Source organism: Meles meles, chromosome 10 (assembly GCF_922984935.1).
Source record: "Meles meles chromosome 10, mMelMel3.1 paternal haplotype, whole genome shotgun sequence".
Taxonomy (NCBI): domain Eukaryota; kingdom Metazoa; phylum Chordata; class Mammalia; order Carnivora; family Mustelidae; genus Meles; species Meles meles.
In genome coordinates, this window is record NC_060075.1 from 68,789,456 (window position 1) to 68,861,544 (window position 72,089).

General features: G+C 36.9%; 1 long non-coding RNA gene across 1 annotated transcript; it reads left to right on the forward strand.

Moving 5' to 3' along the window:
- Positions 1 to 6,077: 6,077 nt before the first annotated feature.
- LOC123951339 lies at positions 6,078 to 32,295 on the forward strand. Its single transcript, XR_006820456.1, has 3 exons — positions 6,078 to 6,246; positions 25,777 to 25,870; positions 32,086 to 32,295. It is a non-coding gene; the product is annotated as an uncharacterized LOC123951339 (long non-coding RNA).
- The last annotated feature ends 39,794 nt before the right edge of the window (positions 32,296 to 72,089 follow it).

Sequence of the window (72,089 nt, forward strand, 5' to 3'; positions counted from 1 at the left end):
AAAGAGAATGGAAAATATCCCTTTATTTCAAAAATGACTATTTCAGGTTTTATGTTTTAAAAGAAAAAAGTTCTTATACTTCATTTTGTTTTTACTCACTCCCCCAAACCAAATCAAACATACATCACATATAAAAATCAACTCAAAGTGGATGAAAGATTTAAATGTAAGACCTGAAGTTGTGAAATTCCTGAAAGAAAATGTAGTCAAGAGCTACATGACATTGGTCTAGGCAGTAATTTCTTGGATATGACACCAAAAGCACAAGCCATAAAGCAAAAATAGAAAAGAGGGACTACATCAAACTAAAAAATTCTGCACAGAAAAAGAAATAATCCACAGAGGCAAATTACAGAATGGGAGAAAATATGTGCAAACTATATGCAACTAATAAGGGGTTAATCTCCAAAATATACATGAACTCCTTACAATTCAATAGCAAAAACCCCCAAAACCAAATTAAGAAATGGGCAAAGGGGAGGCACCTGGGTGGCTCAGTGGGTTAAAGCCTCTGCCTTCGGCTCAGGTCCTGATCCCAGGGTCCTGGGATCGAGCCCCAAATCGGGCTTTCTGCTCAGCAGGGAGCCTGCTTCCTCCTCTCTCTCTGCCTGCCTCTCTGCCTACTTGTCATCTCTGTCTGTCAAATAAATAAATAAAATATTAAAAAAAAAAAAAAGAAATGGGCAAAGGGGAGCACTGAGGGTGGCTCAGTCAGTTAAGCTTTTGACTATTGGCTTTGGCTCAGGTCATGACTTAAGGGTCATAAGATCGAGTCCCACACTGAGTTCTGCACTGGGTGTGGGGCCTCTCTGCCTCTGCCCCTCCCTCCACCTCACACATGCATGCTCTCCTGCTCAAAAAAAAAAAAAAGGAAGAAAGAAAAAAGAAAAACAATCAAAGGACTTTAATAGGCATTTCCCTAAAGAAAACATACAAATGACCAATAGGTATGTGAAAAGATAAACATCATGAAACATCAATGAAATGCAACTAAAAACCACAATGAGATATCACCATCTCACATCTATTTGTCAGGGTGGCAATAATAACAATAATGATAATGATAATAATAATAATAAAAACGTGACATGTATTGACAAGGATGTGGAGAAATTATAACCCTTATGTACTGTTCTGGGGAATGTAAAATGATGTAGCCACTATAGAAAACAGTATGAAGATCTTCCCAAAAATTACAAATAGAACTATTATACAGTCCAGCAATTCCACTTCTGGGAATTTATTCGAAAGAACTGAAATCAGGATCTTGAGAAAATATCTGCACTCCCATGTTTTTTTGCAGCACTGTTCACAGTAACCAAGATATAGAAACAACCTAAATTCCTATTGACAGAAAAAGGGATGGAATATTACTCAGCCTTTAAAAAGAAGGAAATTCTGCCATACTCAACAAATGGATGAACCTGGAGAACATTATGATAAATAAAATAAACCAGTCACAGAAGGACAAATATTGCATGATTCCACCTACATGATGTGTTTATAATAGTCAAACTCATAAAAACAGAATAAAATGGTGATTTCTAGGGGTTGGAAAAAGAGAGAAATGGGGAATTGCTGTTAAAGTTTCAATTATTCAAAATGAGTAAGTTCTAGAGAGCTGCTGCCTATAGTTAATACTGTATTGTGCATTCAAAAATGTAAAAGGGTAGGTATATTAAGTGCTCTTACCACAATAAATTTAAAAAAACAGATCACAGCAGGGTTTACAGCTAGCTGCAGGTGTTCAGAGTCTGACCTCACAGTTACAGTCCACTTTTCTTAAAGACCTTCAAGATCTGTTTTAGTGGAAAGCGAATAAATTTTAAAGGCCCAGAAAGAATGAAAATGTGAACATGGAGCTATAGATTTATATGAAATAAAAGATGTTCTATAAAAGATATCCTGAAGTCTACTTTCTATATCTCATCCTTTCTACATTTCCCTGCTTTTAGGTCTCTTGTTGCAAATTGCATATGGTTTAGTATGTCCCACCCTTTCAAATTTCCATTTTCTCCTAACAGAGTTACACTTGCCTTTATCGCAAATATATGTGAAATTCTGATGATCTTGTTGGTTAAATTCCTGAATGTTGTGACCTGGTGGGAAGAGGAAGGTCCTGAAGGTCTGCTTTATGGATTTAATTTCATCTAGGACCTGTCCTTTGGACACTCAGAAGCTCCAGCAAACAATTGTGTTCTGGAGGTTAGAAAGGATAGATTAAAAGATAGATAGGGCACAGCAAAAGTTGAGTACTTCTTGATGACAAGCACAGCTGGAATTAATTTTTTTTTTCTAACCTCAAGAAGTGGTGTGAATTGCTAGAGGGTAGGAATCAACATCGTCATTCTTTTGATTTCAATCTATTACTATTTATTGCTTCAAACTCTCACTATTTATTGTTCATCATATGTCAAGCATCCTTCTGAGTGTGTTTTATATGAAATAGTTTATTTAATCCTTCCAACAACCTCATGGAGAAGGTAATTGATTACTCCCATATCAAAGATGAGTGAACTGAGGCCCAAGAGGGAAAGTAATTTTCTAGAGCCCCATAGCTGGAAAGCAGCAGAGCCTGAATTAAGTCAAGTGATTCTGGCACCAAAGATTTTTACATACCCCAGAAGGACATCCTAGAGACTTGGTGTGTAGACTTGTCTCCTCAGTTCTTCATGGTTGGCTAATTAGCTGTACCTTCCTGAGGTCAAACGAAGTGACTCTGAAATCAGTCCTTCCTCCAGATATCAGGCATTTAGCTGTCCTGGCCATTTCTTCCTGAATAGAGATAAATATAGAAAGATCAATCTTGTAGAATCCATTCTGCCTAGTTACTGATAGTCATTCTATAGGAAACTTAAGGATTCAGGTATTTGTGGTATAACTATAATTATAAAGATCCCAAACAGGACTTCAAGGAAAAAAATATTTGCTAGAGACAAATTCAATCATCTTGTATAAAATATGCTGCTATCTTGATTTCTTGTAAAGTTAAATATAATCAACCAATTACAGATATGATATATAGGAAAAGGCATAATTGTGACTGCAGTGCTTCTCTCTAATGCCATAGAGGGTTTCCTTGTTACACACAGCTAAGACAATCTTAAGATTCCATTTTCTTTCTCTTTCTACCTCTTTGCCCTCTCTACTTTTGTCTACATTTATGTATTTCTGCCATTTTCCTACATATGTACATGTTCAGTAGTGTTAGAAAGAAATGATTTCAGGGGTTCTTGTGTCAACTATCTATCTCTACACACTGAGGTGTTTTTTTTCCTTATCCTTTAAAAAACCCTTAGAACACAATAGCTCCATCACTTCTCAGCACTGTGACCTTGGCCACATTACAACCTCTCTGTCCCTTATTTCCCTCAAGTACTAAATAGATTTAAATTGTATTCACTTAATCCAAAAAAAGGACTTGGTACAGTACCTGATACAAAGTAAACACTAAATACATGTTAGCTATTATTATTATTATTATTACTATTACTACTATTAACTTGTGGAGGAATTCACTTCTTCCCAAAGTATTACCAAGATATCATCTAGGAAATAAAACCTACATTTAAAGACTTTCAGAGTTAGTAGGGAGGATCTGACAGATATTAAAGTTTAAGATCCTTATTTAATAAGAGCTAACACGTATTGATTACTTATTACATGCCAGGTATTGGGTTATGCCCCCCCACACACAAGTGTGTGTGTGTGTGTGTGTGTGTGTGTGTGTGTGTACATACAGAGAGAGTCACTTAATCTTTGCTTTAACTCTACAAATCACTAAAATTACTTTAGAGAAACTAAGCAATTTGCCTAATCCTCCTGTGTAAGAATTGAGTCTAGGTTTATATCCAGTCCATCAAATATGATTCTTACATGCTTAAGTTAGGAAAGCAATAATGCCTCTTACACTTTAATAGCAATCATTTCCCAGAGTTTTTCCATGTGCCATGCCCATTTAAATGTGGGGTTGCTCATTATGGCTTGTGCCATGATGATTCAAATACATTATTTCTGGGGTGCTTGGGTAGTTCAATCGGTTAAGCCACTGACTCTTGATATCAGCTCCGGTCTTGATCTCAAAAAAAGTTATTTCAGTGGTTCCAGCATTCTGGACTTAATGGATCAGTAAATTTTTCAATTTCAAAAATTGGAGACTTAACATAAAATTTTTGTTTTTAATTATTCCTTTAAATATATTCAATTTTATGAGGGAAATCACTATATCACCATTGATTTTTTTTCTTTTGCTAAGAATTGATACAAACATCAATCACATATCAGATAAATTAAATAATGCACTCAGAATTTGGCATTCCTGACTCATTGGCCAAATTTTTTATAGCACTTTAAAAAATTCAGATACACTTCACATAACATAAAATTTATCATTTTAAAGTGTACACTTCAGTAGTTTTTAGTATATTCACTGCTTTGCAACCATCATCATTACCTAATTCCAAAATCTTTTTATCATCCCACAAACCTCATACCTATTAGCGGTTAGTCCCAATTCCCCCTTTCCTCATCTCCTGGCAGCCATTAACTTTTCTGTCTCTATGGATACATCCTCAGGCAAATCTTTTATCTCTGCACAAAATGGCTGTCTCAGATCTATGATTTGTTTTTTATTCCTTGCTGCCTAAATCAAATTGCCTGCTCAAAGCTTTACCTTGTTGTGTTGTTCCCAGTGGCATATGTAATATATATGATAGATAGCATGAAAGTACAAAATTCTAAGAGGTCCCATCAGGGTTAGCAAATGCTGCCATACTTAAAGATTTTAATATGAAGAAATATACCATATATTTTCTATATTTCCACTGTCCACATTTACTTACAGTTTTAGTTTACTTCTAATTTTAATTTCAATTTTAGATTTTCCTTATCTTTTCCTTCTCTTCTTTTGGTATTTATTCATATAACATGTCAAATTACTTACATTTTGAACTTAATTTGAAGGCTGCTAATGTTTTCAGTAACCACTACAAATCAAAATAGTATTAATAAGGGCCATGTCTTTTTTTTTTTTTTTTATATTTACATCTAATTGAGGTTCCCAAATTCTGGTCCAAAATCTGTGCTATATTTACTTGCTCTCTTCTCTGTACATCCATATGCTCTGTTCATTTCTCAGATAATTTCCATTTAAAATAGAAATTCAAATGTATTACTATGTTCCACTGTGATTTATCTGTTTATATGTCTCTAAGTGGACTCTGAACTCCTGGAACAGAAGGACTTTGTTTATACCTGTTTGATTTCCAGTATGGTGCCTGGTGCATGGCATGAACTAACACACCTACTGTTGTTGAATGAAGGAACAGGATTTAAATATACAAGCAAGAATATGTATCAAAACTTATACACCTAATTATATGTTATATTACATTATAATATTACATACACATGTAAGTTTTATAAGCTCACAGCTACATTAAAATATTTAATATTTGAAAAATTCAAAATGATATATTTGAACACCATAAAGTATTAAATATATCGATTTTTACATTGTTTGGTTTTATAATAACCTGTAAACTAGTTATTACACACAGAAACACACTCTATTACAGCGTGATTGCAAGATGGAGGAACAACGAACAAAGGGCAGAGTGGATTTGCAAGTCAGGTAAACAAACCTGTATTTGGACTGTCTAGCACTACTTGACTGACTGTGGCTTTTTCTTTTTGAATCTGAATTTTCTGTGACGTGGAGATATTTAATACCATGCTTAGGGATCGGTTTAAGATTGGGGCTAATCTATATGAAGAGCCAACACTTCGCAGGCCCTTCAGGAATCTTAGCGGGCACTTTATCCCTCAGACTTAAACTAAGTAAAGGTGTTTAATTTTTCTACACATTGTGAGTCTTTTTCCAGTGAGAAAACCTACCCGGATGCCAAATTTGCCAATTCAGAGAGCCCAGATAAAATAATAAAGGCATAAAATGATCCCTCTCTAACTCCTAGGGATTGCTAAACCCGCAGGAAGCGCCGGGCGGACCTCCAGTATCCCAGCATTCCTCGCGCTGCTCCTGTTGCTCTTCTACCGCGTCTCGATGGTAGAGCCGGCCTCAGAGGCGCATCGGCGTCGGTGGCTTCGGTGAGGAAAAGTGAGAGTTCCAACTTTCCTCTTGGCCTGAGAGGTTTTTGGCGCAGAGCGTCATCATGTCAGAGAAAAAGCAGCCGGTGGATTTGGGTCTCTTGGAGGAGGACGACGAGTTCGAGGAGTTCCCTGCCGAAGGTAACCAGCTGGGCCCCAGCCTCTGGGCCGCGCGAACGGTGACTCAGGCCTCCGGTTAGAGTCGGCGCGGATGTTTGAGCTCGGCCCGGGGGCGCCGGCGGGAAGTCCAGACCCCTGCGGCCGGCTCTCGAGGCTCTGCACGCGCGACCTTCAATGCGACCGGCTTTGGGTTCGGGGTTTCTGGGTGGGCCTCGCTAGTGAGGCTGAATGCCTTCTGCTTCCTCATTGGGAGGAGCCATGGTGACCCGGGCCTCTAGCCGAGTCCGGGATGGTTGGTCTTTTTTTTTTTTTTTCGTTTCCTTTTTTTTTTTTTTAACCCGCCACCTCGTTCATATCTACACAAATCTTTTTCTTTATTTTCTTGTAGTGTAGCAACCTTCCTTTGCCCTTAAACCACCCAGAATTAAATTGCTGTACCTGGTTAGGCCAGTATTGCTTACTTTTAGGACTTCATAAATGAAGCCACGTAAGTAGGATCAGGTGTTGGTGGATAATAACACGTTGTTACCTTATCCTTGTTTCTCATTTTTGATCACTTCAAACTAACAGAAAACCCTAAAACGTTACATTTTTATTAGTTTCATGGTTACCAAGAGTAGTTTTCTCATTGTAAGTGAGAGCAAATAGCTAATATTTATTGAGTAATTACTTGTCTAAGTGCTTTGCTTGTATTCATTTCAACAGTTCTAGCAACTAGGTACCAGTATTACCATTTTTCAGATAAAGAAATTGAAGTTTGGAACTATTAAGAAAGTTTGTCCAATGTCATATAGCTGGCTAGAAATGATGGATACCTTCTAGGAATGATGTACTGCTTCTGTTTATTTTTTTATGAATAAAGAACAAAATTGATTAATTGTTGTTGCCAGGTTGGCTTCCAGAATTATTTACTTTATATAAACTTTATTGTTTGTTATGTGTGGGATAAATATTCTTGTAAGTAAAGGCTGCTATTGGTAGCCTTTCTGAAGGTGGTAGGAAGAGAATTGTGATTAATAGTGTATCGATCTGTTATGTTAAGCAATTACAACTTCAATAAAATTGTCAAGCAGTTACAACTTCGCTAAAATTGTCCTAAGGTATATACCCCATCGTGATCCTGTTGTGCATAAAAAACCACATAACTTGAACATTTGTTCTTCTTATTTATGGTGTACTCTATTATATCGTTTAGTGGAAGAAGACATTAGTGTTCATAGGATCATACACTAACCCAAAGCACAGTTATGGGATTCATTGTATATTGAAGGGATTGTTTTGTTGTTGTTGTTGTTGTTGTTTTGGTAGTGGATTTATCTGTCCAGACATGTTTTCTCTCTCTCTCTCTTTTTTTTTTTAATTAAGATTTTATTTATTTATTTATTTTAGAGAGACCGCCCAAGTAGGGGTGGGGGAGGGACAGAGTGAGACAGAGAAGCACACTCCCTGCTGAACACGGAGCTGGAGCAGGTTTGGTCCTAGGACCCCAGGACCCCGGGATCATGACCTAACTGAAGGTAGATGCTTAACCCACTGAGCCACCCAGGCTCCCCAGACATGTTTCCTTTACCTCACTGTCAGGTTGGTTTGTAATCTAACACTGAGCTCTTCAGTAGAGAAATGGCTTATTGAGGGCAGGATTAACTTTTTACTCAGACTTCATATTTCATATAGCTTTTACCCATTGTTTATCACGTACAAAGTATAATGCTAGGCACTTTGTTTACATTATATAGTAGCCACAACTGTGAGGAAATCAATGCTTAGGTTTCAAAAGCTTGTCATTAAGTAGTCAAGCCAGGATCTGAAAGGTCTCTGTGACTCCCCAACACAAGCTTTATTTTTAACATTTAACAAAGTGCCTGGCACATAGTAGGTGGTTAATAAATGCTTGTTGAGGAGCGCCTGGGTGGCTCAGTCATTAAGCCTCTGCCTTCGCCTCAGGTCATGATCCCAGGACGCTGGGATCGAGTCCTACATCAGGCTCTCTGTTCAGCGGGAGGCCTGCTTCTCCCTTTCCCACTCCTGCTCGTGTTCTGTCTCTCGCTGTGTGTCTATCTGTCAAATAAATAAAATCTTTAAAAATAAATAAGTGCTTGTTTAATGAATAAACTTGCATTTTAAAGTAAGTAGGTTAGGGACACCTGGGTAGCTCAGTTGATTAAGCCACTGCCTTTGGCTCAAGTCATGATCCCAGGGTCCTGCGATCCAGTCCTGCTTCAAGCTCCTTCCTCAGCAGGGAGCATGCTTCTCTCTCTGCCTTTGACTGTGATTCTGCCTGCTTGTGCTTCTCTCTCTCTCTCCTTCTCTCTCTCTCTCTCTCTGACAAATAAATAAATAAATAAAATCTTAAAATAAAGTAGGTAGTTGAGAATTGACTGCTTAGAGAGTTCTAGAGATAATTGAATACCTAATGATACACGTGATTTTTCTCAGCAACTTTGATTTCAGCAGTTTTTGCAGAATATGTAGTTTGTTCTTATTCGAATTTTATGTTGTGAGCAGCAATTTGTTCAAAGTCTTGGTAGTTATATAGTAAAAAATTCATTAAAGTAAAGAGAAAAAGCAGAGAATTTTTTTTTAGAAGGGAGGGTCTTAGGGAGAGATAATTTTAAGCAGGCTCCATGCCCGGCACAGAGCCTGACAGAGGACTTGATCTCATGGTCCTGAGATCATGACCTGAGAGTTGGTTGATTAACTGACTGAGCCATCCAGATACCCTGAGAATTCCATTTATTTATTTATTTTTAAGACAAGAGCCTGTCAAGATCAACCAGTTTATTAAAATTAAGTAACTCAGCACTTAACTGGTCTTTATAGAATATTCTCTTTAGGTTTGAATGTGTAAAACCTAGTTCATTTAGGAATATTTCCATTTAGAATGAGAAATAACATTGAAATGCCATTGTTTTGTTTAGGCTTCTGTGTTTCTTCTGTGGTTCATAATTTAGACAGGTTTTCCTTTCATGTTAATTTGAATTGAGATTTTGCTGGGTACAAAATTAGCCCAATAGGTGAAACCAATAAATATTTACTAATAAAAACTCCTCTTAAAAAAAACAAAACTATGAGAAAAAACCTGGAAAAATATCACCAAGGAATTATTGAATTATTTCTTTTTTGAAACTATACATTTTTTGTTCATTTGTTTTTTATGGCCAAGTCATGCTTCTGTCTTCATTGCTGTTCAATGTGATCCATGGACCAGCGTTTTGACATTAACCGGCAGCTTATTAGAAATGCAGTTTCTCAACCTAGGCCTCTGAATTAGTTTGGACTTTACCAAGATCCTTTAAAGACTAGTATGCACTTTACAGTTGGAGAATAACTAAATGGCCCATTTTGAATTTTTTAGTATTTGAATTTTCAGTTCAGTGATTATGACCTGAGTTATTTTCCAGGTTCTCTGCTTTCTTTGGAAATTCTCTTTCTTGTGGTTGTCTTTATAGTAAATGTACCATTGTCAGACACAGTAACAGATACAACATAAAATGGCCTGTAATCATCTTTTCTATCTATAGGAGGTCTGACTTTCACGGGCCTTGTTGCCTCATTGCTCCAGAAAGTGGGTGATGGGTGATACCCACTGTGTAGGGTAGCTCGCAGTTACAAGAGACTGCTGCATGAATGCCATTACTGAAGTTTGGTATCCCTGGTTTGACTAATGGATTATCCATCTTTTGGGGGAATATTGTTGCTACATCTCATCCCAGATGAGAACTTGTTTGGTAGGATGTCATTCAGTCATTTTAAGGAAGGGGAATTTCTGTTTTAAAAAGGAAGCTACAGTAATGTGTTTTCATGGACCCTCTTTGTTTCTTTTGAATAGTTCTTCAGTGTGAGGTATAGTAGTGGTGGGAGGGGTGATTCTCTGAAGGTCCAGAGAAACAAATGCTTCTTTTTTAAAACTTGTGGATCTGTGTTACATTGGCAGTTCCTCACAGTTACTCTAACTGATGGGTATATAATCTGGTCATTAAGAACTGTTTAAAAATCATATTTAGGATCTTCGTGAAATATGCTCTGCAACTTTTTGGCTATTTAAAGTGAGAATAGGCTTTTTTAGGAGGACACTCAGCATACTGTGTGTGATTGATTATAATTAATTTTGGAGGCTTTGGCCTGGTTAGAACTGGAAAGCAACTTAAAATCTAGAGAAGATAAAACTTGTCAAGCTCGCATGGCTAGGTTGGTAGTCCTAGAGCAGGGTCTAAAACTGAAATACTTTATAATTTATTTGAAATGTCAAAAAATTTTTCATCAGAGAGATATTAAAAGGATACTTAAAATATTTTCATTAATCACCTTCCTCTGACAATCAAAAGTGGGTAAGAAAAGAAGAGTGGAAAGAACAAATGGGCCTTTAGGTTCTTTTAATCTCTTCGTTCTGTGCCAGAATTGAGAGGGTTTTTTTTGGGTTTGTTTGTTTGTTTTTTTAAAAAAGACTTTATTTATTTGACAGAGAGAGAGAGAGAGAGAGATCATTAAGTAGGCAGAGAGGCAGGCAGAGAGAGAGCGGGGGAAGCAGGCTCCCTGCTGAGCAGAGAGCCCAATGCGGGGCTGGATCCCAGGACCCTGAGACCATGACCTGAGCCGAAGGCAGAGGCTTAACCCACTGAGCCACCCAGGCGCCCCTGTTTATTTATTTTTTTTTTTTAAGGGGGAAACTTTTTAGAATATTTAAAAGGAAACTGAGTCTGCCTCCAGAAGTAATGATATTTACAAGAGAATTCTATTATACTAAGTATTCTATAATTTTTCTATGATCAGTGAAGCTGCTTTGTTATCTGATGAATTCAAGAGCAGTGTACTACCTACTTTCCAACCCTTCTTGAAAAATTGCTGGGTAAGAGACTGTTACTGATGGAAATCTGTTGAGGCAGACAATAAACAAGCTGGTGGTTCCCTCTGGAATAACTGAGCTACTCTCACCTAACAAAGTAAGACATCTTACAGTGGTTCTTATCTAGGGAAGTATTTTTGGACATCACATTTACCTGACAGATGCAAATGTGAAGTAATGACATTTAGGGGTAGAGGCCAAGGATTTTAAATGCTTCTTGTGTATAGACCAGTATTGCATAAGAATTGTCCAGTGAAAAATGCCATGGAGAAATATTTACATTGATTGGATACCAACTGGACTAAACCATCAATGGGATTCCTGAAAATCATAAATATAAGATAGATACAACTGATAATGTGTCAGATAATATATTAGTTAACTAATGCTCAGAGGGTCTCTGCTATTTTCAGTTATTAAATGTAATATAGTGGACACATAAATAACACTATCTCACATTTAAATTAATTATGTGGTGGTGGCAAGAAATGGAGAAATTGTGTTACTAAAAATAAAGAAAAAAGAAATATGATGAATGACAGAGTGGTTGTTGCATGTCCATTCATGGTAATTATATGCAAGAAGAAAGTTTTTGAACCCTAGGGTGGAAAAAGCACAATGAATCTAAGATTAGACCTAGTTTCAGAATCCATCTCTCATCAACTTATAGCTTATCAATTCATGTTAGTTACTTAATTTCTTTAAAATGCTTTTATAGTATTACATATGTGATAATTGTACAAGTAACTGCTTATAGCAAAATTTAAACCTATAAAAGGGCATAAAGTAGAAAGTAAAAGCATTTACTTCCCTTTCCCCCAAATCATTCTCCATACTCCAGGGATAGCCACTGTTAGCTAGTTTTTTAAGTATCTTTCCAGAATTTATGTATATATTGTGTGTGTTTATATATATATTTTTTAAAAATACAGAGGACCATATTATATATAGTATTTTTCATTCTAGAACAGTTCTGTTTGTCTTTGACTTTCATGATTTTGACACTTTTGAAGTTTACAGACCAGTTATTTTGTAGATGTTCCTTACTTGGATTTCTCTGATGTTTTCACCTGATTAAATTCAGGTTATATACCTTGGTTATCAGGAATATATCATAGTTGCGATTTTGTGTTCTCATTACATCCTATCAGGTAGAACATGATTCACATTTGTTCTATTACTGATGAAGTTCACTTTGATCACTTTATTAAGGTATTGTCTATATGAGGCTCTTCCAAAATTAGATTACTCATTTCCCTTTGTAATTAATAGGCATTTTGTGAAACTATGGAAATACTAAATTCCACTCATTATCAAACTTTCAGTTTATTAATTTGGTTATTTATATCCATACAGACTCGGATTCTCATTTAATGGGTTATAATATGGTGCTATTACTTATTTTGATCCTCAAATTGCCCTATATTTGAGGATCAAATATGGGGAGCCCTGTCATACTGTCTTCTGTAACCTTTTGACATGTCATCATCATTCTCTGTGCATTTCCAAGCATTCTGACACAAAAAGATATTCTAAGTTAATCTTGTTCTTTCAAGTTAATCTTGTTCTTTCCCTGCTCTAATCCTGGAATCAGCTCTTTCTCCAAGGAGCATTTCTTTTAGTGGAGAATAATATTCAGAAAGCAGGATCTTAACTCCAGCTGTGCTAGTTGCTTTGGGGACCCTCTTCAGTGGAAGGAACTAGGAAGTACAGAAATGTGTGTATAAATTTATGCACTTGTATTTATATGTGTGTATATATAAAACCATAAGTTCACACAGTATCTCCAGTTACAGTTCAGCACTACACTATTCGTTCTAGCTCATTTTCTTTTCATATTTGTATCTCCCTTCCCCAACAGTGAGAAATCTGGCTTTCACTGTCTTAAATATATTGTCTGTTTGGTCATCCTGCTCCCTAGCCAATCTTTGTTGCCCCCTCCACCCACAGTTACCTTTCTTATGTCACTTGGGCTTCAACATTCTTTGCCAGACCACCCTCTCCCCTCCCGGCTAAAGCACCACATGACTTCTTCTCCGTGTTCACTCTATGTTCTGCCTCTGTAGGAATGCCCTTTTGGCTCTGCCACCTCATTTGGTACCAGGTGCATTTTGAATTTTGACATATAGCCTTAAATTGCCTTTGAGAATGGCTATACCAATTAAAATTTCTATCACAGTTTACTTTTTCCTTCATAAGGTTCCCCATTATCCATATTTAGCATTTTAGTCATTGTGAACCTGATGGATGAAAAATGAAATGTCATCATTTTGGGATTGAGTTAAGTGAGATTGACTGTTCTTTTTTCCTTGAATTTTTACCGTCTTTTTTTTTCTTTTTTTAAAAGATTTTATTTAGTGCTCGCTTCGGCAGCACATATACTAAAAGATTTTATTTATTTATTTGAGAGAGAGAGCGTGCCTGCACACAACCAGGGGAGTGGCAGGGAGAGGGAGAAACAGACTCCCAGCTGAACTAGGATCCCTGTGTGGAGCTCGATCCCAGGACTCTGGGATCATGACCTGAGCCAAAGGCAGATGCTTAGCGGATTGAGCCACCCAGGCACCCCAGCTGTTACCATCAAGGGGCCATAGCAAAATACTGTAGATTGAGTGACTTAAACAATGGAAGTTTACTTTCTCACCATTCTGGGGGCTGGGAAGTCCAAGATCGAGGTGTTGGCTGATTCAGTGACTGGTGAGAACTCTCTTTCTGGCTTGCAGACTGCTGCCTTCTTATTGTGTCCTCACAAGGTGGAGAGAGAAAGAGCGAGCTGTTTGGTGTCTCTTCCTGTAATGGCACTAATCACATCTTGAGGACTCCGCCCTCATGACCTTACACAATCTTAATTACCTTCCAAAGACCCCATCTCCGGATACCATTACATTCGGGTTAGGGCTTCAACGTAACTGTTTTGGGATGGAGGAGGACACACACATAACAGTGGTACATATAAAATGCATAGCACAGAGTTTCACACAAAGTGGTACTCAATAAACATTAGTCCCCTTTTCTTCCTTCCAGTCTCCTTAGGGAGTTGGATTTTGGATATTTGGTATTTACTTAGAATTTGAATTGACAAATATTTTATTTGTAATTTTAGGAATATCCAAAATAAAGCTTGAGTTTGTTGGTTATTTAAAAATTGATTAGTTTTCTAGTATTGAAAACTTTTAAATTAATTTCCAAAAGTACTCTAAAAATAGTGTATATTCATATAAAATACAAAGATACATAAAATAATAACAAACAGTTGTTTAAAGATGCATACAGATGTGCAGGAGGTATAAAGAAATACAGTGGAGTTAAGAAAACAAAAAAATCAAGATACTGATGCTTGGGGACACCTGGGTGGCTCAGTGGGTTAAGTGTCTGCCTTCAGCCGAGATCATGATTCCAGGTTCTGGGATTGAGTCCCACATTGGGCACTCTGCTCAGTGGGGAGCTTGCTTCTCCCTTTGCCTGCCGTTCTCCCTGCTTTGTGCTTGCTCTGACAAATAAAATCTTTTAAAAATTATATATATTTTATACACAAACGCGCGCTTGGGAGGGTTTAGTGAGAGGTGTGCTCCAGGATATTAAACAGTAAAAATTACTTTGAAAAACTATTTGGATTAGCTGTTTCACTGATTCTATATAATAAACAAGCAGTAAGCAATTGCAACTTCAATATTTAACATTATTACTGGATTGTTGTTAAACATCACCCAGTGAAAGATGTGATGAATTGCTGAAAACATTGAGGGGAAAAGAAAAGTTTCAAAGACTATATTTAAACTCTTGTGAAGTATTAAAAGTTCACCAAATATAGGGGCGCCTGGATGGCTCAGTGGTGAAAGCCTCTGCCTTCGGCTCAGGTCATGATCCCAGAGTCCAGGGATCGAGCCCCGCATTGGGCTCTCTGCTCCGCAGGGAGTCTGCTTCCTCCCCTCTCTCTCTGCTTGCTTCTCTGCCTACTTGTGATCTCTCTCTCTGTCAAATAAATAAATAAAATCTTTAAAAAAAAAAAAGTTCACCAAATATATTTTTTTCCTGTGTTGTGTTGTACATGTAATGTTTGGTATGAATAGTATTATCTTTATTCTGGAACACGTTTTCCGTCTTACTTTCCTTACTCCTCAAGTTCCTATGAGGTGATTGGTGCATAATAAATGATTTATTCATTCACTATGTATTTGTTGAGTGCTTCCTATAAATCTGGCAGTGAATGGTGCAGAGAGAATGATGTTAGCTGCCATTTATCAATAGTAAGTGCTTTAGATACATGGTCTCATTTAATTCACATAGCAGATTTATAAAGGTTTTATGCTTGGGGCTCTGCAAAATTTGGTAATTTACCAAGTCACAGTTAACTAGATGCTGCACTGAGGCAAATTTGACTCCTTAGGTGATACTTAACCTTTGAACTTAGATATACCACAGAGTCAGGGCACAGTGATTTTCATAGTAAGCTTGAGGTTTTTAGTATTTTGGAAGTGCTTATCTTGGGAGGTGGAGCTGTAAGCCCTTCCCTCACTACCCCCAGTTAAAACAGAGCAATTTTGCTTTTGCTTATCTTTATCTTTTGGGCTTCTGGGTAAGATTTCATTGAGTTTCCTTCCAGTGGTGGGGCAGGGATAGGGAGGGCAGGGAATTAGACAACTGATAGTAAAGTATAACTAACAGAGGTTGAAAAGAAGGGGAAATTATTTCCAGTTCTGTACAAGGTGAGATAGCAACATTTGAACAAAGCTTTCAAAAGACAGAGGTGTAGAACAAGGGTTTCCAAAAGAAGGGGGAAAGAGTAGATACTTGGAGGTGAAAAAATAATATGTGTGTTTTATTTGACTATGAAATAGTGGTTGTAAATGCAGGTAATTTGGGGCCTAATGTTGGAAGCCAAAAGTCCAGTTTGGACTTTATCCTTAGATACATGAGAAGTAGATTTTTTTGTTTGTTTGTTAGATATGTATGGGCCTCCTTTAAGCTGTAGGTAGTGTAAGATCAACTCAGCTAAATTAATTTAGAAAGATAGAAAAGAGACTGAGGTAGGGAAGCTGATTAGCAAATTGTTGAAATAGCTTAGCTGAGGACTAAGGGCCTGAGAAAGGTTGTTATTAGGAAAGAAGTGAAGAGAGTGACACAAGAATAACAAGTGAGTTTTGGCAACTTGTTTGATAAGGACTGTTGGGAATAAGAAATTGGAGGTTGTGATTTTGCACTTGTATGTCTAGTGGAAGACAGGTGTTGGGGTTCGCATCTTAACTCATTCATCTGGAGGATCAGAATGAGGGAATTGCGGCAAGTGTGGGCATTAGGGCTCGCTAAAAATGAGAGTAATGGTTTTTGGCAATTTTATAAAAGTACAGAGAAAAACTCTAAGCGCTAATAAAGAGAAGCAAAGTCACCATGACTTTATTGTGGAACCATTCTCCCAGAGGAGTGTATTTTAAAATTATCGATGAAAGGAATTGTGTTTGAATTTCCTTCTTTTAAAATGTATGAAAAATTATAAATGATTATTTAGCTTATTTTGAGCCTCTTTCAGACTAGCTCACCAGTAGTCTGGTAGCAACATCATTTATGACTTGCATTTGATTGGATGGTCTAAAGTTCCTCACTGACATTTTTGGTCCTTATTGGAGAAAATACAGTAATATTATGGTGCTATGCTAGGTACTGATTTTTAGCTATTGAATAGACATTAGATCTCTAGGGTATAGTTGTTTTTGTATCATGATAACCTGTAAAACTTAAGTTTTTGTTTTAATCTATTTTATACAGTTTAAGCAGGGACATGTATATGTATCTCAAAATGACTATATTTAGTGTGCCTTCATTGTTGAATTCATGAGCAGAATGATGATTTTGTAACTGTTGCTTTTCTCTTTCCCTTACCTATGATGGTAGGTAGTTCTCTGTATACTTACCTGTAATGGTTAAGTGTACAATTAAGAATTTTTCAAACTTCCATTTGTTTTTAAAATCTTTTTCTTCATTAATGTTCTGCATATAAATGTACAATTTTTATTTGAAGACACTTTGTTGAGGATTAGTTTGTTTATACTCAGGGTAGCTTTACTATTAAGGATTAAATGAAAATTTGATGCTCCTACACATTGGTATAGAATAAGGCATTTGCAGCCCTATTTAATATAAGTAGAATTTCTTCTTCACTTTTCTTCATATAGTATACTTCATACTTTTAGGAAATTTTGGAATGTGTATTGGAGAGTGGGGAGAGTAATTTCAAAAATACTAAGTTGAGAGAAAACCCTTTTCCATATGTAAATGTCAAGGTAATACTTAGAAGAAGTATGTGGGATCTTTGATAGTCAGATTTGTGAAACTTAAGGCTAGTCACAGATATAATTCTCACTGGCAAATGTGAACAAAGCCATATTTGGGGGGAAAGTCTTAAATAATTTTCTAGAATTCCTAGAAACTTATGTATTAGGCATCTGTTACTAGTTACTTCCAATTCTTCTTAAAATATGGTAATTTTTTTTTACCAGTACACATCTGGAGGCCTGCACACTGAAGTAAACACAGCTGTGGTTATTTAAATGATTAATCACAATCCTGGCAATGCACTTAGTGTTGAAGATAAAGTATATACTTTATAAAGTCAGCTATGTATTGAAGGAAAGCATTAGACATGAATCAGGTATCCTTTGTTTCATTTTATTATTTTGCCCTTTTCAAAAACTGTCTTTGGGTTTAAGGCTTTAAAAAGGAGTGATTAAATAAAATTGCATGTTATCAGTTTAGGGTTATAATTGAAAATTAAAACACAAATCAGGGATATATTGCAAGAAATGCCAGATACAGGAGATTACAACCTTATTGCTTTTTAATTTACACATTCACTTAGTATAAGTATACATATATTGTAATTTATATATAATATAACATATGTACAGTATGGAGGATTTATAAGTGTTTGGAAATAATACTTGGGTGTTATTTTACCTTATCACTTAAACTTTTTACATAAATGTTCAGTACATTTGTTAATAAAATCTTTAAAGTTTCCACCTAAAATAGATTATGGATTCCCATTTGTCAATGTGAATGAACACATATTTCGTCATTGGTGCTTTTGTTAAATAATTTAAAGTGCTTAGTAAGTTGTAATTCAAAAGGTTATATATTGGATTCTTCACCTGTGATAATTGGAAGGATAGCTCAGTGTGTCTGTTCACTTTCATACACAGTTCAGTGTGTCTAACTCCCAAGATAAGGCATTAAGATTAAAGAGTAATACATTGAAATTCATATGATGATTTGTGAAGAATTTAACCAGCTTTTCTAAATTTGTATCTTTGTGTACTCAATAGTATAATTATAAAGTGCTGTATAATACTAAAGAAATACAGAACTATCATTATGCATTTTTTTGTGTGTATTCTACCTAAAATTTTGCTCACAGTACTGTTGTGCCCAACCCTCATGAGCTGCTTTCCTTTTTTTTTTTTAAATTTATTTTTACTTTCCTCTTTCCTTTCCTTGCCATTAAAATAGCACAAGATGGTTTTTAAAGGAGGGAGAGATACTTTATCTGTATGCTAAATTATCAGAATTCACCTTTTTTTTTTTTTTAAGATTTTATTTATTTATGACATAGTGAGAGAAGGAACACAAACATGGGGGGAGCAGGAAAGGGAGAAGCAGGGTCCCTGCTGAGTAGGGAGTCTTATATGGGGCTCTCAATCCCAGGACCTTGGGATCATGATCTGAGCTGAAGGGAGACACTTAACAACTGAACCACCCATGTACCCCAGAATTCAATGTTTTAACCCACTGAGCCACCCAGGCTCCAGAATTCAACTTTTTAAACCCAAACTTGTACCACTCTTGAAGTTTGTAAGACACTGTTCAAACTAGTATCTTTCATGTTAAGAATTTTGACTTTTTCTATCCTATGTAGAGTTAAGAATTGGGAAAATAAATAAAATTTATTTTATTGGGAAGAATTGGGAAAATAAAACAAGTTATTGAATCTGTTGTTTCTTATTGGTGATTCTCTGAGGAAGTTGGATAGGTGTTAACAAGTTTGATTTTGTGTTTTGTTTTTGTTTTTGTCTCTTTAGTTAAAAATTCTTGAGTTAAAAGCCAGCTTGAAGACATTGGAATGACATCAAATAATAACATTATTGAAATCAACATTTTGAATCAAGTCATAGTATGATTAAAAGTTCCTGGGGCAGGGGAAAAACTGTGTTTTTACTCTTCTTGAAAGGATAGGCCTACAAGATTAGCAGAGAAATGTGAAATAAATATTCTTTTATTTTATATTTCTAACTTAAATTTTTTGACACATTATTGTTTATTAGGGAGTTATGTAGATAGAAATAACTTGGTTATGTTTAATTAAAAGTGTTGTAGGCTGATAAGAGACTTTGTGTCTTAGAACTTTAAAACAGTTCAGTTGTTCAGTTATATCACCCCCTTTACTCAAGAACATATTATCCAGTCTTAATATATTCAGATTATTTTGTGGAACATTACACCGCATTAGATATCTTTATGAAGAATGCTTAAAGTATCAGTAAAATAAACACTTAATTTAGTGATTCCTATTTCTTGGCTCAATACAAATATCAGTGTTTAAAGTCTAGGATTTTGAAATATTGGTAGAAAAGTTAAATATTTTCTTGTAAACAATCTTTACCTTCTTTGTTTTATAGTAATGGTAATGGTGGTGGTTTTTAAATGAAGGGGGTATGATGTTCAGTGATCTCCCAAGGGTTTCTCTAAAATTCTATGATTTTAAACAGTACTTCATCTTAGACATTTTATAAAAAACTTGAAGTATAAAGCCATATCTTGCTACATTGCAGTGTAATGATATAGTTAGTTTTATGTGGATTTTTTATACTGGAAGGCCTTAGTGTATGTAATTAGCACAACACAAGAATCATAAAATCCTAAGCTGTCCATTAATACTATTAGGTAGTTATGGAACTATAGGTTATAGTAAGACTGGAGAAGATGTGGATGAATGCATATAGTCATTGTTCACTTGCCATAAAATGAATTACGAATTTAGTTGTCCCAATACAAGTTCAACATACAAGAATACAAATTTCTATGAAAGTTAAATTTGAGATTATTTGAAGTGCTTTATTTAGTTTTAATTTTAAAATGAAAATCATGCAGTATTGTAGAGAAATATATCTATTGTTTGAAATGAAGCTCCTTTTTAATTTAAAATTTTATCTTAGCTACACCCAGTACCACCTTTACTTAATGTTCCTCTCATGTACTTAACATTGCAGTTTCTGCCCCCTTATATTTCCCTTAGAATACCTTACTTTCTGAGATTTCCCTCTTAGAAGAATAAAAAGTTTATTCATAACATTATAACGTATATATTTTATCCCAGTACCTGATGATTAACTCTTGACTTAACTAAGTCACTTTTCTGGTCTATAAAGTTTTCTCTCAGTTTATTTTAGCTTTGGGAGTGCATGTGTTTGTGTGTTTTAAGTAAGTTCTACACCCATTGGTTGGGTGCCTTGGTGGCTCAATTGGTTAAGCATCTGCCTTCAGCTCGGGTCATGATTCCAGGGTCCTGGGATTGAGTCCTACATCGGGCTCCCTGCTCGGTGGGAGTCTGCTTCTCCTTCAGCCCCTTCCCTTACTCGTGCGCACTCTTTTTCTCTCAAATAGATGAATAAAATCTTTTTAAAAAGTAAAAATAAAAATGGATTGCAGTAACTTTCTAATCACACTTCCAGAGACAAGGGAAATCCTTAATGTGGCTCCCCAATTTTTTTAATGTCTTAATCTACTCATGATAAAATATAGTTAGTTTCACAAACAGAATAAAAATTTTCAGTTTCAGTTGCAAGGTCCTATAGGAAATGTAAGGCTATTTCTAGCCCAGTCAATTGAGATATAATTAATACTACTGTTAAGTATTATTGTTGTTAAGGACCTCAGAGAATAGTTAGGATTTGATTTAGGTAATTATAGTATTCTCTGCTTGAGAATAATATGCTAAGAGGTACAAGAAAATTTATTTGTGTAAAAATACTTTTGATTATTGAGAGCTTTTATTAATGAATATACATTCACTGCCCTATATCCAGTAGTTAAAGATGGGTATACAGTGTGTGTGTGTGTGTGTGTGTGTTTTAAGTAAGCTCTACACCCATGATGGAGTTTGAACTCATGACTCAGAGATCAAGAATTGCAGGCTCTGGGGCGTCTGGGTAGCTCAGTGGGTTAAGTGTCTGCCTTTGGCTCAGGTCATGATCTTAGGGTGCTGGGATCTCGTCGAGCTCCCTCCTCAGCAGGGAGTCTGCTTCTCCCTCTGCCACTCCCCCTGCTTGTGATCTTTCTTGCTCTTTCCATCTTGCAAATAAGTAAACAAATTTTTTTTTTTTTTTAAGAAAAAAAATCACATGTTCTACCAACTGAGCTAGCCAGGTGCCCTAAAGTTCGGTATACATTTAACTGAGCTTCTTAACAACCTGAAATAAATGGCCTAAGAGAAACTTTTTCATGTTTTCAGACACTAGGTCTTAAGTTTCCCCCATGATTTTTCCTTGGGGAGCACTGGATGAAGTTATCACTATTCTCAAAGACATTGTCAAGTATAATTGAGAATTTTACATTACCAATTCATAATACATGAGCTTATTGATCTCTTCTGTGTTGAAATAGATGCTCTTGGCTTTACTGAGATCACACTGGCCTCTGTTTTCTTGAGATTGACCACGCAGAGGGCACTTGAGAAGTATAGTCCATTTACCCAGTGTTTTATTCAGTGTCTGTGGTGTGCCCAGCACTCAGCTAATCATATCAGTGTTGCAGATTTAATATAATGTGGTTTTGTTGGTTTTGAATACCAATGGACAGGAATGGCAGTTGCATTTTAGGCATCGGTGGTGGAATGGTATAAACTATGTACCACTGGGGAGGAGGGGACAGAAAGAAGACTACAGTAATATTTATGAAGGGAATAACCCTAAATTAATAAGTGGCAGTAAGAATAGGGAAGGGATACTTATTCTGGAGATAATTGGGAGTTGAAGTGGAAGGGTCATGATGAGTGATTGTGTTAGTTGAAGGAGAAAGAGTAGTTAAGATGCCTCCTAAGTTTCTGTCTTGGGCGACCAGATAAATAGACGCACTTTCTTCTATTCTTAAATTATAATGATGACATGTATTGCATTCAAAAATTTTTGTTAGGTATATAACATAATGAGTAATATACCCGTATTATAAACAGTTGTTGAATAGATTTTAATTTATATGTACATTACAAGAAAAACTAAATCATATGTTTTATTATTTTTCTTTTCAAGTTGAAATGTTCTTAGCCATGTCTCTAATAAGTAATTACTAAAGTGAAACTTAGGCTAAGACATACTTAAGAGAGAGTATAACTTTACTGTTTTGGGTGGGGAGGGGGTTATACAACAATATACAAGGTCTGATTTAGAGTTTTATTTTTCATAGCTATTTGTTGTGCATGATGCTAGGTACTGTTTGTAGTTTAAGAATATGAAGGTAAATAACACATAGTTGTTAATTGTTAAGGAGCTCAGACCCCAGTAATGCATATAGACACATAAACTGATCATTATGGTTGTACAGTATGTAATTGCTGTAATAGAGATAGACACAAAAGAGGGGTCCTAATCTCCGAGGGTCAGGAGGAGGAGATGGGCATAGGGAAGGCTTCCAGAGTTGATTTCCAAAGTCATTTTTTTTTTCCTTTCTTTTATTTGACACAGGAGAGAGATCACAAGTAGGCAGAGAAAGACGGGGAAGCAGACTCCCCACTGAGCACAGAGCCTGATGCCAGGCTCGATCCCAGGATTCCGAGATATGACCTGAGCCGAAAGCAGAGGCTTAACCCACTGAGCCACCCAGGTGCCCCCAAAGTGATTTTTTTTAAAACTACTTTTCCCACCTTTTAATTTTGAAACTTTCAATCCTATAGAAAAGTATTAAAAAAGAGGACAAGGTGGGGCTGAGCAAAATGGATGAGGGGGTCAAAAGGTACAAACTTCCAGTTACAAAATAAATAAGGCATGGGAATATACTGTATATAGCATGGTGACTATAGTTAATAATACTGTATTGCATATTTAAAAGTTGCTGAGAGAGTAAATCTCTCAAAATAACTCATCACAAAAAATTTTGTAACTATGTGTGGTGATGGATGTAACTATACTTACTGTGGTTATCATTTTGCAAAATATACAATTATTGAACCATTATATTGTATACCTGAAACTAATGCAATGTTATATGTCAGTTGTGCGTCAGTTAAAAAAAGGCAACAAATACCTAAGGTTTATCAGTTGCTAATATTTTGCCCTGTTTACTTTACTTCTATCATATATGATAGAAATATGTATGATATATATCAAATATATTTGAGAACCACCTGCGAATAAACTGTTGACAAAATGACACAACTCTGGGACACCTGGGTGGCTCAGTTGGTTAAGCGGCTGCCTTCGGCTCAGGTCATGATCCCAGCGTCCTGGGATCGAGTCCCACATCGGGCTCCGTGCTCTGCGGGGAGCCTGCTTCTCTCTCTGTCTCTGCCTGCCACTCTGTCTGCCTGTGCTCACTCTCTCTCTGACAAATAAATAAAAATCTTAAAAAAAAAAAAAAAGACACAACTCTTACATATTTTAGCATGCATGTCTTAATGGGGGACATGTTCCTCTAAAACAATTTTACAGTCATGTTTAAGAAACTTAACATTAATTCAGTGTCATCCAGATACAGAGTCCATATCCAGACTTTACCAACTGTTGTAGAAAGTGTCTCATCACTTTTTTCCCCAATCCAGTACAGCCCTTTCCTTTTTTTTTTTTTTTGGTCTTTTGTTTGTTTGTTTTTTATGACATTAACTTATTTGAAGATACCAGTTATAAAAAATTTCGCATTCTGGATTTGCCTGGTATTTCCTTCATGATTAGATTAAAGGTCAGTATTTTTAATGAATACTACATAGGTGATATTTATTTCTCACTGCATTATATCAAAAGATACATGTCAAGTTGTCAAAATTTATTGGTGATGTTAAGTGTAATCATTGGTTAAGATTGTGATTTCCAGATCTTTCCAATTTTCCCCTCATTTAATAAGTACATAATCTTGTGTAGTTTCAGCTATTTTTCACTCAATAGTTTTAGTATAGTACCCATTGTTGATCCTTGCCTGAATTGTACTGAGGGTTGCAAAATGGTGATTTTCTAATTCTCTCATTCTTTCTGCACTTATGTACCTGGGAGTTGTAAAGAGCATCCTCTTCCCAACAACTCATCCCCCAAAATACTGCTGTGGACTCATGGGTTTTTTCATTTAATTCAGTATGTCATTCTTGTGATTCTAAAGTTGTCCCAAATTTGGCCAGTAGAAACAACTTTAAGCCAGTTTTAGTACCTTCTGACATGTTTATAAAAAGAAATCCCAAACTTCCCTGTTAACTTCCTTATTCCAGATCTGCTACCAGCCATTTCTTCAGAGATCTATAGTTCCTTTTAATGGGGAATGGTATTTTAACTAATTAAGGTATTTTAATTAAGTAGATGTCAGACCAAGTAATAGGGTCAAAAGATGGCAGAAAGACAAAGAAAAGAGGAACCGCATATGTTTGGTAGAAAATTTTAAGCAATTTCAAAATGTGAAGTAAAGTTAGGACTGAATAAAAACGAAGATCTTGTGAATGCTCTTCACTGTTATTTTTTACAAGGGGGAAATGTGTATAAGAGAGTAGTTGAAGCTGCATGACTAACATGAGTGAATCATCCCAGTGGATTTAAATTTAAATAATTAAAATACTTGTTTTAAAACAAATACATTATGCAAAATCATACAATTTTTTGTAATAAAGCTATGTCAAGATTATAGCAGGCGGTGCATCTTAAGTAGGACAACAAAGTATGCATAAACTCTCTTCTGAGATGGTTTGATGACATTAAAAAAAAGGAAGAAGAAGAATATATAATGACATTATAACCCAGGAGGCTAGATTTTTATCAGGATCAAGAGAGTAGAAGCAAGAAGAGCCTGATAGAAGAATATTGCCATTGTATAGGTAAGAAATGATAATGTGAATGTCTGAGGTAGTAGGGAAGGAGGTGTTGAAGGAAGTGTTAGCTTCATAAGTTTTCTGAGTATTCTAAAAAAAAAACTAAAATTTAACCCCTCTCCCTGTCGTCAAAAGGGAAGGAAGCAAAAAAGGAAATTGAGAAAACTAAAAACTGTAACATTCCTCTTTGTACGTATCTATATTTGTCCTCCCTTTAAAAATTTTCTATTGATGATAGGCAAATGATGCTTGTAATTTGGTCCATTTTTTTTTTATGTATGAGTTATCATTTTTTATGTTTAGCAGTTTTTCCTCAGTTTACTTTCCCATCATTGGTGCTGTATTTTGGAAGATTGTGAAATAGACCTTATAAAAATTAGCCCAAGGTAAAAATCAGGAAAGTAAATATCCTCCTGAAATTATAATACATTTTCATGGCAAATGGAATTTTTTTGTATTAACTTCTGCTTTAGATTATCTGCAAATTCAAGAATTGAGAGAATAAGCATGAATTGAGATTTAAAGAGGAAGGTTACCATTTCTTATAGATATGGTATTAGATGTTTTGAATTGTGTCTTAAGTGGCAAACTTTCTGAAGTTTCTTTATTTATGGAAATAACATGTGAGAAGTATTTAGACAGCATCTGTTTCTGTTTTTAGATTGGGCTGGTTTAGATGAAGATGAAGATGCACATGTCTGGGAGGATAATTGGGATGATGACAATGTAGAGGATGACTTCTCCAATCAGTTACGGTAAGTTTTAAGTCAGATTTTATATAGCTTAGTATTAATTGTAAAGATGGAATATGTAACTTACATATGATGATTGACCTCTTTAAAAGATCATTAATCTTTGAAATACATTTTTGAATTATGAAAAGGAAAACCTACTACCTTCATCTGTGTTTCTAAACATGAATACTTTGTGTAATTGCATAGAACTTTTATTCTTTCTAGTTTCTTTACAAAGGTAGTTAAATAGAAGCATATTTGCTATTTTTTATTTTTGTGGGTTTAATTTTATCAACATTAATTTTCCACCAATGTTGAATAACTCAGCAGAAATTAGAACCAGAATGCCAGGACCCAAAAGATTGGTGATTCTCAAACTGGAAAGGAGATTGGGGTGATGGGAGTGTACTTTTTCATATTCATGTGCAAATTTACTTAATATGATTGATTGAAGTAAAATTCATATATCACAAAACTAATCATTTAGTGTATAATTCAGTGGCATTTTGTATATTCACAGTGTTCTGCAGCCATCATCTCTATGTAATTCCAAAGCATTTCTATCACTCTAAAAGGAAACACCATACCTGTTAAGCAGTCACTCTGCATTCTTCTTTTCCTGGCCCCTGGCAACTACTAATTTTCTGTCTATAGATTTGCCTGTTTTAGATAAGTCATAAAAACAGAATCATATAATAAGTGATCTTGTGTGTCTGGTTTCTTACAGTTAGCATAATGTTCTCACCTTTCATCCATGCCATAGCATGTATCAGTACTTTGTTTCTTTTAATGGCTGAATAATATTTCATTGTATGATATGCCACAGTTTGTTTATCCATTCATCAGTTGATGAGCATTTGGTTGTTTCCAGCTTTTGACTACTGTGAACTGTGTTACTATGAGCATTCATGAACAAGTTTTTGTTTGATTACCTATTTCCAGCTTTGGGGGATATAATCCTAGGAGTGGAATTTCTGGGTCATATCATAATTCTCTTTAACTTTTTGAGGAACTGCCAAATTGTTTTCCACAGCAGCTGCACACTTTTACATTACTACCAATAGTGTATGAAGGTTCTAAATTGTTCACATTCTCATCAAAACTTTATTCTTTTTTTATTATAACCATCGTAGTGGGTGTGGATTGGTTTTGATTTGCATTTCCCTAATGACTAATGAAGAGCCTTTTTTTGTGTATTTGTTGACAATTTATATATCTTCTTTCAAGAAATAATCTAGTCAAGTCCTCTGCCCATTTTTAAGTTGGGTTGCTATTCTTTTTGTTGTTGAGTTGTCAGAGTTCTTTATATATTCTGAGTACTAAGCCCTTATCAGACTTATTATTTACAGATATTTTCTCTCATTCTGCTCACTTCTCTTTTCATTTTCCTTATAGTGTTCTTTGTACATAAGTTTTTAATTCAGATGAAGTCCAGTTTATCTACTTTTTAAGAATTTATTGCCAAATTCAAGGAAATCTATCCACATATTTTCTTCTCTAACAGTTTTAGAATTTTAGTTCTTACATTTAGGTCTAAGATCGATTTCAAATTAAGTTTTGTACATGGTTTGAAATGAGTCCAACTCCATTCTTTTGTTATACCAGTACCATTTGTTGTAGAGATAACTCTTCCCTCCCTAATTTTATTTTGATTCAACCCATATGTATCTATCTTGGCCACAGAGTTATGTAAGTAAACTATCATACTTTGCTCAAATCAAGATCTAGCAGTTCTACTGCAGTCTTCTAATTTTCTAGTCTAGTACATTTGTTCAAAAAGAGAGATGTTTTATAATAAATTTAATGATGCAGTACCTTTTGTTCTATACTGCATTTTTCACAGGCTCAATGTGATATTATAAACCATAGTAAAGAACATATTTTACTGTGTTCTGATATTGTAAATGGGTCCTTATCCCTAGCTTCAGAGAGGCAGTACATTTTCTAGAGTCATTCTGATTCCCTGGGTTCCAACTCTGAATCTGCCTTTTATTAGCTACATGTCTTAGCCTTCCGCTTTCCATGTTTTTCTCTTTCACTGTAAATACCTATAACAAGTAGAAGTAGAAAGAAAAAGGCCACCTGTATCTCCAAATAACTAAAAGTCATAAAATAATCAGAAGCAGCAAAAACAATGACTCTTAGTTCTTCTTGGAGTTATTCAGAGACACATTCAGTAGAAATGGGTGGGATTAGTTTTCCTGACCTTGCATCACATGTTACATAAAAAAAATCCAAGAAGCCAATATTGTTCTGATTCCCACGTCAAATATAGCCACTGTCCTATAGCAGAGTAGTTTCTTAAATAAAAAGAGAGTTCTCAAACCTACCAGTGGTTGTCTTTCTGTTTTTGTTGAAAAAGGAAAGGTGCTGTTTTTGTTTCAAATAGTGTACAGTTACTATATGTGTCCTGTGATACTGTTCCAATTGTGCTGGATTTCTTTCTCATCTCTTTGTTAGATTTTTTTCATTCCACACACTGATGATGATACTGGTGTGTTTGTATAATTTTGTGTTTTGTACTTAGTACCTCGATTTGTTTTTCCTTTTGATTTTTTATATGTCCTAAATTCTAGCAAAAAACCTTTTCATCTTCTCTAAAAATAGAGAAGCATATCATATTCTCCTTTTACAAATGTAATTAGTCACTGCCTCCTCTCAGGAAGGCAGATGCAAACCTGGACAGATTTGGTGTACCTGTTATCTAAATTGTAAGCTGACTTTCCAGGATTTTTGTTGTTGTAGAATAAGAGAATGTGAAAAATCTACATAGATTCTGTTAAAGGCGGCAGAAGACTATTAAGAAACTTTTAAAATTATTTCCTTTTTAAGTAGAAAACATGAAGAACAGATAAAATCTTTAATCTCCTGGAAGGGGATTGGGGGGGGAGCAAAGGAAGCATTTTGGTTAAATTTAGCAAAGGAAGGAGCAGTGTCAGAAACTTGGGCTGATCTTTAGACTACTAAAGGGGTGATTTACCACCGGCCCATACTATCCTCTACACCTGAGCAGAAGATAAAAATGTTTTTTCTGAATAATCTCTGGATTTAATATTATTCATGGACTTTAGATCTCTGTATTATAAATAACTGTAAATATTTTAGTGACATTTGGATAAATGAATAGTAAATATACATCATTCCTACATGTGTTTTTTTGTGTTGTGTTTACATTGGATAGTGTGATAGTGTCCAAGCTAAATTATACTGGAGAACAAATGTCAGTTTATCTTACTAGATATAATGGCGTGGGGCACATTAATCATACTTTACATTTATACACTGTTTTATCATACTTTTGGCCCTGAAATAATTTTGTTGTAGACTTCTATAAAATTGAATTGTGGCAGAGAAGTTACTGATGGTACTTGGAGTAGTAGTTTAGCTGAAATTGACTATAGAGCTAAACTTTGTTGTGCATCTGTTTTATGCAAACCAGATGAAAAGTTGCAGTATATAAGGATGACTGAAAGTTCAGGTTGAATAAATTACTTAAATTATAAAATATCTATTTATATAAAATATAAATTATAAATATAAGTAAATTTATATGAAATATAAATTTATGTTGTATATTTACAATATATATATTTGTATATATTGGGTATATATTTATAAATTTTTGAGGTCTTTAATACCCATTTAAAAAAATTTTTTTTAATAGTCATTTATGGTTTGTCTCCCTCCCAGTCCCATCTTGTTTCATTTATTCTTCTCCTATCCCCCTAACCCCCCATGTTGCATCTCAACGTCCTCATATCAGGGAGATCATATGACAGTTGTCTTTCTCCGATTGACTTATTTCACCAAGCATGATACCCCCTAGTTCCATCCACCTCGTTGCAAGGGGCAAGATTTCATTTCTTTTGATGGCTGCATAGTATTCCATTGTGTATCTATACCACATCTTCTTTATCCATTCATCTGTTGATGGACATCTAAGAAAGGATAAATACCCAACTTTTGTAGCAACATGGACGGGACTGGAAGTGCTTATGCTGAGTGAAATAAGTCAAGCAGAGAGTCAAGTATGGCTTCACTTATTTGTGGAGCATAACAAATGACATGGAGGACATTGGGAGATGGAGAGGAGAAGGAAGTTGAGGGAAATTGGAAGGGGAGGCGAACCATAAGAGACTATGGACTCTGAAAAACAACCTGAGGGTTTTGAAGGGGTGGGGGTGGGAGGTTGGGGGAACCAAGTGGTGGGTAATAGGGAGGAAAAAAAAAAATTTTTTTTTTATTTGCTTATTTTCAGCGTAACAGTGTTCATTGTTTTTGCACCACACCCAGTGCTCCATGCAGTATGTGCCCTCCCTATTATCCACCACCTGGTTCTTCAACCTCCCACACCCCCCCACACCCGCCCCTTCAAAACCCTCTGGTTGTTTTTCAGAGTCCATAATCTCTCATGGTTCATCTCCCCTTCCAGTTTCCCTCAACTCCCTCTCCTCTCCATCTCCCCATGTCCTCCGTGTTCTTTGTTATGCTCCACAAATAAGTGAGACCATATGATACTTGACTCTCTCTGCTTGAGTTATTTCGCTCAGCATAATCTCTTCCAGTCCCGTCCATATGCTTCAAAAGTTGGGTATTCATCCTTTCTGATGGAGGCATAATACTCCATTGTGTATATGGACCACATCTTCCTTATCCATTCATCCTCTGAAGGGCATCTTAGTTCTTTCCACAGTTTGGCGACCGTGGCCATTGCTGCAATAAACATTGGGGTACAGATGGCTCTTCTTTTCACTACATCTGTATCTTTGGGGTAAATACCCAGCAGTGCAATTGCAGGGTCATAGGGAAGCTCCGTTCTTAATTTCTTGAGGACTCTCCGCACTGTTCTCCAAAGTGGCTGCACCAACTTGCATTCCCACCAACAGTGTAAGAGGGTTCCCCTTTCTCCACATCCTCTCCAACACACGTTGTTTCCTGTCTTGCTAATTTTGGCCATTCTAACTGGTGTCAGGTGGTATCTCAATGTAGTTTTAATTTGAATCTCCCTGATGGCTAGTGATGATGAACATTTTTTATGTGTCTGATAGTCATTTGTATGTCTTCGTTGGAGAAGTGTCTGTTCATATCTTCTGCCCATTTTTTGATATGATTATCTGTTTTGTGTGTGTTGAGTTTGAGGAGTTCTTAATAGATCCTGGAAATCAACCTTTTGTCTGTACTGTCATTTGCAAATATCTTCTCCCAGTCTGTGGGTTGCCTCTTTGTTTTGTTGACTGTTTCCTTTGCTGTGCAGAAACTTTTGATCTTGATGAAGTCCCAAAAGTTCATTTTCGCTTTTGTTTCCTTTGCCTTTGGAGACATATCTTGAAAGAAGTTGCTGTGGCTGATATCGAAGAGGTTACTGCCTATGTTCTCTTCTAATACCCATTTAAAATTTTTTTAAGTAAAATCTTGTTTAGCATTTTGTAACTTATTATATATGTTTTGTCTACATATAGTTAATGCAGAATAAGTCGCATGTACTTTTAAATTTGATAACTTTTGGGGGCGCCTGGGTGGCTCAGTGGATTAAGCCGCTGCCTTCGGCTTGGGTCATGATCTCAGGGTCCTGGGATCGAGCCCTGCATTGGGCTCTCTGCTCCGCAGGGAGCCTGCTTCCTCCTCTCTCTCTGCCTTTCTCTCTGCCTGCCTCTCTGCCTACTTGTGATCCCTCTCTGTCAAATAAATAAAATCTTAAAAAAAGAAAAAATAAATTTGGTAACTTTTGTCTGGGTTAGAGCAATAGATATATGTCAATATGGAAAGCAGTCTGTTTATTCTTTATGTGTAAATAGCAATAATACCTATTAGGATTATAAAATTCCTAAAAATCTGATATCAGATGTCTTGTGTTCTTAGCCATATGGTTGATAATTCTTAAAATTTCTTTAAATATTAGGAACAGGACATTTGTATGGTATTTCAAAGATGTTTGGAAGATAGTAGTTAATCTCTCACATTTTTTCCTTAAATAGTTTTATCAGAAAATTAAGGAATATAAAATTAGGTTTACTAATGGGAAAGTAGAATTTTATTAGCATTAATGTTTATTCACATTCAGCTTCCTTCTTGCACAGATTTCTTTTAAGGGTGTAAAGTAAAAGCTACTTGGTAGTATTTTATATTTGTGCCTAGGCTTAGCTCATTGTTTTATTAGTTGTATTTCTAAAAACATTGTTTCTTTAATTTATCATAAAGAATGTCCAGTGATGTTGTTCTTTTGTGTTTTATTATAGAGCTGAACTAGAGAAACATGGTTATAAGATGGAGACCTCATAGCATCCAGAAGAAGTGTTGAAGCAACCTAAACTTGAACTGTACTAAATTCTAAGTCAGAGAACCCAGGACGGGACACTTAAAAAAAAAAAAAAAAAAAGTTTATTTCATTACCTGTTGGGATTTATTTTTGTTTTTGTAACACACAAAAAATAAATGTTTTGATCTAATCTTGGTTTGGTTCAGAAGTCTTGATCTTTTGCTTCCCATCATTAATTTTCTCAAGCTATTTATGATTTTCTAGGACTTTATTATATAGAGACAGTAAATTCATCTGATCCCCGATTCAGCACTTTTTTTTAACCACATCAATTTAATGTTGATCTTATTCATAAGGTTACTTCTTTTAAGTTACATTTAACCTTAATCTCATCTGTATTTTGAAATCTTAGGAAACACTTGCTGACATCTCTCAGGTGACCCTTTAAAACCTGTGTTTTAAAAATATTAATCATTTTCAATTGATGTAATTAGTTCCTGAGCCATTAATAATAGTATTAATAGTTGATAGAGTATTATTAGTACTGAAAACCAAGTGGTTTAATCATAGTCAGTGTCCTCTGTCAAAATTGGTGAAGTAGGATCAAGAGACTTTGTTAACATGGGCATATTCTCAGGTACACATAATAGATTCATTTAGTATAAGATTCTACAAAGTGATTATCATTGTCACATCTACTTTTGTGAGTGGGAGATATAATTTAGTTGGTAAAGGATTCTTCCTCATAAGACTTAGAATGAAGCTAATGTACAGTTTTTATGAGAAATATTTTCAAACTTGAATGTGTTACTTATTCAGAAGGAGAATTAGAACTGTTGAGTAAAGTGTAAAATTTATGTAGCATGATGTATTAACACCAAAATAAAATTGGGTGCCTGAAATACACTTTAAGTTATGCCTCAGAATGATTTTTAACATGTTCTTCTCCTAAGACAAGCTTATGTCTGCCTTGCCTACCTGGAGAACTGCTAGGTGATTTAGGTAGACTAAGGAGTAAGAAAGAACTTGGGAAAGTGTAAAAGCATCTTATATTTTTGTAGTCCTGTAGTGCAGCACAGGCAGCCATGCTACTGTTGTGGCAAGTGAAGAAATATTTTGATGTATATGTTCTCAGTACTCTGGTTGGTGATTATCTTTAGACGCCATATCAGTAGTCACTTTGACAGTGTCAGATATTACCCAGAAGGGTGCCCACCTCATATGACTTTAAATTGGTGCAAGGTACGATTTTGAAACCTTAAAGGCATTGGGCAGAGGCTTTAATGGGTTTTCATGAGTATCTGGTGTTTTGTTCTTAATGAAATTTCAAAATTTAGTTTGGGTATTCTTTTCTGTTAAGGATTGAGTACCTGAAAATTGGTATTTAGTATCAGGATGATGAAGCCGTCAATGGTAGAAAGACAAGTCAAGCAGCTGAAGAAAATTATTTTTGTGGGACTTTATAGTTAATAGATTTCTTCAATTTTGATCTTCACAACAACCCTGCCAAGGCAGGTAGGAAGGGCCTGTCTATTGTAAACATTTCATCAAATAGAAAACCACCTCAGAAAATAAGCAAGCGAGGGGTGCCTGGGTGGCTCAGTGGGTTAAGCCGCTGCCTTCGGCTCAGGTCATGATCTCAGGGTCCTGGGATCGAGCCCCGCGTCGGGCTCTCTGCTTGGCAGGAAGCCTGCTTCCTCCTCTCTCTCTCTCTGCCTGCCTCTCTGCCTACTTGTGATCTCTCTCTGTGTGTCAAATAAATAAATAAAATCTTAAAAAAAAAAAAATAAGCGAAAGGGGGCATGGTTGTATAGCTTATAGGTGTCAGATAAAGCCTAGTATCCAGGGTTGTTTTTTTTTTTCTTTGTCATTTTCCATAATCACTTAATTCCACTTGAAATAGTTTTGAATTCAAATTGTAGATGTAATAATGGTCAGTATTTTTCATCAGGCCTTGGATTAGAATTGCCGCCACTGGATGCCATATCTCTTCTTCCTATTTCTACTAAATGTTTAATTTAAAGAACTATAATAATGAGCCAACACTCTTGAAAGATTGTATGGTATGTTAAAAATGCCATGTTATGGCATATCATGATCTATTCTGTACTTTTTAAAGATAGCCATATCGTTTCTGCTCCACAGCTAAGTTGAGCGAGGGAACATCTTCCATTCTTTGGCAGAGAGCTAATAATTTACGCTACTCTCCGTCTACTCACACAGAAGATGCTGGGGAGTTAGACTTGAGTTTTCTAGCTGCCTTAATGGCTCTAGTTGTATTCCAACTTTAAATCTTCTCATAGGTCTAGATTCTATCCTATAACCACTTCTTGCTCTATTATCCATACTATATTCTCTTCAGTAATTTTGTCCAGTCTCAGTTGCTTAAAAAAAGAAAAAAAAAACTGCATTGTATGATTTCATTCTCTATTTTCAGTCTTTGCCTCTCCTTGGAGTCCTAAATTTTCTTACCACTAACAACTTGCTCACCTTTTCAGTATCTAAAGGGTATCTTAAAGTTAACTGGATGGAAATGAAGATTATTCTCAAACCTGATCTTTCATCCAGTCTTTACCAGCTCAATAAATACCCCACCTTCTTCCTAGTTGCTGAAGCCAACACTATTAAGAACTGTTCTTGAAATCTGCTCTTGGTATTTAATCTAGTGGCAAGCCCTGTCAACTCCACCTTCAAAGTGTACCCCTTGTAGTTGATACCACTGCTTGCCTACCCAGCATCTATTTCCCCCTTACTCTTTTCTAACAAATCACCATTTTTTCCCCTCATACTACCTTTTCATATATGCCTAACTCAAGGCAAGTCAACCCCATTCCCAGTTCATGATGGGCTCTGCTTTAGTCAATCATAACTCGATCTCTCATATAGATGAGTGGATGATGGATGGGCAGGTTTAAATAAATATGGGCTAGGGCCCTGTGGCAAAGAGGGATCTTGGGTTTTGAAATAGCAAGCCTCTCTATAGGTGTGAATAAGGAGCATGTAGTCTTTTAATTGCTAGTGGCAGTTACCTAACAACTTCCAATTTGAGGTCAAAGATAATTAGTCTGGAAGAATGTGATTCTTCGATAATATCCTTGAGGCTGTTCTGGCACTAAGCTTCCTGTAAAATAAGCACACAAATATAAGACATCTTGGGTTGGGTATTTGATTACTAGTATCCAGAAATAACTGATAAACTCAGAATCTATCTACTCCTACTTTCTAGTACCTTAATCTAAGCCATCATTCACTAGGATTTTCTATAATGATCACTTGACTAGTCTCCCTGCTTTTACTTTCTCTGCCCTATAGTCTTTCCTGTTAAAAATAGGGATCTTGTTGAAATTTAGACCATGTCATCCCTTTTTTAAAATGCCCTCAAGGACTTCTTAAAGCATCATAAAACTAAACTCAAAGCCGAATATAATTAGCCTCTGCCTATCTCAGCTTACATCACTTGATTTTCAGTTAGTGTCATATTTTGGTCACTTCTGAAAAGTAAATGAAAGATAAATCACTAAGCAGAAAGTCATTATACTCAATTGCTTGAACGCACCAGAGGCCTTCCCACCAGTTGGTACCAGGAAGGCTTGCCCCCCTCATCCTCACAAGTCATTCCTGAGCTCAGAAGGGTCTAGCAGAGTCAGGATAGAGGAGGAAATAGAGGAGAGACTTTTTTTTTTAAACAGAGAGATGACTTTTGCCTTCCTTCTCGCTTGTAAGACACAAATCCTTGTAATAGGCCCATGTCATCTCATTGGTTGTACCTAGACAATTCAAAACTTGTATCTTGCCAGAAGAGGTCAGTAGGATTACCAATGACTGAAATATATTTTTTTGTTACTGCCTGCAGTGAATGTCTTAAAGAAAAATCTTCATAACTTTTTACTTTGCCCAAAATATGACATCATTGTTTACTAATTATTCAATACATTAATTACATGAATCTTATGTTTTCAAGAGTAATCCTTTACCTCAGGTAAAATGATGTTCTCTTCTGTACATTAGTGTTAATAAAGATAATAAGGACGGGGCACCTGGGTGGCTCAGTGGGTTAAAGCCTCTGCCTTCGGCTCAGGTCATGATCTCAGAGTCCTGGGATGGAGCCCCGAATTGGGCTCTCTGCTCAGCAGAGAGCCTGCTTCCCCCTCTCTCTCTGCCTGCCTCTCTGCCTACTTGTGATCTCTGTCTGTCAAATAAATAAAATCTTTAAAAAAAAATAATAAGGCTGTTTGAACTTTGCAGATCTCATACTCAAATACTCGTTGCATTGTGTGTGTAGAAACCTGTGGTCTAAGTTGATAGGGTATATCTTAGTGATTTTGATTATCATATTTCCAAGAAGAGAATTGAATAGATTTTATGAAAAGAGCAATTGCTTTTCTTTGCTAGGGCTAAGGTCACTATCTAGTCACAAAGATGACAATTTGTGTTTATGTCATTTAATATTTTTCAGTAATTTCCTCTTTGGTGATTAAGAACAGGATGTTTTCTCTCTATATATAGATAGAGATATATACAGATATATAGGTAGATACAGATACATAAATATAGATATGCTAAATTACTTTGGCTTTGGAGATATGTATCTTTCCTCTGAAGCAGGACTGTAGGAAAAACATTTCATGGGATAAAGAAGTCATGCTAAAGTGTACAAAAATTGTAAGCAAAGTTTTAAAATGCTTTCGATTTATATATTGGAGAGGTTTCGTATTACAGTTTAGCTTGTTAAATTATTAAAACACTTTGGAAGCTAAGTTTTCACTGATAGAGTAGTCTCAGTCTGTATATTACTTGTTGACAGTAGCATAGGAGATTAACTGCTGTTAGATTTTATTTTGTTTTCAAATTAAAGTTGCTGATAGACTAGCAATTGTCTCTTTTTTAATATGATTGAAAGAGAGCATATATACTTTTCCTTAATTTTTCTTGCATGAATGAAATTGGTAATCTCATTTTAGAACTGTCACAATGTACAGAAAATCCAGGATATTCAGTCAGGAATTTGTGAGGGATTTCTAATAGTATTCCTAGGAGCTTATGGATGAAGGTGTGAGGATAGGGGTCCACAGATCCCTCTTTGTTTCATTTGGACCTTTTTGACCTTTACTTGTGTTAGACATTGAGATTCAATGTAGGATTTCATTTGAAAAATTGGTTTTGTTGCCTTTTTTCAACGTTTGATAACAGTGATCTAGATTTTCTATGATATTGGCAATTTCTCCTAAGTACTACCAAGTAAGTTAGGTTTTGCTTTCTGTCCAGATTCAGGGTAAAACCACTACATACTGTGAAAATTATAAACATTTTTTTTTTCTAAATTTGCTGAGTCTTTGGCATCTTTATATTTCTGACCATGATGTTAGATTTACAGAATTGGACAGATTCTTAAAGAGCATCTACCTCTACCACTTCATTTTGCAGTTAAACCCAAAGCCATTATGACCTGTGCCCAAGGTCACATAGGGCAGAAGCAAGAAAAGCTTCAGTACTCCCCACTGCACTGAACTTTCTCTTTTGGGGGGGTTCTACTTCATCAATCTAGAATAAGGGATACTTAATAAAAACTAGGAAATATAAATGGTATAAAGGAAGGGATGAGAACAAATAGCACTGAAGAAGAAATTCATTCAAAAAAATATTGAGGGATGCCAGGGTGGCTCAGTCATTAAATGTCTCCCTTTGGCTCAGTTCTTGATCCCAGGGTCCTGAGATGGTGCCCTGCATTGGGCTCCCTGCTCTACGGGAAGCCTGCTTCTCCCTCTCCCACTCCTGCTTGTATTCCCTCTCTTGCTGTCTTTCTCTCTGTCAAATAAATAAATAAAATATTTTAAAAAAAAATCTATTGAGTGGCTACCATGCATCAGGCACTGTATTCGCTGAAATTAAGTTGTGCTCTTTGAGTAAAAAAAAAAAAAAAATTCTGTTTTGGGGCACCTGGGTGGCTCAGTGGATTAAGCCACTGCCTTCGGCTCAGGTCATGATCTCAGGGTCCTGGGATCGAGCCCCGCATCGGGCTCTCTGCTCCGCAGGGAGCCTGCTTCCTCCTCTCTCTCTGCCTGCCTCTCTGCCTACTTGTGATCTCTCTCTCTCTGTCAAATAAATAAATAAAATCTTAAAAAAAAAAATTCTGTTTTAAGGCCATAGCGGACATTGTTTTCAACTTGGCCACCTACAGTACTTTGCCCCTTATGTTGATAACAATACCCAAAATTCTTTATGGGTAATTAACATCACCACTCTCCACCATCCCCCTCTAGTCTTCATGAAGCCAAGAATTGAGGTCCCCTGTTCAGCCCAAGCCAAAAGGATGAAAAGTCTATGGCCAATTCTAGGCCAGTTAGACTCTTTTTTCTCATAATTTCTATCTCAGATCAAAAGATGGGGCAAACTGTCAGAATTCATTCCTGCTTCTGAGACTCTTCTCCCTAACAGGGGATCTTGGATTCTTTTTCAAACTTGGGAATTCAACATCATCTTTGATTCTCTTAACTCTCACTTCCATTAAAGTCCCTTTTAAGTTAGGTAAAGTTGGTTTCTGTAACTTAGAACTAGTTAACCCCAACTGGTATCTATGTTTGTGAAAGATACTACAATTCTTTATTGCATATGACAACACAAACTGCTAGAGAAGAACGGGACCTGTGAAAGCTTAAGCTCTTTGTCTCAAAGTCCAAAACCTGAGTCACTGTACTGAGAGATGGTGACCCTAACCTCCAAATGAAACTTTTAGCTCTTTGTTGCGTGAACTGACTTAGTACCAGAAGACCTGCATAATAAAGATAATTTCCTTCCCTCAATCATCCCCATTCCTGCTTATAGGCAACTTCCTAAGAAGCCATACTAGGCCTCTTAGGACTGTGAAGCACAGCCAGTTTTTCCCCCAGTCTTGCTGAAGTACTATTGCACCAATCCTCTGTGGAGTGTTGTTGACCTTGCTCGCTGATTGCTTTCAGTGATTCTTTTCGTGATTGATGGAATGACTGGGCGGTAATGAAAACAGAGTTGGTTCACTTTATCTTATCAGGATTAAAGCCTGAAAACAAATCTAATTTCCTTTTACGGGAAGGAGAAGTAGAAACAAAAGATTTTGATCATCTTAAAGTAATGTAAAAAGAAGACTGGAGGATTTAATATGGTAAAAGGAAAAGCAGCATAACTGTTAGATTCCTAATAGAAGAACTGGTGGTGCTCTAATTTCCTTGTTAACAATAAATGTCATTTGCGTACCAGGCATGGTATAAATACGTGAGAGTCTCCAGATAAATCTGTGATTTAAAAGACATGTGAGAAATGTAAAAACTTTTTACAGTTTTTTTACAGTTATTTAACTGGGAATATTGAAGAGATTAGAATAAGAGTTTGGACAGCATAATTGGACATCTTTCTCTTTCCGCAGTACCTCTATAAAATTGGAAAAATTTAGTTTATGGGAAATTAAAGATACTTGGGAAGTTCTTGAGGTCTTTGAGTTGTTTTTCTGCCAGTGGTGATGAATATGAAGGGTTAATTTAAAAACTAGTATAACCAGAATATTAGATATCTGTAAATATATTTTGAATTAAAATTCCAACCATATTAATACTTGAATGCAAATTATAACTACCTGGGACTGTGGTAAGCTCAGTTATAGAAGGATGAATTGTACAAGAACATTCTTGTCCTTTCATATTTACCTTGCAGGAATAAATAGGTGGTTCAGTCTACAGGTAGAGAGGCAGCAGAATAGCCCATTGTAGTATCACTCCATCACTGTAATCATAGTTTATATGTCAATGACTTTATCTCTAGGCCTCTGTTTTACAACTGAAAAAAGGGGATATATCAGTCAGGGGCAGGGCCCCTGCCCACCCCCTGCCTCTAAGGAAATTGGAAAATGCCACCCTTTCCTTTAGCAGAATATAGCCCCACAAACTCAGCAAGTGGAGCACAGGCTGGATTTCAGCCACACTTTATTTTGCTGGGTTTGCTTGTACAAAGTACAATTTAGATAGCTGTATATAGCAGCCATGGTCTAAGTTCTTGGTTGCCTGCAACAAAGACCAACCCTAAATATCTTAAGTCAAATGAGAATTCACTGGCAGGGATTTGGGGCTGTAGGACTATGAGAAAGTGACAAGAGCTAGGGCATCTCTGTCATCAGTACCTTAGTTAAACAAAGTTTCAACTGAGGAGCTTCCTGATTCTTGGGCCCCGAATTTGGCCCAGTGAATTTGGCCTCTGTTTGTGCCCTCTTCCTTTGCATTGCTCACTCACTGGGATTTACAGCCCTAAGAGTGATGTTTGATTGCCTGGTACCAGGGTGTACCAGGGAGTTAGTGAAGGAAGGAATGAAGGAAGATACAGGCTCCCTCTTTGGAAATGGGAAATGGTAGTGAGAGGTGGCACTCGGTGCCCCACTAAGACTACACACTACTTGAATTATCCCTAAGGGGAGATGCTATTAAGAAGGTGGGTATATGTGGCTACATTTGGGTGCTGGATAAATACAAAATGGTAAATGTCTTGTATAGGACTTAGGTATTTATATTTGCTGTTTTTGCTTAGGTAACATATTATCTATTCCCATCTTCTGTCAGATTCAGAACCTTCCAAATGACCCTGTCCCCACTCCTTCCTACTGTGAAAAACCATTAGTGCTTGTAGACAGGATTACCAAAATGAGAGAATAGTAATAGTGAACTGGTTTTCAGTACTTGCCCAAGACTTTGTTGATTTTCCTCTTAGATGTGAATTTTTTATACCCTTGAGTTTCTTCTGTGTACAGAAATTTTGTAGTCAAGTCTCTGTACAAACTTCTAGCTTACCACCTAGTCCAGTGGGATTTGTCTTTCTAATGCCATTGTCCATATTATGGAACAACAGACTTCCTTCTTCTTACATGTAGTTCTTTTGATGGAATGATGTTCATTTACTAAAACAACAACAACAACAACAACAACAAACACTGTTCTAAGACCTAGTGATGTTCTAAGTTCTAGTTTATCTATTTTTTTTTAATAAGTAAAACCTAGATGGTCTTATAGATTTCTTGTGTGTTACATTCAGCCTAGTGATAAAGACAAGAAAAAATAAGTGGACATATTTATAAATATGCAAGTATAAATTATGAGGAGAATAATTTTAAGTAAAAAACAGCTCAAAAATAAAGAATATCAAGGGTGAGATCTTAAGAAAGGATGGCCATTAGATATCGCCAAGAACAGATGAATCATGATCTGAAGATTGACAAGAAACCTCTCAGACAGGTGGGTGGTGAGGTAAAGATCAAGGATGTAAGGAGTAAGTTTAGGGTGGGGTTGGGATGTAAGTAGTGTATATTATTCAGTGTGGGTCAGGCTTAAGCTACGGTAATAAGTAGCACCAAAACCATAGTATCTTAACCCTTGAAAGTTTATTTCTTGCTTATGTAAAGTCTTTTCTCTGGGACAACTATACACTTTTGGTGACTCAGGTCTATCACCTGGACCCCCATAAACACACATGGCTGTCATGTTCTCCACCAAAATGGAAGACCAAGGGGGACGCAATGCTTTTCTCCACTGTTAACAGACCATTGACCTGATTGAGTTCATAGCCCTATTTAACGGCAGTAAGCTGGGATGCTGAGGGATGAATGGAGAGCTGTGTATTGTGGGGCATTAGTTATGCCTTCCTCAAAGAGTGTGAGCACAAAGGGGGAGCTAGAGCATTCCAGGCAGAGAGAAAAGCCTGGAGGAAGGTCTGGAAATAAGATTATGATTAGCATACTGCATACTGTTGGGTTGTAAGAGATCATGCCGCCTTCTGTAGTCACTGTAGTCACTTGAAGAATGACACTTGAAGAATTGTTCCAGTTACTGGAATTCAGTGGAAAATCATGTCTTTCATATAAAAATATGGCTTCTAGGACTTCTAGGGAAGATGACAGAGTAGGAGGATCCTAAGCTCAATTTGTCCCATGGATACACCTAGATAATGCCTACATTAGTGTAAATAAGACAGAAAATGACCTGAAAACTGGCAGCACAGACTCTCCACAGCTAAATTAGAGAAGAAGCCATATCAAGAAGAAGAGAAAGCGGAGATGTGGTTGGAAACCAAGCTGACCTGTAAGAATATCCACAGGAGGGAAGGATACTGCAGGCACAGAGAAGGAAGATGAGCAGCAGGTACCCCATGCCAGGGGGAACCTGTACTGAGAAGATGAATCCCATAACATTTGGAGGATTAAAACAGAGGGGCTTTAACATCACAAGTTCTTAAAATCAGTGAAGCTTAACACCTAGAATGTTAAAAATCAGCAGGCTTGGCTCTGGAAGAACCTGAAGGTGATAGGAAACTGAATCCTGCCCTTAAAGAGACAGTATAACAAACAGCCCTGCTGAGATGCAGCATAGAAATGTCAGTTTGAAAAACACTTGGGATATATGGGAGGGAGATTTGTTTTACTAATCTCAGACTCTGTGTTGGAGGGGCAGGGATATTGAGAGACTTGTCAAAGAAAAAAGGAGCTGGAGGGCACCGTTTTCCTCTCCTACCTCCCAGACTAGATACATGGACACCTGTGGGAACCAGCACAATACAAAATTTCTCTACCTAGCTTGTTAACAACATACCCTGCCCTTGTGCTTTTTTATGGGCCCATCCCCTCCAACCCCCCCTCAGAAAGTGTTCTCCAAAGTGGCTATAGATCGCCTCCTATAGCAGACCTGCTCAAACATTGCTAACACAGGGCATCACACCTGTGTGTTCTCTTGTGGACCCACCCCCTCCAACACACCCTTGGCAGAAGCCAATCCAAAGTGTCTCCACAAGCCTGGCAGTGTGCAAGTAGTCACAGTGGGGCCAGCACCAATCCAAAGTGACTCCTGTCCTGGGGAGAGAAGAGGATAACCACACACACCATTTAGACTGCAGCCCTAACAGTGGGCTGGGGCAGATGTCTGGTCTGACTCCAGGCCCTGCCCACTTACATAAGCTTCTCAGGAGACAACACAGGGAGTTTAGTGTGTCTGGAGTTCTGTCAAATGCCTCGTCTGACCCAACTCAAGCCAAAGGTAGCCCCAGACTGGCCCATTAACAACACAGGGGTGAAACCCTGCTCACAATAGGTAAAGAGAGCATTGCAGATGGTACTGAATTGAAGGCAAACACAGCTCAGCCACAACAGTAGGACACATGCAACACAAACAGGAGACACCCATGAAATTCAGGGTTCTGGTGAACAGGTGGCATTGCACTGGAGAGCATACAGGACCTCTATTTCATGAATCCAGTACTTCCAAGAGCAGGAGACATAGCTAATTTACCTAAAACATAGAGACAGACCCAAGGAGTTAGACAAAATGAGAAGACAGAGGGATATGTCCCAAATGAAAGAACAGGACAAAAATCACAAGAGTATTAAATGGAGATAAGTAATATGCCTGATAGAGAATTTAAAATAATGGTCATAAATATATTCACCGGACTTGAGAAAAGAGTGAGAGATCTCAGTGAGACCCTCAACAATGAGGTAGAAAATATAAAAAAGGATGAGTCAGAATGAAGAAATAAATAACTGAAATTAAAAAATACATCTAATGGAATAAATAGTAAACTCGAGGATGCGGAAAGATGGATCAGCAACCTAGGAAGATAGAGTAATGGAAAACAAACAAGCTGAACAGGAGAAAGAAAAAGGATAATAAAAAAAAATGAAAATAGATTAAGGGAATTCAGCAACACCTTCAAGCATAACAACATTTGCATCATAGGGATCCCAGAAGGAGAAGAGTGATAAAAGGGGGCAGAAAATTTATTTGAATAAATAATAGCTGAAAACTTTCCTAATCTGGGGGAGGAAACAGGGATCCAGAGCCAGGAGACACAGAGAGACCCCAACAAAATTAACCCAAGAAGTCCACATCAAGACACATAGTAATTAAAATGGCAAAAAGTAGTGATAGAGAATTTTTTAAAGTACCAAGAGAAAAGAAAACATTTACATTCGAAGGAAACCCCATAAGGCTATTAGCTGATTTTTCATAGAAACTTTGAAATGCCAGAAGAGAGTGGCATGATATATTCAAAGTGCTAGAAGAAAATAAACCTGCAACCAGGAATACTCTGTCTAGCAAATCTATCATTCAGAATAGGCAAGGTATAGTTTCTCAGACAAAGTCAGAGGAATTCATCACCACTAAACCAACCTTATAAAAATGTTAAAAAGAACTCTGAGGGGAAAGGAAAGGCCATAAACAAGAGTAAGAAAAGTAGGAAGCCCAAAAGCAGTAAAATGAAGTATATCTATAAAAATCAGTCAAAGGGTTCAGAAAATGAAGGGATATAAAGTCAGTACCATTTATGTAAAATGTGCAGGGGGCAAAGAGGTAAAAATTTGGTATTTTAAGAATGGGTCCAAACTTAAGGGACCATCAACTTAGTATAGACTGCTATATCCATAAGATGTTATATACAAAATTAATGGTAACCACAAATCAAAAAGTGGACAAAGAATGCAAAAAATAAAGAGAAAATAATCTCTATAGCTCTATAGAAAGCCAGGACACTGAGAGGAGAGAGCAAGAGAAGAACTACAAAAACAATCATATAACAAGTTACAAAATGACAATAAATACATACCTATCAATAATTACTTTGAATGTAATGGACTGAATGTTCAATCAAAAGATGTGATGAAATGGCTTAAAGAAGTAAAATCTATCTATATGCTGCTGTAAGAGACTTATTTGCAACCTAAAGACGCATGAAGATTGAAGGTGAAGGGATGGAAAAGCATTTGTCATGCAAGTGGAAGTGAAAAGAAACCTGGGGCAACAATACTTATATCATACAAAATAGACTTTAAAACAAAGACTGTAACAAGAGACAAAGAAGGACACTATATAATCATAAAGGGAACAATTCAACAAGAAGTTCTAACAATTGTAAATACATATGCACCCAGCATGGGAGTACCCAAATACATAAAACTGTTGATAACAAACATAAAGGAACGAATCCATGCTAATACAATAATAGTAAGGGACTTTAATACCTCACTTACATCAACGGATATATCATCCAAACAGAAAATCAACAAGTAAACAGTGGCTTTGAATGACATATTTGACCAAATGGATCTAACAGATACATGCAGAACATTTCATCCTAAAACAAGAAAATACATAATTTCATGGAACATCTCCAAAATAGATCACAGATTAGGTCACAAAACAAATTGAAAAATGTTGAAGTCTTACCATGCATCTTTTCTGATCATAATGCTATGAAATTAGAAATCTATCACAAGAAAAAATCTGGAGAGAGCACAGATTTATGGAAGTTGAATAGCATTATACTAAACAATGAATGCCCAACCAAAAAATTAATGAGGAAATCAAAAATACATAGAGACCATTGAAAATAAAAGCACAATGGTCCAAAACTTTTGGGATACAGCAAAAACTGTTCCAAGAGGGAGGTTTGTAGTAATACAGGTGTACCTCAAAAAGCAAGAAAAATCTCAAATAAACAACCTAATCTTACACCTAAAGGATCTAGAAAAGAATGATAAGCAAAACCCAAAATGAGCTGAAGGCAGGAAATCAGAGATTAGAGCAGAAATAAATGAAATAGAAACCAAAAAAAAAAAAAAAAACCCCAAAAAAACAAAAAACAAAAAACAGTAGAAAAGATCAATGAAACCAGGAGCTGGTTCTTTGAAAAGATCAACAAAATTGATAAGTCTTTAGCCAGGCTCATCAAAACAATATAAGACAAAATAAAAGAGAGAAAGAGAGAGAACTCAAATAAACAAAATCAGAAATGAAAGAGTGAGGGCCCCCTGGGTGGCTCAGTTGTTAAGCGTCTGCCTTCAGCTCAGGTCTAGATCCCAGGGTCTTGGGATCAAACCCTGCATCGGGCTCCCTGGTCTGCGGGAAGTCTGCTTCTCCCTCTCTCATTACCCCTGCTGTATTCCCTCTCTCACTGTCTCCCTCACTCTGTCAAATAGATAAAATAAAATAAAATAAAAGAAGAGAAATAACAACCAACATCACAGATATATAAAGTATTATGACAGAATATTATGAAAAATTATATGCCAAAAATCGGACAACATTGAAGGAATAGGTAAATTCCTGGCAACATATAATCTTTCCAAACTGAATCAGGAAGAAAAAGAAAATTGGAACAGACCAGTTACTGGCAATGAAATTGAATCAGTAATCCAAAAACTCCCAATAAACAAAATCCAGAACCAGATGGCTTCACAGGTGGAATCTACCAAACATTTAAAAGAAGAGTGAATATCTATTCTTCTCAAACTATTCCAAAAAATAGAAAAGGAAGGAAAACTTCCAGGTTCATTCTGTGAGGCCGGCACTACCCTGAGACCAAAATCAGATAAAGATACTGCAAATAAAAGAGAACAACAGGCCAATATCTCTGATGAATATAGATGCAAAAATCTTCAACAATTTTCAGGCACTTAATATTTGAAGTCATTGAGTTTCCATTTGTCTTTCCTGATATTATAGCAAGCTTTCAGTCAAAGATGGCACTGACCTGAGAGCAGGCAAGAGCCATGTCACCAACCAGGAGACAAAGGAGCATTTTAGTTTTCTAAAAACAAATAAAGTTTTTATGTTATGTTAATCACCATACAGTGGTTTTTGATGTAGTGCTCCATGTTTCATTGTTTGCATATAACACCCAGTGCTCCATGCAGTACATGCCCTTCTTAATACCCATCACTGGGCTTACCCATCCCTCCAGCCTCCTCCCCTCTAAAACCCTCAGTTTGTTTCCCAGAGTCCATAGTCTCTCATGCTTCATCTTCCCTCTGATTCCTACCCCCCCTTAATTTTCCCCTTCCTTCTGCTAATGTTCTCTGTGCTATTCCTTATGTTCCACAAATAAGTGAAACCATATGATAATCGACTTTCTCTGCTTGACTTATTTCACTTAGCATAATCTCCTTCCGTCCCATCCATGTTGATCCAAAAGCTTAATATTCGTCCTTTCTGATGGCTAAGTAATATTCCATTGTATATATGGACCACATCTTCTTTATCCATTTGTCTCTGTTCTTTCCACAGTTTGGCTATTGTGGGCATTGCTGCTACAAACATTGGGGTGCATATGGCCCTTCTTTTCACTACATCTGTATCTTTGAGGTAAATACCCAGTAGTGCAATTGCTGGGTCATAAGGTAGCTAATTTTTAATTTTTTGTGGAAACTCCACACTGTTTTCCAAGGTGACTGTAACCACTTGCATTCCCACCAACAGTGTAAGAGGGTTCCCCTTTCTCCACAGCCTCTCCAACATTTGTTGTTTCTTGCCTTGTCAATTTTTGCCATTCTAACTGGTATAAGGTGGTATCTCAATGTGGTTTTGATTTGAATTTCCTGATGGCTAATGATGATGAACGTTTTTTTCATATGTCTTTTAGTCATTTCTATGTCTTCTTTGGAGAAGTGTCTGCTCATGTCTTCTGTCCATTTTTTGACTTATTATTTATGTTTTTTGGGGTGCGAGTTTAAGAAGTTCTTTATGGACCTTGGATATCAGCCCTTTGTCTGTAGTGTCATTTGCAAATATCTTCTCCCATTCCCTGGGTCTCCTCTTTGTTTTGTTGACTGTTTCCTTTGCTGTGCAGAAGCTTTTTATCTTGATGAAATCCCAAAAGTTCATTTCAGCTTTTGTTTCCCTTGCCTTTGGAGACATGTCTTGAAAGAAGTTGCTGTGGCCTATGTTGAAGAGGTTACTGCATATGGTCTCCTCTAGGATTTTGACAGATTCCCGTCTCACATTGAGGTCTTTCATCCATTCTGAGTGTATCTTTTTGTATGATGTAAGAGAATGATTGAGTTTCATTTCTTCTGTATATAGCTGTCCAATTTTCCCAGCATCATTTATTGAAAAGACTGTATTTTTTCCATTGGATATTTTTTCCTGCTTTGTCGAAATTTAGTTGACCATAGAGTTGAGGGTCCATATCTGGGCTCTCCATTCTATTCCATTGATCTGTGTGTCTGTTTTATGCCAGTATCATGCTGTCTTGGTGATCACAGCTTTATAATACAGCTTGAAATCAGGCAACATGATGCCCCCAGTTTCATTTTTCTTTTTCAAACTTTCCTTGGTGATTCAGGGTCTTTTCCGGTTCCATACAAATTTTAGGATTGTTTGTTCCAGCACTTTGAAAAATGCTGATGGCATTTTGATCAGGATGGCATTGAAAGTAGAGATTGCTCAGGGCAGCATAGACATTTTAACAATGTTTATTCTTCTGATCCATGAGTATAGAATGTTTTTCCATATTTTTGTGTCTTCATTGATTTTTTTCATGAGTGTTCTGTAGTTCCTAGAATATAGATCCTTTACCTCTTTGGTTAGGTTTATTTCAAGTTATCTTATGGTTTTTTGGTGCTATTATAAATGGAATTGATTCTCTAATTTCTCTTTCTATAGTTTCATTGTTAGTGTATAAGAAAGCAACTGATTTCTGTGCATTGATTTTGTATCCTGCCAAATTACTGAATTGCTGGATGAAATCTAGTAACTTGGGGATGGAGTCTTTTGGGTTTTCCCATAAAGTATCATGTCATCTGTGAAGAGAGAGAGTTTGACTTCTTCTTTGCTAAGTTGAATACAATTTTATTTCTTTTTATTGTCTGATTGATGTTGCTAGCACTTCTAGTACTATGTTGAACTATAGTGGTGAGAGTGGGCATCCTTGTCATGTTCCTTACCTTAAGGGAAATTCTCTCAGCTTTTCCTCATTGAGAATGATACTCACTGTGAGTTTTTCATATACGGGTTTTATGATATTGAGGAATGTTCCCTCTATACCAATACTCTGAAGAGTTTTAATCAGGAAATGTTGTATTTTGTCAAATGCTTTTTCTACATCAATTGAGAGGACCATCTTCTCTTATTAATGTGTTCTATCACATTGACTTGTGAATGTTGAACCACTCTTCCATCCCAGGGATAAATCCCACCTGGTCATGGTGAATAATCCTTTTAATGTACTGTTGGATCCCATTAGCTAGGATCTTGTTGAGAATTTTGGCATCCATATTCATCAGGGTTATTGGTCTGAAATTCTACTTTTTGATGGGGTCCTTGCCTGGTTTTGAGATCAAAGTAATGCTGGCCTTAGAGAAAGAGTCTGGAAGTTTTCCTTCTGTTTCTATTTTTTGAAACATCTTGAGAAGAGCAGCTAGTATTTCTTCTTTGAATGTTTGGTAGAATTCCCCAGGGAATCCATCAGGTCCTGGACTCTTATTTTTTGGGAGGTTCTTTTTTCTTATTATTATTTATTTATTTTGGGGGGAGGTTCTTGATCACTGTTTCAATCTCATTACTGGTTATTGGTCTATTCAGGCTGTGAATTTCTTCCTGTTTAAGCCTTGGAAGTTTATAGGTTTCTAGGAATGCATCCATTTCTTCTAAATTGCTTAACTTTTTGGCATATAGCTGTTGATAATAATTCTGATAATTGTTTCTATTTCCTTGGTCTTGGCCATGATCTCTCTTCTTTCATACATAATTCTATTAATTTGGGTCCTTTCTCTTTTCTTTTGGATGTCTGGCCAGTGGCTTATCGATCTTATTAATTCTTTCAAAGAACCAGCTTCTAGTTTCATTAATGTGTTCTACTGTATTTCTGGTTTCTAATTCATTGATCTCTTCTCTAATCTTAATCATTTCCCTTCTTGTGTGTGGGTTAGGCTTAATTTGTTGTTGACTCTCCAGTTCTTTAAGGTGTAAAGATAGTTTGTGTATTCAGGATTTTTCTATTTTTTTGAGTAAGGTTTGGAATGCTATGTATTTCTCCCTTAGGACCACCTTTGCCATATCCCATAGGTTTTGAACTGCTGTGTGTTCATCCTCATTAGTTTCCATGAATTGTTTAAGTTCTTTGATTTCCTGGTTCACCCAAACATTCTTGAGCAGGATGGTCTTTAGCTTCCTAGTGTTTGAATTTCTTCCAAACTTTTTCTTGTGATTGAGTTCGTTTCAAAACACTGTGATCTGAGAATATTCTGGGAATAATCTCAGTCTTTTGGTGTTTTTGAGACCTGATTTGTGACACAGTATGTGGTCTCTTCTGGAGAAAGTTCCATGTGTGCTTGAGAAGAATGAATATTCTGTTGTTTTATGGTGGAATGTTCTGTGAATCTTTGATGTCCATCTTGTCCAGTGTGTCATTCAAAGCTCTTGTTTCTTTGTTGATTTTCTGCTTAGATGATCTGTCTATTGCTGAGAATGGAGTATGAAAGGCTCCTACAATTAATGTATTACTATCAATATGTCTCTTTATTTTGATTAACAGTTGGCTTATGTAGTTGGCTGCTCCCATGTTGGGAGCATAGATATTTACAATTGTTAGAATTTACTGTTGGATAGACCCTTTAAGAATGATATAGTGTCCTTCTGTATCTCTGACCACCATCTTTACCTTAAAATCTAATTTATCTGATATGAGAATTGCTAGCCCAGCTTTCTTTTGTGATCTTTTGGCATGAAAGATGGATCTCCATCTCTTTACTTTCAGTCTGGATGCATTTTTATGTTCAAAATGAGTCTCTTGTAGACAGCATATGGGTGGGTCCTGTCTTTTTATTCAATCTGCAACCCTGTCGTATTTTATAGGAACATTCAGGCCATTCACATTGAGAGTGATTATTGAAAGATACGATTTTATTGACATCATGTTGCCTGTGAATTTGCTTCTATTTATACATTTCTGTTCTATATCACTCTTGGGGTCTTTCTCCTTTTATAGAAACTCCCTTAATATTTCTTGCAGGGCTGGCTTAGTGGTCACATATTCTTTCAGATTTTTAAAAAAGATTTTATTTATTTGACACAGAGAGAGAGAGATCACAAGCAGGCAGAGAGGCAGGCAGAGGTGGGGTGGGGAGCAGACTCCCTGCAGAGCAGAGAGCCCAATGTGGAGCTTGATCCCAGGACCCTGAGATCATGACCTGAGCCGAAGGCAGAGGCCTAACCCACTGAGCCACCCAAGCACCCCTTCTTTCAGTTTTTGCTGGTCTTGGAAGCTCTTTATCTTTCCATCTATTCTAAATGACAGCCTTGCTGCATGTTCATCTCATTTAGTACCCTGAATATGTCTTGCCAGCCCTTTCTGGCTTGCCAGTTCTCTGTGGACAGGTCTGACATTATTCTGATATTCCTTCTTCTGTACATAAGGAATGTCTTCCCCCTACTGCCTTTAAGATGGTTTTGTTGGTTTTAAGATTTGCAAGTTTTACTATTACTTGCCAGGGCATTGGTTTAATCTCCTTGATCTTGGAAGGTGTTCTCTGTGCCTCTAGGACATAAATGCTTGTTTCACTCCCCAAGTTAGGGAAGTTCTCAGCTAGGATTTGCTTAAATATATCTTCTAGTCTCTAGTGGAAGTCCCTTTCCACTCTCTCAGGGATCCCACTAATTCTGACATGGGAATGTTTCATGGCATCATTTATTTCTGTAATTCTGTTTTCACTGATTCTAAGCTGTTTGTTCCAGGTCTCCTCCTGATTCTCTTTTTCTATCAGTTTGTCTTCTAGATCACTAATTTATTCTTCTGCCTCATTTACCCTTATTAGATTATCCATATTAGATTGGATCTCATTGGTAGCATTTTTAAGTTCTGCCAGATCAGCTATCACTTCTGCCCTTGGAGAATGTATGTTGCCATTAATGGTTTTCTCCAACCTAGCTATTGTCCACATAAATTTTATGCCAAACTCTGTTTCCGACATCTTGCTTATATCCATATCCATCTGTTGTGTGGCAGAGGTCATAGTCTCTGAATTTTTCCTGTATTGGGGGTTCCTCCTCTTAGTCATTTTGTTGAGGGTGGTTGAGGGAATGTACAGAGTCCAGATTATTGACCACAACCCAAGCAAGATGCACCTATTTTATAGGGACCTTAGGATCATCAGCCTCTTGATCTTTCAGCCTGTCTTCTGTGGGAGGGGTCTATGTCACTGTTACTCAGGCAACCCAATTTGGGCAGAGTTGTCCTGCCCCCTTAGGGGGCTGATGGGCTAAGTGAAAACCAGTTTGGGGGGTCTTTTGTTCTCTGGGGTCTTTCCCTGGTGGCTTTCTGCATTTCTTCCAAGAGTCAGAGCAGAAGTATCCATAACCAAATTTCTGTCTCAGAACAGAGAGATCGCAGAAGAGTTCCCCCAAGCCACACTGCCTCTGTTTTTGTCTGTACTGCTAAAAACTGCAGCATCCTGGGTTGTGCACCCCACAGCAGCACTCCCAGCCCTCACTTCCAGGTCTACAGGTCCAGGCATGTCTCTGCCCTTTGTGTTTCTTCTTTTTTTTTTTTTTTTTTTTTTTTTAATAATCTTTCTAATGTTGAACTGATCAAGAATTTTTTGAAGGAATATAAACCTCCTTTTTTTTTTAAGACTTTATTCACTTATTCGACAAAGAGAGACACAGCAAGAGAAGTAAGATAAGTAGGGGGAATGGGAAGGAGAGAAGAAGGCTTCCTGCCAAGTAGGGAACCTGATTTGGGGCCCAATCTCAGGACTCTGGGATCACAACCTGAGCTGAAGGCACACGCTTAATGATTGAGCCACCCAAAGCACTCCTGCCCTTTGTACTTCTAAAATCACCAGTTGTCCACTGTTTGCATACACGCCCTGGCAGCTCCAGGTTTCATTCTGTGGGGCTGCCCTAAAATCCTTTCCCTGCCACTATTGGTCTTCAAGTCTGTGCCCAGTCCCTAGTGGGAGAGGCTTTTGCACTCTGGCAGCACAGGATCCCAGAGGCTCCCTCCCCCTTCCATTTATCTTCCAATATCTGCCCACAGAATCATAAAACTCCTTGCTTCATACCTCGAAACCAACTGCCGGAGATATTCTATTGGTATAGATCAGGATAAATCTTCTTACATTTCAGGCTGATTTCATGAGTCTTCAGAGTAGTCTGGTAGACATCCAGCTTAATTCAGGGGACCAGATGAAATAGAGTCCCCTACTCCTTTGCCATCTTGCCATATTGTCAAAATAAATCAATTTTCATAGACGTTCTAGGACCAAATTCTTCATACTGATAAGGGCATCATATAATAGTGATAGGTTTCCCAGTTACAGTTTACCCCATGAATTTAAAATTTTAAAATAACATTGTCCAGACACTTAATTTTTTGTGTGAAGGAAGGCCATGAATTAGAGTTTTTAGGCCAATAGTTCTTGTCCCTTTCCTCAGAGCACACTCTTCCAACTTTCTTTGGTGTTGTCCCTTCTCCTGCAGTTTGCCAGGCTGTGATGCTCTTTCCTTTTTTCTGTAATTGGCTATATCCTTTTGCCCCTTCAGGACTCCTTTTAGGCATCATTCCCTCCTGGAAGCCTTTTTTGGACTTCCAGGTTGTGCTCAGTGCCCCTCTTCCAGCTTCCCCTGGCACTCAATACCTTTATCTTATCTTTTAGCTTCACTTAATTGAAATTAACTGCTTTGAGGGCTCTTCCTCCCCCTTCATTAGAATCTCAAGTCCTTATGTGTAGGGTCTGTCTTTATTCAGCCTTTTCACTTCTAAATCTAATAAAGTCCTTAATAAATAGCAGCTGAGGGTTACTGGGGTGGCTCCATCAGTTAAGCATCTGCCTTCAGCTCAGGTCATGATTCCAGGGTCCTAGAATTGAGCCCAGCATCGAGTCCATGTCTGGCTCCCTACTTAGTGGAGAGTCCCTCTCCCTCTGTCCCTCCCTGCCCCTGCTCATGGTCTCTCTCTCTCTCAAATAAATTAATCGAATGTTTAAATAAATAAATAAATAGTCAGTTGAACCATATTAAGTGGGCAAAAGCTGGTTTCCAGTAAGATGCTGTGAAAGTTCCATAATTCTGCTGTAGCTGTGGAAGTGAGAACTGATTATATATAGCCATCATTGAAACACTGAAACCAAAACTAAGCTCCACAATCTTGCCATCCCAGAGAAGGTAACTAGAAGACACTGAATCTTATTTTTTACTTTAATTCTAACCTGTTTTGAAGCAAATTGTTTATTTCATGTGTCTTAATTTGCACAACTGCAAAATAGCTGTGAATATTGCCAAAAACATAGCATGTGCAGCTTAGTCAATGCAGAAGACCAAGAGTCTTGGGTCAGTTGTACTGATTTGACATTTTCCTGGAATCGACAAGGAGGATGTATTTTCATGTGGCAAGCTACTAGATCTGCTCCCCCCTCCAAATTTCAATTTATAAACACTCTTCTCATTGACATTTATTAGAAAGTAACACAAAGCAGATTGCTGTGTTTGCACTCTGTGGACATTTTATATAAGGCATATTGTGTGTTCTGTGTGCCAGGCATGATGACATCCTTGGAGGTTAAGCCTTCAAATCCTGTTCTACTATTTTAATAATTTCATTGACTTAACCTTTATATAGATGAAGTGTATGATTTCCTCAAAGAATACTTTGCTGCTCTGTGCTTGCTGAAAGAATGTTTCAGGTTAGAAATTTGGTCTGTGATCTGTCAGGTGATGATACAAAAGGTTTAACTTAAACACAAACACTAGGTCATAGAGGGACAGGATCCAGATGGTTTTGTATATGATTACAACATCCTCCCTCTCCCTGGCATCTCTATCCTTTCTTCTCTTTTCTGCCATCTGTCAGTGCACTTGAATGAGGAACTTAATCACATAGGGTATCAAAAAGTTGGTTGTTTTGTTTTGGTTTTGTTTTTGTTTTTTTACTGCTACCTGTTCTTTCATTGGGTGGTAAGAAAAGAGTATATTAAAATATAGTATCTAGTTTTACATGTGTACTCTGTTTTCCCCAGAAAAAAAGTAGTTTAAGACCAAGGCTGGGCATTTTCTCGTGTAATTCCAGTATTGGAGGCAAAGAAATAAAATGTTACATTTGATCTAATTTAATGACTAGAATGAAGTACACTTCTTTATTCTTTGTTGTTTTCATGATTTGTAGATTTGATTATTTTTTTCAAGTTTTTATTTAAATTCCTTTTAGCTAATATATAGTATAATTTTAGTTTCAGGTGTACAATATAGTGATTCGATACTTCCATACAACACCTGGTGCTCATCACAAGTACACTCCTTAATCCCCATGTAGATTTGATTATTAGTGGTCATTATTTATTTGTTATTAATAAAATTGGGGGGGTCATTATTAATTATGAGACATTATAATTTATTATAGTAAGTTACAATATATGTTTGGAATTTGAACATTTAAAATTAACCTTAACAAGAAACTAACAACAGTATATAAAGCAGTTTAAATTACAAACCTTATAGTAGGAATCACCTGATTTATTCCTGGCTCAGTTATGTATTAACTATTGTGGCCTCAGGCAAATTACTTAATCTTTCTAAGCCTTATCTGTAAAGGGGATAAAGGACTGTGTAACTCATGGGATTATTATACAATTAATGAGATAACTGTGTACAGCATTTAACAGAGTAGTTGTGACTCTATAATTGTTCAATAAATAGTTATATTTGTTATTATTAATATTTGTTATAAAGTATATAATGATAATATTTTATCACTAAAGAGATAAAGTAATGAAATGTAGTTAAAAAAAAACTATTATGTAGCCAAATTATGGAAAGAGCCAAATGTCCATTGGCTGACGAATGGATAAAGAAGATGTGGTATAGGGGCGCCTGGGTGGCTCAGTGGGTTAAAGCCTCTGTCTCCAGCTCAGGTCATGATCCCAGGGTCCTGGGATCGAGCCCCTCGTCGGGCTCTCTGCTCAGCGAGCAGCCTGCTTTCCTCTCTCTCTGCCTGCCTCTCTGCCTACTTGTGATCTCTCTCTGTCGAATAAACATTAAAAAAAAAAAAAGATGTGGTATATATATACAATGGAATATTACTCAGTCATATAAAAGAATGAAATCTTGCCATTTACAATGACGTGAATAGAGCTAGAGAGTGTTATGCTAATGAAATAAGTCAGAGAAAAACATATATGGTTTGATTTCACTCATTGTGGAATTTAAGAAACAAAAACAGATGAACATAGGCAAAGAGAGAGAGAGAGAGAGAGAGAAGAAGGGAGGGAGAGGCAAACCAGGAAACAGAATCTTAACTATAGAGAACAAACTGAGGGTTTTTAGAGTAGAGGGGGTGGGAAGAAGGGCTAAATGGGTGATGGGTATTAAGGAGGGCACTGTTGTGATGAGCACTAGATGTTGTTAAGTGATGAATCACTAAATTCTACATCTGAAGCTAATATGACACTGCATGTTAACTGGTGTTTAAATAAAAACTTGAAAAAAATATGCATTTTAAAATACAGTTTTATAAAAATCATTTTATTATGGAGAAATATAGTTTTCTGATCATAATTATCAGCATCCACATGAGGTCATGTTGCATAGCTCATGTGTCTTGGATAAAAGGCTGCATATAGATTTTCTATTATGCTTTTCTACCAAGTCGGCCAAATTTATGTTAACAACTTGAAGCAGGGTTTTGCAAACTGTAGCCTGCAGACCAAATCTAATCCCCTGGCTGTTTTTGTGTGGCCTGAAAGCTAAGAATGATTGTTGTATTTCTGTATGGTGGGGAAAATTTTCTTTTAGAGAACAGTATTATGTGATATAAGGAAATGAAATTCAAACTTTAATGTCCAATAAGTAAAGTTTTATTGGAACACACCCACACTTGTTTATTTATTTATTGTCTATGACATTTTTGATCAGTAGAACTATTTGTGACAGAAACCACATGACCTGCAAGACTTAAAATATTTATTATTTGACCCTTTAAAGAAAAATTTGTGGACCCCTGAATTCAAATAATAAATGTATATTTATGGATGAATCTTGCAGAGTCCAGCCCTCTCAGTTTAAAGATTGTGTTTGAATTTCCTAGGGTTGCCAAAACAAAGTATTACAAACTAGGTAGTTCAGACAACAGAAATTTACTGTCTCCCAGTTCTAGAGTCTAAAAGCCTCAAATCAAGGTACGGACAGGGCCATGCTCTCTCTGAAATCTGTAGGGGAATCTTTCCTTGCCTGTTCCTAGCTTCTAGTTGTTTGGTGACAATCTTTGACATTTCTTGGCTTGCAACTCTTTAAGTCCAATTTCTGCCTTTATTGTCACATGGTGTTTTCCATGTGTGGTTGTCTTCAATGGTTGTCTTCTTATAAGGATACTAGTCATGTTGAGTCAGATGCTCCTCCTACTCCAGTATGATCTTAATTTAACTAAACAGTAAATAGGGCAAGGGCCCTATTTCCAAATAATGTTATATTATTTGGTAGTGAGAGTTAAGATTTCAATATATCTTTATTTCTATGGGGTTGGGGAATACACAATTCAACCCATAACTGTCAGGAAGTTGGATCCCCAAAATGTGAAGGGATTCACTCAATGTCACAAAGAGAGTTAGTGACAGAACCAAGATGAGACTTGAAAGTCATACAGACTTTTGTTTTTTGTATTTTTTTTTAAGATTTTATTCATTTATTTGAGAGAAAGAGCGAGCAAGCACAAATGCAGGGAAAGGGGCAGAGGCAGAAGGAGAAGCGGATTACCCACTGAGCAGGGAGCTAGATATGGGGGCTTCATTCCCAGATCCTGAGATCATGATCTGAACCGAAGGCAACCGACTGAGCTACCCAGGCACCCCTGAAGTCATAAGGACTTTAACCAAAAGCTGGGAAGCTGAATTTCTAATTGATGAATAAGCTTTCCACTATACCATAGGGGTTTAAAGTGATTTAATCTCTGATATCTAATGTATATGCAATACAGAACTGTTTTGAGTCCTTTTAGGACATATATATTTATGCATTAATAATGAAAAACACAGGGGCACCTGGGTGGCTCAGTGGGTTAAGCCGCTGCCTTCGGCTCAGGTCATGATCTCAGGGTCCTGGGATCGAGTCCCGCATGGGGCTCTCTGCTCGGCAGGGAGCCTGCTTCCTCCTCTCTCTCTCTCTCTCTCTGTCTGCCTCTCTGCCTACTTGCGATCTCTCTGTCAAATAAATAAATAAAATCTTTAAAAAAAAGAAAAAAAAATAATGAAAAACACAATTTAAAGTTGTGGACTACAATTGACGAAAATAGTCGGTACTGTAAGTTTTATTTATTCATACCAAGGGAGATGAGTATTATGAGGTATTTTTTTTTCTATTTCAGGTGTCAGCTAGCCATTCTAGAAAACAGACTAGAATATATTCCTTTTTTTTTTTTTTTTTTTTTTTTTTAAAGATTTTATTTATTTATTTGACGGAGAGAGAGATCACAAGCAGGCAGAGAGGCAGGCAGAGAGAGAGGAGGAAGCAGGCTCCCTGTGGAGCAGAGAGCCTGATGCGGGGCTCGATCCCAGGACCCTGAGATCATGACCTGAGCTGAAGGCAGCGGCTTAATCCACTGAGCCACCCAGGCGCCCCTAGAATATATTCCTAACCTACATTAGGTGGTGACACTTTAATATTCTGCTAAACTGTCAAAAGTTTATTCTTATTCAAGTGACATGGGTGTGAAACAATATTAAGAAGGAAAATCAGTAATATAAGTAATAATTTATTTAAGTTCTCTTAGGAATAGTGTATCTGCTAGCTGTATAATTTCTTTCTTTTCCCAATGGCTATCCTTTTTATCAACTATAAAAACTCAAGCTTAAAGTAGTATCTTTCTCAAAGCAACTGTAAAAGTAGCTTTTGTAGGTAGATTCTTACTTATGTAACTGTTCATGATTATATGCAAGGAGCTAGTAAAATTTCTCAGTGTTAAAAAATCATGAAAATATGGAGTGTGGGAAGAAGATTCCTTTAGGACCCAAAGTAATAGAAAAATGGGAAATAAAGAAATATATTGGTGTTAAACTTAAGACTGGAAGCAGAGATGGACTTTGTTTACCTGTGAATATCAAACTAATATTCTTTAGAATATTTCTCAAATGGTATCAGATTTAAAAAAAGATTTTAAAAAATGGTATCAGATTCTTATATTATGGGGAAGCCTGGACACTTTAAAGAAAGTCACCAGGGTGATTTAGCAATGCTATTATCTTGAACTGAATCCAGGCTTTTTGGTTTAATATTTTGGAAGATGCCACTGCCTCCTTAGCTAGCCCTAAGGCATTTGGATATGTGGCTTAGTAACCCTAAAGAAGAAAACCCCTGAACGAACCTCCAGCTGTAATGTTCAGACATCCCAAACCTAAAGTATCCTAAGATTAAATTATTATACCTTGAAGGAAAAAAGCTGACAATAGCTTTGTTACTACATGGAAAGTTCTGAGCTTACTGTGGCCATGGGGTTAATTAATTGTCATAACATATGCCTTTGAAGTAGTTGGAAGAAAGGAAAAATTACCCCATTTGACTGATTGAAAAACTGAGACAAGGGCAGCTAACTTGCTTGTGGTTACCCAGGGAATAGTTGGCTGAGACTCCAGGATTCCTGACTCCAAATTCATTGCCGTAACCACCAGACTGAAACCAGCCGTCAAAGGCTGTAATTTGGTCTTGAGGCCGTGGCTATAGTTTAGAACCACAATAGTGAGGGAAACACACTTTAAGGAGGATCTTGAAAGTCTCTCAAGGGGATTATGTCTCTTTATCTACGTTGATTATGCAATGATTGGAATAAATGAGAGCTCTGGCCCCACCATGTTTGTGGCTTTGGGTTAGACTGGAGTCCCTCTTAGGAAACTGGGAAAGTTTACCTTACCCTTGAACACAAATTGTGCTGAGTTTATGATGCACAAATCAATGAATGTATTAACATTATGTTTTTATTTGGCAGAAGTTATAGGATTGGTTACCATGGATATAGCAGGATGGGCCAGAGAGAAGAGGATTAGAAACTTGGAGACTTGAAAGCGTACTTCTTGGGGGTCACATGGCGATCTGGAACAGACTTGAGGTAGGTGATCTGCAGGGATCTGAATGGGCATAGTCTTTGCTTTGAGATACTTCAGTTATCTCCAGAAGATAGGGCATAGCAAAGTGGGTTGTGACTGTGGGTACCAGGCTAACGTTCTAGAGGGCAAGCTTCAGACGCCATAGGGGTTGGGCTGTACATCTTTGGGGTTGAGTCTCAAAGAATCTGTTTCAATGGCAACATTAAAGCTATTTTTAGAAAGAATAAAAACACTGTTAATTGGAACAGGAGTACCAGGTATATCATTATATTCATATCAATAATAACTATGCTACATTTATTCTTTATTGAGTACCTACTATTTATTATCTTGTTCATTCATCCCTATAATACAGATTTTTATTTTTTACATTTTATAAATGTAGAAATTGAGACTTGGAGAGGTTAACTGGCTTGTCCAAAGTCACAAGGATGCGTAGTAGGGGGAAAAAGTTTGAACCCAAGGCTCTGATCCCACTGCCCATGTTTTATACTCATATTTACTGGATACTCATATTTACTGGAAATAGGGGACAGGTCAATACATTGGTCCATAAAGCAAGAGCCTAGTTAACAGGTCCCAGCGATAAGGCTGATGTATGCACTGGGCAAACTTCGTATTTCTTTAAAGAACAAGATTGGTGCTAGAGATTAGGCCTTGTCTATGTCTTCACGTAGGAATGGAATGGCTCTAGAATGGGAAATTGAAGTTGTTAAGCAGGTCCTTATCTATATTTAAGTGTTCTTCCCCAAAATGACAGCTTTTCCTCACTTACTAATGGTTAAGTACACGGTCTTTGAAGTCATACAGATTCAATTTCAAATCTTATTTCGGACCTTTCCTAGCTGTGTGCTCAGGGGCTGGCTCCTCAGGGGTGGTTGGGGTAGAACTGCCTTTCTGGGGTAGGAGATTGTGGGGACAGCAGTGGGAAGTTGTGAGGCCGATGCCTGTAGGGGCACTGAGAGTTTAGGACTGAGAGCCCAGAGGTAAATGCTGAGTCTGCTGAGCAGGTATAAGATTGTAAAGGAGGGAGACTGAATGGAAACTGAGTTGAATCAGGAGGAGGTTGCAAATGGTAGAAACAAGCAGGTCGGAAACAAGTAAAGAGATTGCAAAATGATTGTCTCAAATGCCACTGTGTATCTATCTACTGCTCAACTCTGGGTATTGGGCTGGTTTAATGGTCAAGGTGGGTTCATGATAAAAAGATATATATCATGGCGCTTAAATTACTCTATGACCAGTAATTTGAAAAAACTATCAGCTGGCCTAGAAATAGTTCCCGTAACTGATAGAAGAGCTTATAACTGATAGTTGTTAAAAGAGCACAGAATGGAGTGAAATTAGGGTGACTATTCATCCTGATTTAACAGGTATGATTTAATTATAAATGGAACTCTTTCTCATTCTCAAAGGTGTCCTGATTTGGCACCCAAAATTATGTGGCCCCCCCCTCTGTATAATAGTTTTGGGGTTCCATATTCTTCTAAATTGGAACTGACTACAATAACTATACAATACTTAATTCAAATTGCGGAAATTAGAGTCTGACAAACTGTGAGGAGAAAGGTAAAAATTATTCACCAAAGTTTTTTGATATTTTGAGGGAACAATTGCTTCACAAGTTGAAAGCTCTTTATAGAGTAGGTGGTAGCAAAAATTATATTTCACTCCTTTGGTCAAATTTATCTATTTCTGTGTCAACACCACACTACTCTAATTAATACAGTATATAATAAGTCTGGTGGGCAAGCCATTCTTGTTCTTCTTCAGGAATGTCTTAGCATTATTGACCACTTGCTCTTTTAACATAAATTTTAGTATCATTTTGTTGAATTCCTAGAAACAACATATTGAGATTTTTTATTGAAATTACATTGAACTTACAGAGAACAATTTTGGAGAGAATTGATATCTTAATGATTTCTAAGAAATCAGAAATATCTATCCCATTAATTTATTAGGTGTGAATATCTTTTTTTTGTAATTTTTTTTTAAAGATTTTATTTATTTATTTGACAGAGAGAGAGATCACAAGTAGGCAGAGAGGCAGGCAGAGAGAGAGGAGGAAGCAGGCTCCCTGCGGAGCAGAGAGCCTGATGCGGGGCTCGATCCCAGGACCCTGAGATCATGACCTGAGCCGAAGGCAGCGGCTTAATCCACTGAGCCACCCAGGCGCCCCTTTTTTTTGTAATTTTAAAAAAGATTTTATTTTTTTATTTGTCAGAGAGAGAAAGAGCCAGGGAGCATAAGCAGAGGGAGCAGCAGGGAGAGGGAGAAGCAAGCTCCCTGCTGAGCTGGGAGCCTGATGTGGCACTTCATCCCAGGACCTTGGGACCATGACCTGAACCCAAGGCAGCCACCTAACAGACTGAGCCACCAGGCATCCCTTTCTTTCTTCCTTCCTCTCTCTCTTTCTTTCTTTCAAGAATTTATTTATTTATTTGACAGGGAGAGAGAGATAGCAAGAGAAAGCACAAGCAGGGGGGACAGCACAGGGAGAGGGAGAAGCAGGCTCCCCACTGAGCAAGGAGCCGGCTAAGGGCTCAATCCCAGCACTCTGGGTTCAGGACTCAAGATGAAGGCAGACACTTAGCCACTTAACTGTCTGAGCCACCCAGGTGCCTCTGTGAACACTTTCTATAAAGCTTTATGGATTTCCTCAGAAAGATCTCACATGTCTTTAGAGAAGTGGCAAAGAATAGGGGTAAGCGTGTGGAATCTGGCACTGAACTGCCTGAATTTGAATCCTGCCATTTACCAGCTGTGTAAACTTATATAACCTCTCTGTGTCGCATTTTCTTCGTCTTTAAAATGGGAATAATAATTATACTCACTTCAAAGGAGTAAGTAGTAAATTAATTAGTAGTAATTTAATTTAGTAGATTAATTAGTATGTAAAGCACATATGACCAATTCTGGAAAATAATAAGAAGCATGTAAATACTTGCAGCTAAGTTCCTTTTATTTTTCATCAAATGACATGGAAGTATTTTTGGTAATAACATTTTTATATTTCTGTGTATAGACATGACTTTTATGTTTTGACTTTAAGCTCAATTTTGTTGTGGTCACATACCAGTTGTTAGAAGAAATTTCTTGAAAATTGCTTTTTGGCCTACATTTGGTCAGTTTTCATAAATACTCCATGAGTTCTGTAGAAGAATCTGTATGCTTATGTTATTAGACACAGATTTTATTCTATGCTCACTAAATCAAATTTATAAATTGTGTTGTTCAAGTCTTCTATGTTAATATATTTAAAGTGGGTGGGTTTCACTAGATTAGTGGATAAAATTTGGTTATAATATAGAAGATCTCTAAACAATTTAAAATTGCCTACTGGAAATTACGCATACAATAACATGAGGCTTCTCAGCTATAGAAAGCATAAGCTTCCTTGCTTTTTACTGGGATTAGATCAAGTCCATATGTTCAGAGGGGCAGTTATTTGTATTTTTTTATTTAAAAATATGAAATTATGGCACAACAAAATGCCACTGAATCTCTACTAGTTTTTTTAATCTCTTTGACCTATCAGGAATTGAAAGAGGTGTGTTGAAATCTCCCACTATGAGAAAGGATTTGTCCACTTCACTCTATGATTCTATCAACTTTTGATTTATATCATTTGAAGCTATTTTATTAGTTATATGCAATTTTAGAATTGTTACATCTTCCTGGGGAGTTGAAATATTTCTTCTGATATTGGGACATTCTTTATCCATAAGAATGTTTGTGGTTTTTTTTTGTCTCAAAGTCTATCTCATCTGCTACTATTACACCTGTCCCAATTCTGTTTTGATTAGTATTGGCGTGGTTAGTTTTTCCTTTCCTTTTATTTTCCATAGACATTTATTTTCCAAGGACTGTGCCATGTCCTTAAGTATGTTTTTTTGTGTGTACTGCTGGTAAACAACATACAATTGGATTTTATTGTTCTAGTCTAATACTTTTATTTTTAACTGGCAAGATTAATACAATTACACTTGTTGTGATTACTGATATATTTGGGCTGTTTTGTTTTTAACCATCTTACTATGTCCCTTCTATTTGATTCATATTTACTATATTTCTTCCATTTGTCTTCTTGGCTTTTTGGGGTGGATGGAATATTTTGTTTGTTTTTTTATTCACCCACTTTTCGCTGGAGGATAGTTTGAAAGTTATTCATTTTAATTCTGTTGTTTTAGTGATCACCCTTGAAATTTGGAAGTAAGCTTGGCAAAGTCAGTAATCAATGCCTTAGTCTCTCTCCCTCTGGAAGAATACACAGATCCTTAATATATTTTAATTCTAATCACTCTCTCATCTTGAGTGTTTCTTTTTTAAGCCATCAAATTAGAAATTGTTACTATTTTATACAAGTGGTATTATCTAGATTTACCTCCCTGTTTAAACTATCTTTTTTCACCTTTCTGCCTGTGTCTCTTAGATTTTCCTTCTTGGGATCATTTTTCTTCTTCCTGATAATTACCCTGTGGACCTTTTTTCATAAAGATCTTTTAGTGATGATTGCAACTTTTATTTGTCATATGTGTCTTTGTTTTGCTTTTGTGACTGAAAGACAGCTGTGTTGAGGATGTAAGTTGGCAATTATTTTCTGTCAGCACTTTGAAAATATTATTTCACTGTTTTCTGGCTTCTCTTATTGCAGTAACAGGTCTACCTGTAATTTGTGGATTATTTTTTCATGTTGCTTTCAGGATTTTCCCTTTGTTTTTGGTGTTCTTCAATTTCACTAAAATAAATCCAGGTGTGGACTTCTTTTTATTTATTTTGCTTGCCTTGTGTCATGGTTTTTGTGTCCGTGAACTCATGTTTCCTCAATTTCGGAATATTCCGAGCCTTACTTTGGATGTTGACTTTTTCCGTGCTGTCTTTTATCTCTTTCTGGGGTTCGTTGGAAGTAGTCTAGAGATGTTTGTTCAGAATTTGTTACAAGTAGTTCAGAGATAGTCACTATAATACAACGAAGCACAACTACAGGTCATCTATTTGGTCATATAGTGCCTTTTTGCAAATTTGGAAAAAATGCCCCATTCAGGCAGATTGGGGGCATTTTATTTAGCTGACAGGAAGCAGCCAGGAAGCAGCCTCAGGGTGGGTTTTAGTCACTCCTTGCTTCCTTAGTTGGGTAGTTTTAACCAATCACAGCACCCCTGAAGTGGTGAGACTTGTGGTGGCTAGCTAGCTTCAGTGTGAGGATCAAAAGTATGGGGAAGGAGTCCCAAAGGGCTACAGAACAACAGAGAAATCTTCAGGTTGTCCATTACAGAAAGACAGCTTTATGATAGGCTGGTGTCTTCAACAACACTTGCACACAGAGACCCTGCCCTTGTTTGTGGATCACATTCTTATATAAAGACTGGTTATATGTCCTGTCTTCTAGGAATTGCTTAGCTCCTGTGTATGAGTTTAACATTTGTTTTTGTTTTCGTTTTTTTTTTTCTTTTTATCTGCACTCATTCTCAGAGGGCCTGTGTACATATACAAACAAATTATTTAGACATTTTTACTACTGAAAAACATCTATATGATTTGACCTTTTAAATCTGTAAAGAAATGAAAAGACTGTACATTAGAGATGTTCAGCATTTGTTCATTATATAAAATATATATACAAAGCATTCCTGTTCACCCAAGTGGATGCTTAGTATTGACCAAATCCAGAGAAAAGAAGGGCCTTGAGATTTATACTCAGTCATTTTTCATTGGGTGCTCATTCTGTGCCCAGGACCAGGCTGGCACCAAGCATTGCACTATAAAGCTACAAAGGGAATATTAGCAAAATACTAACATGGCAGTCCCTAGGCTCTGAAGCCAGGAGAGTTGCAAGCCATTGAATCATACCTCCTATTCTCTGATTTCACTTGGGATTCATCAACCTAAATAACCTAATTGAGTGTCATAATTGATTTGGGAGACTCATTTCCTTCTCTGGAAATCATTAAAGGTGGCCAAGCCTTGCTTGAAGCAGCACTTTCTCTAATGGAATCCCCTGGACTCCTTCAAGAGGAAGAAAAGCCCTGTCAGCAGGTGGCTGCTCAGCCCTGCTGGCCTGAGACCTGCCCAGACCTGCCCTCGTCACAAAGGCAGTCAGTAGCTCCACAGGCTTCCCCACTGGGCGCCTTTCAGAGTACACAAAAAGGGCATATTGCCATTCCTAATGGAGGCAGCCACCTTGGGCAAAAGGCTGACCATTGGCGTCCTCTTGGCCATCATCCCAATTAGCAAGACACACTCTTTGCCACTAAAGAATTTTCAGCAGGAAACTCTTTTGTGAGTGGCTTGACTTCTTCCTTGTGTGAAATACCTAGATATTGTGACTTCTTTTTCGAAGCCAATGTTAAATTCCCAATTAATTCCTTACTTTTGAGATTTTTCAGCCAACTGAGAAAACCCGCTAGAGGAGACTCTAAAGAATTTGGGATGCCTTCTCTTTTCTTTCACTAGGAAGAGGTGAAGCTCAGAGCAGCCTCTGTGCTCAACATGCCTTTGGAGTTGCAAGAGGTGGTTCTCCTTTACCAAAATATTAATCTCCTACTTTTTAAAAGTTTATCTATTTATAGTCTCTACCCCCAATGTGGGCCTCAAACTCACATCCCTGAAATCAAGAGTCACATGCTCTTCTGACTGAGCCAGCCAGGCACTCCTAACCTTTCTTCTACTGAACCAAAATCTGAAGGAGCAGCATCAAGTTCCAATAAATATGCTGAAGTTTAGGGTCACAAGTGGAAAAATATCTGAGATTTAGTTTTGCGACATTGATTCATATTCGCAAGTGCTCTATTCTTAAGTATGCATCTCTGACTACAGGGGTAATTTTTAATCATACCCCCTACAAGTATAAGCCAATCTCAATTTGAAATAATCTTCATGGCTCTGAGATAACCTCAACCCTATAAATGGCCTTTCTACAGTCATCCAAGAAAAATGTCTGTCTCACTAGTGTGACGGAAAGGCTACTCCAACCTGTTCATTGCCTTGACCATTTTCACTGTTCTTCCATGCGTCCAGCTTAAATATTCTTTCCACCATTGAAATGTCTTGTCACTCTGAAAATGAGTAATAGTTGTTCCATATTTTTCAAGGCTTAAAGGCAATATTTTTTTAGGGTATATAATCATAGTTTTATACTGTAGATGGTATATTTTTATAAACACAACTATAGCCCAATTTATAAATTGGCCCAACTTACAAATAGGCCCTACGTACATACTCCATATATTTTAAAAATTTATTTTTATATTTTGTATATTTTTAACATGTACACTCTTCAACTGGGCTGCACTAGCCCCAATAATTAAAGAGTACACAAGGTAAAAGTGCTTAAGTGTGGCAATCTCCTTACAGATTTTACAGGATTCAGAGCATATTTTTCTCACATATTCTTGCATCACTAATCAAATAAATATAAATGATTCATTCTTTTTTTTTTTTTAGGTTAAATCTAATTTTTGTTAGTCTTTTTCTCTTCTTTATTTTAAAGTAATACAGTAGAGAATTCAGCACACCAAACTACCTAGATATTAGTCAAATGATTATTATGCTGCTCTTCTACTCTTTAACCAAAATAATACTGTATTGCATGAAGATATTAATATACTGGTTTCCGCCTTCTATTGTACACTATATGTTTTTAATTCTTTTTATCTTCAGCATAACAGTATTCATTGCTTTTTAAAAAAATTTTTATTTATTTCTTATTTTTTTATAAACATATAATGTATTTTTATCCCCAGGGGTACAGGTCTGTGATTCGCCAGGTTTACACACTTCACAGCACTCATCATAGCACATACCCTCCCCAATGTCCATAACTACCCTCCCTCTCTCCCAACCCCACCTCCCCCCAGCAGCCCCCAGTTTCTTTTGTGAGATTGAGAGTCACTTATAGTTTGTCTCCCTCCCAATCCCATCTTGTTTCATTTATTCTTCTCCTATCCCCATAACCCCCCATGTTGCATCTCCACGTCCTCATATCAGGGAGATCATATGATAGTTGTCTTTCTCCGATTGACTTATTTCACTAAGCGTGATACCCTCTAGTTCCATCCACGTCGTCGCAAATGGCAAGATTTCATTTCTTTTGATGGCTGCATAGTATTCCATTGTGTTTATATACCACCTCTTCTTTTTTTTTTTTCTAAGATTTTATTTATTTATTTGACAGAGAGAGATCACAAGTAGGGAGAGAGGCAGGCAGAGAGAGAGAGAGGAGGAGGAAGCAGGCTCCCCGACAAGCAGAGAGCCCGATGCGGGGCTCGATCCCAGGAGCCTGGGATCATGACCTGAGCGAAAGGCAGAGGCTTTAACCCACTGAGCCACCCAGGCGCCCCATATATACCATCTCTTCTTTATCCATTCATCTGTTGATGGACATCTAGGTTCTTTCCATAGTTTGGCTATTGTAGACATTGCTGCTATAAACATTCGGGTGCACATGCCCCTTCGGATCACTACGTTTGTATCTTTAGGGTAAATACCCAGTAGTGCAATTGCTGGGTCATAGGGTAGTTCTATTTTTAACATTTTGAGGAACCTCCATGCTGTTCCACTCCAGAGTGGTTGCATTAGCTTGCATTCCCACCAACAGTATAGGAGGGTTCCCCTTTCTCCACATCCTCACCAGCATCTCTCATTTCCTGACTTGGTAATTTTAGCCATTCTGACTGGTGTGAGGTGATATCTCATTGTGGTTTTGATTTGTATTTCCCTGATGCCGAGTGATGTGGAGCACTTTTTCATGTGTCTGTTAGCCATCTGGATGTCTTCTTTGCAGAAATGTCTGTTCATGTCCTCTGCCCATTTCTTGATTGGATTGTTTGTTCTTTGGGTGTTGAGTTTGCTAAGTTCCTTATAGATTTTGGACACTAGCCCTTTACCTGATATGTCGTTTGCAAATATCTTCTCCCATTCTGTCAGTTGTCTTTTGGTTTTGTTAACTGTTTCCTTTGCTATGCAAAACCTTTTGATCTTGATGAAATCCCAATAGTTCATTTTTGCCCTTGCTTCCCTTGCCTTTGCCGATGTTCCTAGGAAGATGTTGCTGCAGCTGAGGTCGAAGAGGTTGCTGCCTGTGTTCTCCTCAAGGATTTTGATGGATTCCTTTCTCACATTGAGGTCCTTCATCCATTTTGAGTCTATTTTCGTGTGTGGTGTAAGGAAGTGGTCCAATTTCATTTTTCTGCATGTGGCTGTCCAATTTTCCCAGCACCATTTATTGAAGAGGCTATCTTTTTTCCATTGGACATTCTTTCCTGCTTTGTTGAAGATTAGTTGACCATAGAGTTGAGGGTCTATTTCTGGACTCTCTATTCTGTTCCATTGATCTATGTGTCTGTTTTTGTGCCAGTACCATGCTGTCTTGATGATGACAGCTTTGTAATAGAGCTTGAAGTCCGGAATTGTGATGCCACCAACTTTGGCTTTCTTTTTCACTATTCCTTTGGCTATTCGAGGTCTTTTCTGGTTCTATATAAATTTTGGGATTATTTGTTCCATTTCTTTGAAAAAAATGGATGGTATTTTGATAGGGATTGCATTAAATGTGTAGATTGCTTTAGGTAGCATAGACATTTTCACAATATATATTCTTCCAATCCAGGAGCATGGAACATTTTTCCATTTCTTTGTGTCTTCCTCAATTTCTTTCATGAGTACTTTATAGTTTTCAGCATATAGATTCTTAGTCTCTTTGGTTAGGTTTATTTCTAGGTATCTTATAGTTTTGGGTGCAATCATAAATGGGATTGACTCCTTAATTTCTCTTTCTTCTATATTGTTTTTGGTGTACAGAAATGCAACTGATTTCTGTGCATTGATTTTATATCCTGACACCTTACTAAATTCCTGTACAAGTTCTAGCAGCTTTGGAGTGGCGTCTTTTGGGTTTTCCACATATAGTATCATATCATCTGCAAAGAGTGAGAGTTTGACTTCTTCTTTGCTGATTTGGATGCCTTTAATTTCTTTTTGTTGTCTGATTGCTGAGGCTAGGACTTCTAGTACTATGTTGAATAGCAGTGGTGATAATGGACATCCCTGCCATATTCCTGACCTTAACGGAAAAGCTTTCAGTTTTTCTCCATTGAGAATGATATTTGCGGTGGGTTTTTGATAATATTGAGGTATGTGCCCTCTATCCCCACACTTTGAAGAGTTTTGATCAGGAAGGGATGCTGTACTTTGTCAAATGCTTTTTCAGCATCTATTGAGAGTATCATATGGTTCTTGCTCTTTATTTTATTTTTTTTAAAGATTTTATTTATTTATTTGACAGACAGAGATCACAAGTAGGCAGAGAGGCAGGCAGAGAGAGAGAGGAGGAAGCAGGCTGTCCGCAGAGCAGAGAGCCCGATGCGGGGCTCGATCCCTGAACCCTGGGATCATGACCTAAACTGAAGGCAGAGGCTTTAACCCACTGAGCCACCCAGGCACCCCTGTTCTTTCTTTTAATAATGTGTTCTATCACATTGATTGATTTGCGGATGTTGAACCAACCTTGCAGCCCTGGAATAAATCCCACTTGGTCGTGGTGAATAATCCTTTTAATGTACTGTTGAATCCTATTGGCTAGTATTTTGGTGAGAATTTTTGCATCTGTGTTCATCAAGGATATTGGTCTATAGTTCTCTTTTTTGGTGGAGTCCTTGTCTGGTTTTGGGATCAAGGTGATGCTGGCCTCATAAAATGAGTTTGGAAGTTTTCCTTCCATTTCTATTTTTTGGGACAGTTTCAGGAGAATAGGAATTAGTTCTTCTTTAAATGTTTGGTAGAATTCCCCTGGGAAGCCATCTGGCCCTGGGCTTTTGTTTGTTTGGAAATTTTTGATGACTGTTTCAATCTCCTTACTGGTTATGGGCCTGTTCAGATTTTCTGTGTCTTCCTGGTTCAGTTGTGGTAGTTTATATGTCTCTAGGAATGCATCCATTTCTTCCAGATTGTCAAATTTGTTGATGTAGAGTTGCTCAAAGTATGTTCTTATAATTGTCTGTATTTCTTTGGTGTTAGTTGTGATCTCTCCTCTTTCATTCATGATTTTATTTATTTGGGTCCTTTCTCTTTTCTTTTTGATAAGTCTGCCAGGGGTTTATCAATCTTTTGATTCTTTCAAAGAACCAGCTCCTAGTTTCATTGATTTTTTCTATTGTTTTTTTGGTTTCTATTTCATTGATTTCTGCTCTGATCTTTCTCTCCTGCTGGGTTTAGGGTTTCTTTCTTGTTCTTTCTCCAGCTCCTTTAGGTGTAGGGTTAGGTTGTATACTTGAGACCTTTCTTGTTTCTTGAGAAAGGCTTGTATTACTATATATTTTCCTCTCAGGACTAATTCTTTCTTCTGCCTCATTTATCCTAGCAGTGAGAGCCTCCATTTTTGATTGCACCTCATTTATAGCTTTTTTTATTTCAACCTGGTTAGATTTTAGTTCTTTAATTTCTGCAGAAAGGGCTTTTATCTCTCCAGATAGGGTTTCTCTAATATCTTCCATGCCTTTTTCGAGCCCGGCTAGAACCTTCAGAATCATCATTCTGAACTCTAGATCTGACATATTACCAATGTCTGTGTTGATTAGGTCCCTAGCCTTTGGTACTGCCTCTTATTCTTTTGTTTGTGGTGATTTTTTCCGCCTTGTCATTTTGTCCAGATAAGAGTATATGAAGGAGTAAGTAAAATACTAAAAGGGTGGCAAAGACCCCAGAAAAATGTGCTTTAACCAAATCAGAATAGACCCCAAATTGTTGGGGGGAGAATAGGGATAAAAAGAGGTTCAGAAAAAAAAAAAAGAAAAAAATTTAAAAAATAAAACAAAGAAAAAATATAAAAAAGAAAGAAAAAATATATATTTTAGATAAACTAGTCAAAAAACGTTAAAAAAGAAAGGGTAAAAGTTTTAAAAAATTTAGCAGAAGAAGAAAAAAGAAAGAAAAAAAATTGAAAAAAAAATTTGAATTAACTGCAAGACTAAAGAATCATGGGGAGAAAGCCATGAGTTCCTTGCTTTGCTTTCTCCTCCTCTGGAATTCCGCTGCTGTCCTAGGTATTGCACCTGCTTTCCTTGATAGATGAACTTCGTCCTGGCTGGATATTTTGTTGATCTTCTGGGGGAGGGGCCTGTTGTAGT